We start from the raw sequence: 67,387 nt of genomic DNA, 5'->3' as shown, positions 1-67,387 counted from the left end.
CCCCTCAAAACCCAGAGTGGGCTCCGGGGGGCCAATCCAGCACTCAGAAGCCTCGGCCGTGGATCGCTACCTCCTGTGTTTCCGGAGTCACAGAAAGCCGGCCGCCTGCACCGCTTCGTGCCCCCGGAACCTCCGCGCGCCGTGATACTCGCTCCCCCGGGATCTGCAGAGTCGGCGTCGGCTCGTTTTGAGCTTCTGTTGGTTGCGCGTCCCGAGTAACTGGATCCCTCTCACCTTTTAATCATCGGTGGATCGCGTTCTGTGGGGTTTTTAATTTTTGTTTTTTAAAGCCCCAGTAAAATGTGTTAATTCATCGCTCAGGCACTGAGTGGGTTAAACAACCAATTTTACTAAACTAAAAACAGATGGCATTTTTTTTTTTTTTTTTACTTGGCGGTGCCCACGGCCAGGTTTTTTTTTTTTTTCCTAGCTTGTGAAATTTACTGAAAAATCTGTAGAATCCGGGTTACAAGAATTTTTTTTTTTTTTATTTTATTTTTTTTAAGGGACGTCGTTGCAGTGTATATGCAGCACCAATAGGGTTAACGCAGTCCGATGAAATGAATAAGTGCCGGAGTGAGGAATAATTCCAGCTGACTTGGCGCCGCAGACATTGTGTCAAACTCTGGAATGGAGCCAAACGGAGGACGAGGAGGAGAAAGGACTTTTTTTTTTCCTCCCCTGCACTTTCATTTCAATCAGCACTCATCAACGCAGTATTCGAGGATATATTCGGCATTCTCAGGAGAACTTTTAACTGTTTCAGGAATGTCGGGCTCCGCTCTGCCACTCGAAGGGTTAAGCCCACGTCTAAGGGTACAAGGAATTGAATTTCACTGATTCTCGCGAATGTACTAACTTATTTCTACCGAATAAACGGCGAGACGGATCTTTCAGGAAAAAGCAGAAATTTGAGAAGTTGTCCTGTCTCGTTCATTTATCATAAGGGGGTCCCTGGGGGGAGGAGCCAGCTGCCCCTGTATGCTAATTCATCATTCTGTTTTACAGCTTGACATATTGAGGGGTTCGCGGCTTTTTAGTGAAAGTTCTGTCCGTGTCGCGGTTTCCTTTCTCGCCTGTTGCAGTAAAACCAACGCGTTCCTGAGGATAGGCCACTCACAGCACACCGCTGGCTGAGGGTGATGAGAGTCCATTGGAGACTGTATCATCACATCAGGTAGACAGACGTGTGGCAGCCTGTGGCAAAACCAGACTGCAATATACCGCAGTTATTACCCGCCGCTCTCTGAATGGGGTCACTAACGACGTTCGGGAAGGACAGGAATACACGTTTTTAATTAGAATCTGTGATTAAAGGGTAAACTCTCTTAAAAGAGGACTTATTTGTAAAAATAAGATTTGAGCGACAAATTATAGAGAAGCTACGAGTCTTATCAGTTTATCAGTAATGCGCATCCCCCCCCCCCCGCAGCATCAGCGACGTTACATTTTACACAGCGCCGGAAGAGCCCAGAGCTTTAATACTTGGTCTGCTGAAGAAGAGACCTCTGAGGTCCCGAAAGTTAATGTAATTTAACATCTTCTCAACGCTGATGGAGACATCAGGAATTCGTGTTGGGATTTAAAGGGTCCATTAATCTGGAGCAGCAGCCGTGCCCCCCGGGGTGTCTGAGTCCCCGATCGCGGCTGCAGAGCGGGGCTACCGGCACCGCTGGCCAACCCTTCCGGCAGCTGCACATCAAACAAAACGATACCTTAGGTCAGCAGAGCCCACCGGGGACATAAATCCAGGGATGGCTGAGACTAATAGGAGCTATACTACAAGCTAAAGTGCAATATCACCCCCAAAAGCTTGCTGTTAACTCATGAATTCTTCCTGCCCTAAAGTCCGGAGCTCGTTTGCCATTTTTACCAAATATTTGTTAAACTTCCTTTCCCACATTTGATGAACCGAAACAATGGTTCGGCCCCATCCGGCCCCCTGTCTCTCAAACCTTAATCAGTCGTTGGTCTCGTCTTAGATTCAGGAGCCGTATGTCTATCCCATGCATGCTTAATACCCTCACTGTATTACCCTCTACCATTTCTGCTGGGAGGCTGTTCCACTCCTCTACCACCCTGTCAGTAATATCACTCATAATTGCCTAAAATATATACTCAGCAAACAGAACCGACAAATATTGCAGAAAATTCCCCAGAAATAATGTTTTGATTCCCCTAAACTGCAGTGAAGCTCCCTCCTTGAACACGCCCTCCTGTCACTCGACCCCGCCCTCTTTACCGATCCCCGCCTCCTGTCGCTCTGTCCCTGGCTTCTGTTACTCCGCCCTCTTGTCGCTCCGCCCTCGCTACTCCTTCTCTCCCGTTACACTTTTAACTCGAGGCGTTTCCTTACTGTGCGCGCTGACGTCACTGACACGCATCGTCGCCGTGTTCTCTAGCAGCGCTTTACGGCTACAGGTGTCCCATGCGCGCTGGAGGTCAGTGGTAGTGGTTGTGGGTTCCTTTCACTGAGGTCGTTTTGCACCGAATCGGGGGTATTTAACGGCAGTTTTGTAAATAAAGGGGGTGGGCTTTTCTCTCACAGAACGTGCAGGGATTGGGGGATTTTCAGTAACTATTTGCCAGATATGTGGTATTAATGATTAAAGTTAATTTCCTTTTCTTTGGGCTGGGTGTGAGGGGGTTAGAGGGGTAACAGGGGCAGATTATTCTGGCGTTTTATACAAATTTATCATATAGGGGCATTCAAGAAATAAAAGTATATTTGATGTGGAGAGCGGCCGCGATGCTCTACGGAGGTCTTCTCTGAAAAGGGAGGGTTTGCAGGGTTTTTTTTAGAAATTATTTTACTTTTTTCTCCTAGCTTTTCATTATTATTATTAAATGTCACCGTATTGTAACCCCGCGCTCTCCTGTCCGGCAGGTCCGCTGAGAATGGCGACCCCTTTCCTATGGAGAGTCGTTGGATTCACCCAGAGGTACCGGGGCAGACTCCTGGCCGTGGCGTCCGCCGGACTCTTCTCCGCCAGCATTTCCTACCACGTGTTCCCCGAGCAGACGTTCCGGAAGCTTTATCAGGGATGGTCCAAAGGGGAGCCGGTGCAGCTCAGCGCCGGACTGCGGAGTCTCTTCCGGGAGGTTCTACAGGAAGCCCAAATAACATCCGCCTCGGGGTACCGGCCCTTCGCGGCCTTTGGGTTTCAACCCGTCGGTGCCGGCCTCCCCTGGCTCCCCGGGGGCTGTTTGATTGGCATTCCGGCCAACTATAACACCTCGGCGGCGGGTAACAGAGTTGGGATCGCAGATCGCGTCCTGATGGTTAACGGAAAGCAGGTGGATTGGAGAAGCGAGGAAGGAGAACGTTTAAAAGACGCCCTGATTTTATCTCCCGCCGCCCAGAAGTTCTCTTTGGCCCGGGAAGCGCTTTATTCCCAGAGCAACGGCCCCGTTATAAAAGCCGTCGTGGCCCCTTTCTGCTTCTCCGGCGTCTGTCTTTCCAGCGTTGCCATAAAGCAGCTCTTGGGTCTGTACACCGGGCCGATCGTGGTACGGGGACTGTATAACGCCTGCGTTATTTTGCTCGGGATCACCGGCTATTTCTTGTGTGACGACGCGGTCACCCGGTGGCTGGATTTCAGGACTGACCGGAAGGCAGCCGGTATTAATGAATCGTATGCCCGCGGCGGGCTGGAGTTCTATGACAAAGTGCTAGCCCGTAATAGGATTCTGCGGGGTCTTATGGGGGAGGAGGGGGAAAGAATTTACGCCCCGAGTGGCAATTTATTTCCAAAACATTATCTGAGGCTGAAATACACTCCTTACACCTCCCGACGAAATCACATACAGCAGGCTCTGGACACGCAGAAGGTGTAAGCGGCCGGTACCGGCAGCCTTAGCCGTGCGACCGGAAATAAAGTATAACGTTTTCATAACGGGGATTGTTTGTGTTATTGTTTAACCCCTTACGCCCCGCAGGACGTACTGGTACATCCTTAACCCCTTGTCCTTAAACCCATTAAAAACAATGCATTGTGAGCCTGTACATGTATGGTCTTTGTCATGAAGGGGTTAAAAGCCGTGTTAAGATTAGGGTGTCCCGGTACATCCCGACGGACGTTTCCCTGATACACGGGAGAGACGGCGAGTGCAGGTACACCGTCATACGACACCTGCTGGAAGCTCGGCCCAGACTGGAGAGACTCAGCGGGGGCCTTTCTAGAACCTTCTGGCTGATCGCATGTATTGCCCCTTAACGCGATAGTATTAAACAAATATGTAAATCATGCGTATGGCCTTCTAGAACATAAAACATGTATGTGGGGTGTCTTCCTGAACATTCCTCATTCCTATTTACAATGGGAATGCTTAATTCTCATGTGACACAGAAGCAAGCGCTGATAGGTTGTTGCCATAGAAACATAACATTCTTAAATGTTTCCATGTGATTAAAACTTTAATAGAGTAAACAGATAATTGCTAATGTTAATTTGCAGTTAATGTTTTCGTCTCAGTGGAACAGCAGCTTTAAAGAGTCAGCAGAAGAAGAAAATGAACAATAATGTAACGGAATAGAATCTCCGGGAGACACAAATGATACGTTTATCAGACGGTAACGTTTGCTTCAGTAACGCGTTTATTACTTTTCGTTTCGGCAGGAGGGGGCTTTAGAACGGCCCGGGCGTGAATATCTTACAGGTCACTATTATTTTTACCCCGTCTCGGTGATTTCTGCCCGGGCCGTCTACGCTCGGTAACAGTACATGTGGACGGGCTTTATCATCATCACGGAGCGTTTGCAGTTATGGTCGCACAGCGTCTCCCAATGGATGCCGTTTTTCTTGTTGAGCTGCGCGTCGTAGCAGAAGTCGTACCACCACCCCCCGCCGTGCTCGTCGGCGCAGTTGGCGTTGTACCTGCGGTCGTTGTCGTTGTCGTGCGTGGAGAACCTCATGTTGTCGTGCATGTTTTTTAGGGCGCCGGACGTCATGGAGTCCCCGGCGTCTCCGCTGTACGTCCCTAACCGCAGCCGGTACTTCTCGTCCTCGCCGGTCACGTAGAAGCTGTCGTACTCCGCGTGGCGCGCCTCGTTCTCCGGGCTCACCAGGTCGATCCTCACTTTGTTCCACTTCTGAGCCGTTAGGAGATGAATGTAGTGGTTGCCCAGCCAGTGGTCGGATTCGATGTTCCCGTAGCCGTACTTGTAGGTGGTCCAGGACTCGCTCCACGTGATCTCCGTGTTGAAGCTGTTCCTCTGGATGACCGTCCACCCGGCGCAGTCGTACATGAAACACTGGACCACCAGCTTGGGCGAGCCTTCTGGTCGGATGACGTAGAGGCCGTTCTGCCGGTGACCCAGCCTGTAGAGTTCATCGCAGTCTCTGGTATAAAAGACTGAAAAAAATAATAATAAAAATTAAAAATGCAGCAGGACCGTTTCACTAACATACAGGCGTTTTACAAATTTTATCCATTTGGGACATTTTTATTTCTTACTATTTTTATTTCCCCGATTTTACCAGTTTTGCTACTTGTTTGTTGATGAGGCAAATACTTGGGGTAAACTCTGTTACTATGGACGTGATTCCCGATCTCGAAACGTGTTTTATAGTTGGAGCCGTGACGGAGAAGATTCCCCGGCGCCGCTCGTACCTTTTCTGCTGAACACGTCTTTGAGGTTGAGGACTTTGGTCACGTTGGGAACCATGTCGATGTTGGCGATGCCTAAAGCTTTAACGTCTTGAGCCGCCGAGCGCAGGGCGTTCACGAGAAGCAGAAAGCACGTGATCCGCAGCATCGTTCTCTAGATTGTAAGCTCCTGTGCGCAGGGTCCTCCTCACCTGTTATCTCTGAAAGTCAAATTGTTATATTACATGCTACTTGTTATGTCCGGTCTACCCATTGTACAGCACTACGGAATTTGATGGCGCTATATAACATAATAATAATAACTTGGGAAACATGAACATCGTTCTAAAGCGGCCGGTGATCCCGGAACACGGACTTGGAAACAAAGTAATAGGCAGGAGAGACGAGGACGGCGATTCATGCCCCGGTGCGAGGTCGCGTAATCATCCCATTCCTTACAGATCGAATATGTCTTTAATTTTTACGCAGAAGAGTAATATATATATATTTTCCTTATATATGGGTTAAAGGCATTTAATCCGGTATCTACATACTCCTCCGCGATGGGAGTCGGCTGCCGAGAGTCCTTTAAATTGCGACTTTGTCCTGAGGTTTTAAGAACTGAATTTAAAAAAGTTACTATTTGTGTAGTTTTTTTACCCAAAATTGTAACTTATTATTTTAAAAAGCTCGCAGTCTACAAAGTACCAGACCGGCTGAGAATGAAGAGAGAAACGTCGAGATCTCACTCACCCGAGGGAACGCTCCGGACGAAAGACTCAGAAACTTCCCCCGATTTCCCTTTTTATACGGAATATTAAAACTTTCAGCATCATCGACCGGCGTAAAGTTATTTGTCCAGGAAGCTCGTTCCAGCATCTGGTTCATACGAAGCGCTTTCGTTTTTAGCGCTTCTCACCCGTAATATTTATTATTTATTCGTAAAGATACGGAGTGTTTACTCGGCGTCGTAATCTTCGGGGAAACAGTAAATCCAGACGTGACTCAGAATAAATAAAGAACTTTAATGGGGAGAAAATCCCTTTTAACTCTTCTCTTTCTCCGGGTTGTGGAGTTATAATCCAGGCCAGAGTCATTTTAGATGATCTATGACAAGAGTTGCTGGTGCGAAGTGATGCAGTCGCCATAGCAACTGATAAATGGATCCGGAACCTGCAATAAATTAGAGGCAGAATCGCATGGTTTGATGCGCTGAAGAGCACGTGTGATACGATGCGGCGTCTTTAATACTAGAGCAGATCGCAGTGTAGGTTTAGTAAACGTGGCCCTTTTTCTCCTCTCTTCCATATATATATTTATTTATTTTTTGTGGTATTTGACAAAAATAAACCAACAATACGAATAAAAAGAATAAAAAACATCTGGGATGGGGGAGATGGACGGATCGGGGACACGAGGCTTATTCCTGTAATCATCATCTGGCGCTAATCCTCGGATTATTAATCGTTTTATTAGAACAAAAAGCAAATTACGGAGCCGGTAGCCCCGGCGTTAGCGTTCGGTCGCTCTGGGGGGGGTCGGTGCGAGGATTTCTCCGGCTGGAGAGATTAAAGGAGGCGATTGGCCGCAGCTTAACGAACCCCCCAGATAATCACGTTATAAAAGGAACGGGGAGTCACGGGCCGAGGACGGATGTTCTGGATTTTTCCTATAGGCCGGCAACGGAGTTGCTGGATTTGCGTCCGACGTTCAGCGACGGCCGGCAGGCTTTTCTGTTCTTGCCGGTTGGGGTGATTTATGGGTTTGGACCGGATATAGCCACGTGGCTCCTACCGACCTCGCAGATTATGGGTAGAGGCTTTAACTTTGGGTGACTCCACGGAACATGAATGTACGAGCCTGAGATTCAGGGGGGCAATTATTCAGGGCTCCCAGGCCAGAAGCAATTGCAATATACCATATCGGCTGTGGCCACCCCATTCCTTCTCTTCCAGCTATGACTATAAGAGCATTTCTCAATTGTTTTAAAGACGTGATGATGTCATAGTGATGTCAGGGGTTGTATTAGAGTTATATTATGTTGTCACTGCAAGTGGTGTCTTTATATCTGCAGTGCTGAGTAGATCAGGGTGCGTTAGAATAACATCTAATGGGGGCTGTACGGCAAACCTCCTGCCTAATTCCATCCCCTAAAATCTATCTGTAACGGCATGTGGTATCGGTTGCCAACAGCCCCTTCGCTGTCCAGGAAGGGGTATTTTTCAGATAAATGAATCAAGGAGACGCCCTGTATAATGTATAGTAAATCAGCAAGCCGGCCCCTGTATGATGTATAGTTAAAAAAGCGAGATTCTTTGTATAATGTTAGATATTTTAATGTATAACTAAATCAGTGAGCCGGCCCTGTATAATGTATAATTTAATCAATGAGATGCCCTGTATAATGTATAGATAAATCAGTGAGATGCCCTGTATAATGTATAGTTAAACCAGCGAACCGGCCCCTGTATAATGTATAAATAAATCAGCAAACCAGCCCCTGTATAATGTATAGATAAATCAGGTAACCGGCCCTGTATAATGTATTGTTAAATATTTGAGATGATCTGTATAGTTAAGGATGTGAAATGTTCATTTCCTCCGCAAACTCCCGACTTAGTGACTCCAGTGGCTCTGTATTAACAAGAAGCTGCTGTTTTACTGACCTCTAGTGGATGAGGCAGGGAGTGCAGCGCGATTTACGCACCGAGTTAAAGGAGCAGAAACTTCACCGTTTAATGCTGGATATTTATTGAAAATCACAGACATGAAAGCAAACGACGCGACGTGATAATACGACATGTTTTATTTCGATTATTTTGTTTATTTTATGATTCACGGCTCAGGTCACCGGATCTCGGCCCCGCCGGCTGCTCACTCGCTGCCTGTGTGAATGGGGTAATGGTCCCCGGGTAGAGGCGCCGGCAGCGTGGAGCAGTTTTTCCTGCCGGGTTGGATCATGATGCTGGAGGCGATGCACGGATTGTCTCGGCCGCACAGGCCCCTCCAGTAAATGTCGCTGTGACTGTTGAGAAAGTTGGAGCCGCAGTTATCGAACCACCAGCCCCCGCCGTGCTCCTCGGCGCAGTTCTTAGGGAAGCGGTCGTTGTCTCGGTCGGCGGTGCTAAATTTCATGTTGTCGTGGGTGCCCGTCTCGTTCGTGACGGTCATGGCGTCGCCCGCGTCACCGCTGTAGTCTCCTAATCTCAGGGCGTAGCCGTTAGCCTCGCTGTCCACCCGGAAGCTGTGGTAATCGGCTCGGTGCTCGTTGCCCGAAGCGTCGACCAGGAGGAAGCGGACGGCGAAGCTGTTCTGCCTGGTGAGGAGATAGATGAGCTCGTTGCCCAGCCAGTGATCGCCCGTCAGATTGCCGAATCCGCTCCGGTACGAGCTCCAGGCGGAGGGTCCGGAGAAGACCCCGTTTCCACGCGTGTTTCTTTGCAGGAGGGTCCAGCCTCCACCGTCTGGACGGAGGTCACAATAGACCGCCATAGGCGGGGAGTCCTTGGGCTGGATGGCGTATAAGCCGCTCGCTCTTCGCCCGTTGAGGAAGGCAGACCTGCAGTCCTTGGCCAAGAGTTCTGAGAATCAAAAGGAAATAAAACTTAAGAAAAAACCCTTTATTGACTGATTTCAGATAATATCTCTTTGGGGGGGCGACCTCAACCAGCGTGTGTCCCACAAATACGTAATCTACGTCGGGATATGATGCGATCGGTGTGTTTATTAGCCATGTGGCTAGCACAATATATGGGGGAAGTATGATGGCGGCTGTGGCCACCGCCGTAACCCTCACCGGGAGAGACCCCGCCGCGCGGGACGTTCTGCAGCTGCTCCAGCCGGTTCCCTTCCAGCAGGTGTTTGTTAGCGAGACGGTCGTAAAGCTCCTGGCGGCTGATGAGCGTCAGCTTTTTGGTCTCGGAGGCCAGCAGGTTCATGGCGGCCAATGAGCACAATACAGGAAGCCAGCGGAGAACCATTCTGGAAAAAAGAGCCAATAATATAATAATATAATAATATAATAATAATAATATAATAATATAATAATGATACATTGTGATGATTCCGCAGCCGCCACGGACGTTATTACCACTCCTCGAAATTATTATTTAACTCTTAGAGTGCCACAAGAGCTGACCCCAGAATACCTTACGTAGCGCATTCTGGAACTGAAACAGTTAAGAACAATCGATGAGCGAGGGCGATAACGACTAAACCATATAACAGAAGCCAATCCTCTGTGCGTCGGTGGCGCAGTTTTCCACCCGTATCCCCTAAACGTAATGTTATTGACTGCGTATCGCAGCGTCTGAAGGGTTAATGCATTCAATCTCATCACTGTTAGCTTCCAGCCCGTATCCCGCTACAGAAATCTCCGTCCTCCTCTCTCCGCCGATTTCATTCATAACGCACGGATTTATAATGAATGAACGGATAGAACGTTAATAAATATATAAATATATAAATAAAATATACAGGGGGCAGAGAAGCCCAAAGAGATCTCCGGGGCGTCTCCGGGGCGTCTCGCTCAAACTCACCTCGCGTCTCGATCCCAAACTCAGGGTGTCTCTGCGTTCTCGATGCGCGGCTCCTGGGCTCTCGACCGGCGGCTCCTGGGCTCTCGATGCGCGGCTCCTGGGCTCTCGACCGGCGGCTCCTGGGCTCTGATCGGGACGGGATCGAATGTTTTATACGGGCAGTAAATTCGGGAGGAAAGGGGATTTTATGACATAATAAAAAGGTTTACAGGAATCCGTGTCCTGTTGGCTGAAGAATAGCCCCTGCCGGGGGCAAACACGCCCCGTGCCAAGTCCGGCAGCTGGCGGGCGACGGCGGGACGATGCCTCGTCATAAAGTTATGGGCAGCGGGACGCTTGTAATCGGGAGACCAACCGCCGGGTGTTTATCTCGTGTGTAATCGGGCGGCAGCTTCTTTAAGGGTTAAAATTTGCATCGGCCGCTGATGGGAGATAAAGAGCCCGGGTGACGGGGGGGGTGTAGGTTATTCACTAAACTGTGAGTTGTAGGTGAGATTGCACTGTGGATTATTAGGTAACAGCATACCTGCAACCAATCAAGGTTTGCTTCAAGTCTCGGGGTGAAGGGGCAGATTCTCAGGGTTATTACCCCAGTCTTGGGGTGAAGGGGCAGCTTCTCAGGGTTATTACCCCAGTCTCAGGTGAAGGGGCAGATTCTCAGGGTTATTACCCCAGTCTCAGGTGAAGGGGCAGATTCTCAGGGTTATTACCCCAGTCTCAGGTGAAGGGGCAGATTCTCAGGGTTATTACCCCAGTCTCAGGTGAAGGGGCAGATTCTCAGGGTTATTACCCCAGTCTCGGGTGAAGGGGCAGATTCTCAGGGTTATTACCCCAGTCTCGGGATGAAGGGGCAGATTCTCATTACCGGCTCACCAGAACGGGGGTCAGACCCGAGACATCATCTGCACCTGATATTAACCCCAGGCGGTCATGCTGTTACCCTGACAGGTTATTGGCGACATCACCCCCAGACTTCACAATACACCTGATGCCAAACATTACAGGGGCACTTATTCTGTACGGCAGAGGGGGGGGCATGTCTGGCTAGGGTATCTGGATCGGGCATTTAAACCTTTAAACCGGCTGATCAGTATATAGCACTGGGAGGCCACAGAGATGGAGCATGGAAAGGATCCATCCCTGGGAGAAATGCTGCGTGTGCACCCAGACGCCCCCCTGTGGCCAATAAGTGGACCAGCAAGCGGCAAAAGACATCAAAAGACATGAAATGCACACTAAATAAACATGTTTTATTATTTTATTCCTCCCCGAATAAAGGTCTCTGTGCATGGAAACAAGCGTCTATGGCAACAACCTATCAGTATTCAGCACCCGTTTCCATCGGCGACGTCTGCTGCAGAGCTTTTCAAGTTTTAGCTCATTTATGTAATTATTGTGAAAAACCTCCATTATCATTTCAGTCGGATTCTGCCACGAGGGGCAACTTTCCTCCGGGGGGAAACCGGGGACCCCGAGACAGAGAGGCAGCGGGTATCCGCCTGAACCCCAAAAGCTGCCCGCGGGGAGAAACGTCCATCCAGATGTTGCCCTCTGCCCCTCCCCCCAGGGGGTGCTCTCCTGTATAGAGGAGATTTGCCCCCCGGGGGAGGTTGACTCTCATCATTAAACGTAGCACCCGGGGGGGCTGTCCGGCTTTACCCAGAAACGCTCCCTCATAGGTCGTTGCCATAGCCGCAGAAATCGGTTCTTTATAATTCCTGTTTTCGTTTCTCGGGATTAAAAGTTCTTCGGAAAAAATAAAATAACATAATTTATTAATTAATGTGAAAAAGCGTCTTTTAGCGTTTTTTACGTGAATGGCCTTTAGGTTCCAGAGATTGGGGGGGCGCGGGGGGGGCATCCGGAACACAACCCAGACGGTTCTCCCAGGGATGTATCCTTTCTATGCTGTCCCCACCCAGCGGGGCTGTCCGTTCTCTGACCCCTCTGTATGCAGCAGCTGCCGTTAACATAACGGACCGGGTCAGGCCGAGAGCCCAGGGCCCCTGATGTCCATTGGCAGAACGCCCTCGGTCCGTTCTCAACCCAGCAACCAATGATCGCAGCCCCCCGGGTTCCAAGACAGCTGATGATGTCATTTATAAAGATTTATCCTACTTGGTGAGCCAGGGATATCCTCTGTATAAAGGAAGATAAAGAAGAGACCTCCGAGGCTCCGTAACTTTGTGAAAATAAAGACTTTTCACCTTCTCTTGGCTATTTCTGTATTATTGCCCCCAAACTGATTTAGTGCATAAGGACTCAGTTAAAATTAGAAGGATAAGGGGTAATGTGAGAAATAGTAGTAGATACGTGGGATAACCTTCCAGTGGAAGTAAATGGATTCAAGAAAGCGGGGATCGCGCGTAAAGCTTTCTTAAAGAATGATTAGGTTTATTTAGGGGCCAATCATTATTTTCTGCAATCGCCCCTTTTTATTGATTGATATGGCGCCATCATATTCAGTAGCGCTGTACACTTTCTGACCCGTATCTATCGCTGATCGATATGCTGGTGTAATAACGCCGCGAGACAGACATGACATAATGAAAATACTACGCCCTATGACCACAGCTCCCAGCACCCTCAGCCAGATTGTCACCAGTCTAATGCAAACGCGCCGGCTTTGTCTATTGGCCGGGCATGCTGGGAGTTGCAGTTCACGGCACCTGATAATGGCCCTGCAGGAGTACGGTTGCCAAGGAGACGTGCTCCTGTAGCCCCCCGCAGTGCTGCGCTCTCGGGGTGACGTCACCGAGCCAGGCAGATCTCGCGGGGCCAAGCGCTCTCGCGAGGCTCCCGAGCGGTGACTGCACCAGGCTCGGTTGCTAGGCAGCGGGCTGAGGAGGGAGGAGCGGAATGACCCGGCCCCGGGGGGCGGGAATAACAAACCACGCCCCCTCTCTGCACCGAGGCCGGAGCCGACGCATCCCCGGGCCCGGGGCCCCCGAAACCCGGCAGCAACGCAGTGACAGCTCCCCGCGGGGCCCGTCAGCAACAACACAGCAAAAGGATCTGCGGGGCCCCTCATACACCCCACCTCGGACCCAGCAGTGTCCCTGCGGGGCCCCTCATACACCCCACCTCGGACCCAGCAGTGTCCCTGCGGGGCCCCAGAACCCGGCTCTTACCCGGCCGTGACAGGATTTGCGGGGCCCCTGGATACCCCGGGCCCGAACACGGCTCTGCGGGGCCCCTCCTCGGGCCACCCGGCCGCTGTACACCCATTTACGCTCAGCTTGTGTCCGGGTGCAGTATGCAGCTGCCATTATTGCCCCAGCGGCTGCCCCCTCCTCTGATCACCCCGGGCATCTGAAGCCCCCGCAGGACCGTCAGGTGCCCTCACTCCCTGCAAACCGTGGCTCTTCTATGAAGGTAAAAGGTGTGTGGCCCCCGTGTGACCTGTTCCATCCCGCTGTGACCCCTGACCCTGCTGGGCTATAACAGAGAAGCGCCCCCCCCCCGGCCGAGGGTTGGTGGGCTGCCCCCCCGGGACCCCCTTTATGTAAACCCTTTATTACAGCCCCTGATTCGAATACCCCTGCCTGTGCCCCGTAACAATAGCTCCGGACCAGGTGATTCTGGGATTTATTTAACCCCATATCGCCAGGCTGCCCCCCGAGCTGCCTCCCTTTCCATGGAAGTGGGGCAATTAAATAAGGGGCCGCGCTGAGTGCTGCGTTATGATTAACGTGTGCCGGCGGACAGCACACGGATCAGACACGGCATTCTCTGCGTGCTTCTGCTCTTCCCCAGGTGTTCCCAAACAGCTGTGCCGTTACCTGTGGCACCTGTGCAAATGCAGGATGATTGCTGCATGCGCTGCCCGGGCTCGTTTGGCACGGCATGCGAGGGGCTCTGCACCGCTATGTATCGCTGAGCGGGGCATTCCTTTTGAGGCCGGACTCCGGGGATCTGTCAGATGATGGAATGGATTCCGCGTATGACATCACTCTATAAAATGTCAATAATTCAGGCAAGTGTTTGCGGGTGAAAATGGTGCCGGTTACCAACGGCGACCTGCATCACACATGATCTATATATATAGTGCCCCCTGGCAACGCGTCGGCGCAGGCATTTGCCGTTAATACTCGGCATCGCTACGTTGCGTGGTTCGCTGGAACGCGGAGATCGCTTTGGAATTCAGTTTTTTGGATTTAATTAGAAATGTTCATTACGTCGCCGAAAGCCCCTCCGTGTCCGCGGGACCCCCGGCGTGGGGCTCTGGGTAGCCGTGTCAGGTGGTTTATTGGGGGGTCTTCAGATCACAGGATTGAGGTGGCGCGAGTCGGGTCGGAACCGGTTTCCGTGGGAATGTTTTGGTTCCGCTTGGATTCCGGGCTCTTCGCTGGAACGTTCCTCGCCGGTGCCCGTTGCTCTCCGTTTTGCGCGTTTGGGGTCCCGTTCCGCCCCCCGCCGTGGGGTTCCCGGCTGAGTCGGGTTAAAGACCCAAGCGTAGCTCTTAATGTTCCGTTGTTTCCGTCGTCTGCGCGAGTTGGGTTCAGATAAGGACGTTTTTGATAATTTTGACAGCTATAATTGTCACTTTTATAGAATTTGAATTGCTTTAAAAATGTAATTATTTGGCCCAATCCGTAGAGACCCAGACCTCGCCGGCAGATCGGCCCCATTCGGCCCCCGTCTAGTCGCCCGTTTCTCCTGCTGTAAAGACTCAAACCTTAATCAGTCGTTGGTCTCGTCTTAGATTCAGGAGCCGTATGTCTATCCCATGCATGTTTAATACGCTCACAGTGTTACCCTCTACCACCTCTGCTGGGAGGCTGTTCCATTTATCTACTACCCTCTCAGTAAAGTAAAAGTTTGTTCCCTCTCTCTCTCTTCTGCTCCTTATCACGGAGAACCTGATGGGAGCGGAGAGTTTAGGTGGGTTGAACACGCAGACGGCACGGAAAGCGTTTAGTTTCTCTCGTTGTCGTGTTTCTCCCCGACCTTTGACCCCGTGCGTGTCGTTTGGATGAATGACAGCGAAATAATAATTAGCTGCCGGCCTCCGTTTGTAGCGCCGGTAGAAATACTAATTGCTTCGCCGCGCGTTTCGCCCTCCGTGGCTTCTTACTAATTAATTCTCCGGTTCTGTTTGATAGTTTATGCAATAAATAGTTAATGTGCAGTTATAGGAACATCGATCGGGGTGAAATAAGTGAAATAATAGGCGGGTGGAACGCGGTTGGTTACTCTGCGTGTTTCCCGCTGGCGGGTGGAATGCGGTTGGTTACTCCGCACTTATTGTATTATATAATATTATATCGTATCGTATGATAAGGATGCTGTCCGCGGGTCCCGGCTCGTCTCTCTTTAACGTTCCTCCGGCTGGGAAGCGCTTGCTGCGGCTCTCATTCACTCGCAATAATCCCGAACGGGCTCTGCGCATGCGAGCGGGATCCGGTCTCTGGGGCCGCGGCGTTCCCTCGCTGACGTCACCCGGCGGGCCCTGACGCCGCTCCGAGACCCCGCTGCGTAGTCTGAGAGCGGTTCCTGCTCCCCGGGGCCGGGATGCAGCCGCTCACGCGTTTCGCTGTCGCGCTTCTAGGTGCAAACAGATAAAACGCGCGCCGGGGAGGCTTGAAATGCTCGTTTGTAAATGTAATTAATCGCCTTTCCTGATCTCCGTCCTCTTCCCCCCCAACCTGACAAAGGCTGCTTATACCGGGGCAGATAACTGCCTCCGACGGGGTTACAGCGGGATGGGTATTAATACTAATCATGCTGATCCCGAGGCTCCTAAGGCGGGGGAGGGGGTTCTAGTACCTGTCGGATGTGATATCTGGGATTAAGACGTCTCCGTAACACCGTTTAGAGAGCGTTCGCTTATATTGTGTTATTAGATTGTTGCCGTTCGGTTAAATTTGCCGCAGTGAGCGGAAACGGATTTCTAACGGTCTTCCGGCCCATGGAGTGCCGAGTGGGACGGGCGGACGGGAGGATTGATGGACCGCGTTGTCTTGCAGGCCTTTCCTCCGTCGGTTTCTTTGTAACGATGACCCGCGCGGCTCGGATCGTTTCCAAGTACACGGCGATTTGGCTCGGAAGCGAGGGGTTAAATCGCGGCTTCTTGTGCCGAACGAATGGTTTCCTCCGAGTGCAGCGAGGAATCCTCGAGTAATTAGGAGCCGCCCCCCGGGCATTCGATTGGTCGGCTCATTAGCGCCTCTCGCTTAATCATTATCACCTCTCGTGCAGCTGATCCGACGGTTTAGCGCCTGCTGGGTAGACGAGGCCGCCGGACGCGAACGTTCATCAGCCGGCGGCCTTAAAGCGACGGTTTCATCCCCAGTCTGTTCTTGGTTTAATGTCCCCAAGACTCCCACTATAGAAGAAAGCGAATTAAAGTCCTCTGTGCGGATCGGTGGCCCTCTGTAACTACTCCAATATGAAATAAAGCACTTCCCAGACACAGAAGATGCAGCCCTGCTGCAGCAGCTGCACTCCTCCTCCACGGTTCGTCTATTCTTGCCACTGATTGGTTGAAGCAGCTAATCGGTGGCAGAAAAATATATATGGGACCGGTTCACACAAATTTACGTGGGGGTCTGAAATACTCGCCCACCGAGTCCCCCAAACCAGTGCTGGAGGTGAGTAAATCCTGATATATCGGGGCATTTAGCTGGGGCGTGGGGGAAGGGCAAATACATACGGGGGGGGATTCTGAAGAATACACGGCCGGTGAATGTAAAGCGACGGTTCATGCGATGGGCCGAGGACCCCGTGTGACGGGACCCCCTGAAGCGCGTTATCTGGGTGAGGATTCTCAGAATGTTTAAAACTGAAACGTTAACCTGATCCGTGATCAGCGCCGACCCTCATTCAGTGATATAATCCGTTATATACCAATAATTCGTAATAATAATTATTATTGTATTTCATATTATATTATTCTCCTGATATATATATATCTATATACCGTATAATATATCTCTATACCATATATATATCTATATACCGTATAATATATCTCTATACCATATGTATATCTATAGATAGATACATGTATATATAGATGGGGGGATGTATGTGGGACGGGGTGGGGTAAAGGTGTCTTTCGTGGCTCGTCGTATAAAGGAACGCGTGACGTGATCGGCCCAGCAAGCCGCGTGTAACGTGTGAATGGAGTATGTAGAGCCGCCGCGACACGTGATGAGGATGTGAAAAATGAGAAGTTCCCCGGGGGATCGAGACGTTCTGCAGAGGGATCCCCGAGAGGCTCCAGCGATTTGGTGTCGCGGCCCCTGTGGGATCAGAGCTTGGTAACTGCCGTGAAGGTGATCGGCCCCCTTTTAACGCATGTTACATTTTGCAGTACCCCGGTTTTTCCGCTGTAGCTGAAAGGGTTAAGGAATGGCATTTTTAGTTTGTTCCCCCATAAAATCTGATGTTTTTTTGCAGACATGCAACGGGGCAGACTTTGCGCTGCAGCAGGCTGCGCCGCGCATGCTCGTATCGCTTCATTGAGCCACTTCTACTTAAAACAGAGGTTGCAGCCCTGCTGCTGCAGCTGGTCCTCCTCCTCCAGAGTCCGACATCTCTTGCCACCTTTTGTGAGCCGTATAAATGCCTCCGCTTCCTAGCGGCCGCTCATGCCCAGACAACCAGGATCGCTGCAGTTAAACAGTTTGAGTCCGAGAATGTTGTGTCCTTTTTGCCAAAGACGCTCCCGGGAGGTGAAGTTTGTGGTTTCAGGGTTGAGGATGACGCCGGCGGTCGAGGTGCCAACGCGTTCCTCCTTTGAAGTGTTGCAGGGAGTGTGATTAGAGCCGAGTATCGACATGAATAAGAGACCGCTGAGCACCGAGTCCCTTCCTAAGGAAGTCGTTCGGCTCCGTTTCTTGACCTCCGACCCCGCGGGAAACAATCAAATCCCCGCGATAAACCTTTAATGGCAGCGAAGTCACAGAGTGTGAACTCGGCAGGCGGGGAGATAATACGCCGAGGATTAGCAGGGGTTAAGAGCGGCTCCTGTATTGATGAGTAACCATGGAGACCGTTACAGAGGGGTCCATTTATTACGTGTTTTGGGAAATGCTTTGTTTTACTCATCTTACCTCTCAGGTGATTATGTATGGAAAGGAAATCAACTTTGGGGTCCCTGAGCTGTTTTCCTGGAAAACAAGGAGATTTCTGGCTGTAACATAATTGCAAAACCATCAATTATCAGGAGTGATGGGAGTGATAAAGGGCCATTGGAACACAGGAGTGATGGGAGTGATAAAGGGCCATTGGAACACAGGAGTGATGGGAGTGATAAAGGGCCATTGGTGCACAGGAGTGATGGGAGTGATAAAGGGCCATTGGCGCACAGGGAATGGGAGAGAAGAGCGAGATGGGGAGAGACATTTAAATAAATAAAGGGATTTAACAAAGTATAGGAGGGAAGTTTACCTGAAAGCAGAACTTACAAGAGACCCGAATGTAACACTAGAGCGTCAGAGGCTGAGATGAAACGGAAGGAAGTTTCTTTACTGGGGGTGGTGGATAAGTGGAACAGCCTCCCGGCAGAAGTGTCTCATTACGAGAGAAGCCTGGTTATTTTGTTTCTTTTCTCCCGCAGACTTTGTTCGGACAGTAATGACCGCACGTTTTCGGTTGCCTGCTGGCAGAACCTACAATGTACGAGCGACAGAGCAGGAACGAGACCGACAGAGCGCAGAGGTGGTCTGCAATCTCCTCCTCCTGGACAACACTGTGCAAGCCGTCCGTGTAAATGTGAGTGAGGACTTCTCGTATAGCGCGGGCCCAGGGGTGCATGTACATAGATGGGGGGGATAGGGTGGGCTCAGGGGCACATGTACATAGATAGAGGGGGCCCAGGGGCACATGTACATAGATGGGGGGGTAGCGTGTGCCCATCGTGACATGTACATAGATGGGGGGGGTAGGGTGGGCCCAGCAGGACATATGTACATAGATGGGGGTTATTACCCACGTGCTGCCCTCCCATACATCAGACTTTAGAAACCCTCCGTTTCTGACCCGGTTTAACCCTCGTCCAGCCGCTGCTCTCTTATTAGGGAAATCGTTCTACTTGTTAAAAGCTTTGGATGATTTTTTTGCACGTTTACACCGCTAATCACCGAGGTTCCTTGAAACGTAACGCGGTCTCCTGCACCGCGCCGCCCTATCCCTCGCTTGTTTAAATTCTCTTACTGTATTAGCCTCTACCACTTCTTTTGGGAGGCTGTTCCACTTATCTACCACCCAAGCACTTACTACTTCTGCTCAGTTCCTGAAATCATAAAGTATAACCCGAAGGATGCCGGAACGGACCCGGAACTCACGCTTTTCTTATAAATATAAGTAACAAAAAGGAGCCGTTGTATTTATTTGTTTCTCGTCGTTTCATGGCGTCGGGTGCTCTTTGCCCGCAGTCGGGTATTTAGTAAGAAGTTGGCATTCAGTTGAGTATAAAAATAGAATAAGTGCAAAAAGTCCACCCAAAATGAGTTAATAAGTAAGAGACAGCTGCCTTTGCGATGGAGCGGATTGGTCAGCGTCTGATTCGGATGCCGCCGAAGTGTTTTCAAGCCACTCGTGTTCTGAATCACTTCCCCCATTAGCCTTTACCACGTCTGTTGGGAGGCTGTTCCACTTATCTACCACCCTCTCTATAAAATAAAACGCCCTTACGTTAAATGTAACAATAAGGATAAGGGAATGTATCCGGAGCTCCGTGTGCTGCCATGTGTCTTTGATTGATCCGTTACCCAGCGCAGGTGGTTGCAGACCTGGGTGCTGTGTAAATGCACCATGTTTAACACGTATGAACCCATTTTATTTGCATACTGATAGTGAGTCTGTTCCTAAGCAGGACCCGGAAGCCACGTGCCGGATCGCAGCTGCCTGCGGCCGTCGTGTTGTTGGCAGCAGCCCCGGATGCCGCAGCCCAGGGTCAGCTTTCTAGAGATACCATTAAAGGGCCTGAGTTGTTGTGCAGATCGTCTCTGCGCCGTTTAGCGAATCGTTCCCTTGAATGCTTTGAGTGCCGCTTTGTTTTTTTTATTTCTCGTATCCTCATTTTTCCCTTTTTTCCCCTCGTTTTCAGAAACATGACCACGGGCGAGTCCTGCTAGACGCGGTGTTTAAGTTCCTCGATCTGACCGAGAGAGACTATTTCGGATTGCAGCTGGCTGACGATTCCTGCGAGAACCCCGTAAGGAGGGCCGAGCCGGTCCGATCCCCCTTTATACTTAGACCCTCTCTGTCATGGCCGGTCCCTAGGACCCGTGTTCTAGAACATTGGAAGCTGCGCATGTTACATGTGGAGCGGCGAAGCGCGCTCTCCATCCCATGTGTTTAATACTGCGTTGCGGGGGTCCTCACTGAGACCGCTGGATATCTGATCGCTTGTTTAAAGCTCATAAATATTTCCACATATTTTTGTTGTTATTATTACTATTTTATTATATTTTTATTAAATATATTTTTGTTTTTATTATTATTACTATTATTTTATCGTTTTCTTAATATATTGTTTTTGTTATTACTATTTTATTATATTTTTATTAATGATATATTATTCTTGGATTAATATTATTATTATTATTAATTTATCAATATTATTTGTATTATTATTTTGTTTATTTATATGGCGCAGACAATTCCCGCAGCGCATCTTACAGTCCCTACATTCAAAGTGCCTGACAGAGCTAGAACTGACCCGATACATTAGGGAAAGCTCGGCTGGTGAGCTTACAATTATTCGTAATCTTAAGAACCCTTTGTTGTTTTGTTTTCAGCGATGGTTGGACCCAAATAAACCCATCAGAAAGCAGCTAAAAAGTAAGTGATTTTCCGGAGCTTCCCGATCACCCGGCGCAGATTCGCTCTTTTTTTTTATTATTATTTTTTTACATCTCTTTTTTAATCGCAGGAGGATCTCTGCATCACCTGAGCTTCAGAGTCAAGTTCTTTGTTTGCGACCCGAGCAAACTGCAAGAGGAGTACACGAGGTGAGACTCCCAGCGGAGGTGGTAGAGGGTAATACAGTGAGCGTATTAAACATGCATGGGATAGACATCCGGCTCCTGAATCTAAGACGAGACCGACGACTACTTTAGGTTGCAGTCTTTACAGCAGGAGAAATGGGCGACTAGACAGGGGCCGCTGGGGGCCGATCTGCCGGCAGGTTCTGGGTTTCTTTGTTTGTTGCCCCAGGCAGGTGCGTTTTGATTTGTCTCCCTCTCTCAATATTGACATTTCCTCTTCCAACAATAAGTATATTTTTTATCCCCGAAACCTTTTCACTGAAAGTAAATAATAAATAAATGTTGGCCGTGATACAGAGTGATTATTATTCCCGGATCCCCGGCTGCGAGACCCCCGAGACCTGCTTCGCTAACGACCGCCTCTCTCCCTCTCCGCAGATACCAGTATTTCCTGCAGATAAAACAAGACGTTCTCAGCGGGAGGTAAGCCGAGCCGCGCGGCGCATGGGTTCGTTAAATGCGCCTTTCCTGCTGCTTTCGCCCCAAATAAAATTCAGTTATTGCGGTTTTTGGGGGTGTCGGGCCGTTGATGGCGTTTTCTTTCCCGCCGGCGCGACTGGCGGAGCTTCGCTGTCTGGGTTCTGATCTCCTTCCTCTTGTGTTCCAGGCTGCCCTGTCCCTATAACACCGCGGCCCTCTTGGCGTCGTACGCAGTTCAGTGTAAGTACCGCCATTTCCCCCGAATTTCCGCCCCAAGAAATCCCCCCCCCGTCTATTGGAACGCGTTCCCCCGTAAGAGCGAGTCATTATATCACATCCGTTCGTTCATATAGCGCCAGCAGGTTCCAGGGCGCTGTTACAATATGTTTAAAACTGACAGTATATGGAATGGACAATAACGGTAACGCGCATTAACCCTTTCACTGCCACGTGAATGCACCGGTAACGTCCTGGCTTTATTGCAGCGGCACCAACATGAATGAGGTCATCAGCGGCATCTACTGTGTAGAAGAAAATCTAAGTTTTTTCATACCAACACTCACAATTATTTTTTGTGTGTTTCCACCCCCCCCCAAAAAAAAGGCTGCGTAGTTTGTGTGGATTTATGAAACACGGAAAATGGGAATCTACAAACGAAAAAAAATGGCAAGAAAAACGGGGGGCTAAAAAGGAACCTCTTGTTCAGGACGCTCTGTAGTTACTCGCTTGGCATTAACCCTCCGTCTCTCTCTCTCCCTCCGGAAGCTGAACTGGGTGACTACAGTAATTCGGAGCACTTGCCCGGCTACCTGAGCGACTTCACGTTCATCCCAAACCAACCCCTGGATTTCGAGAAAGAAATAGCAAAACTGCATCAGCAGCACAGGTAACCCTACTCTCCGGGGTGCTACTTGGTTTCTGTGCTGGTGGGACGTAAGAGGTTAATCCCTTCACTCCTAGATGACTTAATTCATTCGCTCGGATCTTTTGTGTGAATGAATAATTGCTGCCATTAGGCACTTGCTGTGGAGTTGAAGGTTTAATCACCGATAACGTTTCTTCCCGGCTGCATCTTATACCCCCCAGCAGGGGCAGGTTTCGGGGGCCAGATACTTTTGGCACCACGTGTCTCGTGTGGGGATTCAGTTGGGCAAAGAACTAGAGAGATCGTTCCAGGAGATATCAGTTTGGCTACAAATAGACCAGCGAGCGGTAACGTGACCCCCCACCTGGTGAGGTGATAGGAGGCGGCGCGGAGTCCTTTTAACTGAACACAATGTTTCCCGACCTGTACATTTGGGGTCAGGAGACCTCGGGGGTCTGTCTGTCACTTGATGTTACCCGTAAGCTCGGTGATGGCTGACCACCGGAACTCCGACTTTTGCGTGACTTTCTGACGCCTCGCCGACTGTCTATCCTGTGGCTTTAAGCCGGTTATCGCGTTCTAGGTCAGAATAAGTGGTTTGAAATGAGTTCTAGACGCCTCCTTTCCTTTTCCACAGAGGCCTGACTCCAGCGGAGGCGGAATTCACGTACCTGAACACGGCGCGCACACTGGAGCTGTACGGAGTGGAGCTGCACTACGCGCGGGTAAGCCGGGGGTCTCCGTCCGGCGGGGGGAAGGGTTACCCCGGCACCTATAGACATTATAGAATCACGGACGCGTTCCAGGTCCTTTCAGCGTGCGTGATATGAATGTAAAAGTGTTTCGGTCCCCCCCCCCACCCCCGGAGAATGCGACGAATCCTCTAATGATTTCCGTGGCTGCTGGTTACTGACGATATACTTTTCACTCCGCGAGTGCCGTTTGTCGCCCTGTGACTGAGCGGAGATGATGTGAAGGCGATGATTGATGTGTAATTATAACACGTAGCCCCCCTCCGGCTCTTGCCCCCCCGCCCCCCGAATGTCTTCAGGGACCGTCCAGCTGTCGCTTGTGTTGCTTCCACTTCAAAGTGCGAGCTCCGAGTGCTTCCTTCCTGCCCCTGCCGGTAGCTGTCATGTCTTTTGAACAGCGGTAGTGAATCGCGTTGAAGGAGTTACGGTGCATCGCGGGTCGCGAGTCGCTGGTGGTTCGCAGCGCTCGCCCGGACTAAACCTTCTCTTAGCTTCTGGGTGAAAGAAGTGAGCGATCGCCGGCGTCTCCGCTGCCCCCCGACGGTGGAATCGGAATGTTTTAATTTAAGCCGTTGGCGGGGAGCCCGGCCCGTGTATGCAGTCCGTGTATGTGGCCCGTGTATGCGGCCCGTGTATGCGGCCCGTGTATGCGGCCCGTGTATGCGGCCCGTGTATGCGGCCCGTGTATGCGTGTCATTTCTGGTATGTTAACGTGACACTTTCTCCTTCTTTCCTGCTCTATATTTAGGGTCACAGTCCAGACACAGATTGCACGACCTGCCCCCCCCTAGCTGTACATCAGGGGTCTGCATGTATAGTTTTTAACCCTTATTTTTCCTGCATTGTGTTTAGTAGTTGATGGGGGCGATCACTGACCTGCTCTGTCCTCTATTTCATACACTTTTTCCTCCCCAGGAAAGCCGATTCTTTATTAAATAAGTTCTCTCTCTTTTTGTTGCAGGATCAAAGTAACAATGAGATTCTGATCGGCGTCATGTCGGGGGGAATATTAATTTATAGAAACAGGGTACGCGTCAACACCTTTCCATGGTAAGGGCTTTTTATCTGGCGTTACGACGTTCTTTAAAATCCTTTAAAACGCGAAAAAAAAATGTATTCCTAATATCGAGGAAAACCTTTTCTACAGGGTTCCCAGGTGAATGAGCCGAGGGGCTGGAAGGACATGCATAGGGGGTTTATAAATCCCAGCCCAGACAGGGGGCAGTTGGGGGCAGCGAAAGCCCCCGCCAGGGGTCCGCGGATTGTCGTATTCAGACTCCTGGGTCTCCGTCCCGCCGGAGATTCTGGATTTTTTTGGGTAGCGAACAAACGGCATCAGCCGATACGAGTGGCCGCCGGGCCGATGGCCCCCGTACCGGTAACCTGCTTCCCCAGCAGCCCCGAGCTTTGGGGTTAATTCCGTGCGTTTTGGGAATTTGGGTTTCCGTATTTCGTTTTATATAAATTGTAAACGTTGTTTTTTCTTCTTTTCTTTTCTTTTTAAGGTTGAAGATCGTAAAAATTTCTTTTAAGTGCAAACAGTTTTTCATCCAACTCCGGAAAGACGTGGTGAGTCCCGCGGCTGCACTGTCCAATTCTGGCCCCTGGGGCCATGACGCTGTTGGTCAGGTGAAATACCCCAGTGATTTACGGCAGGTTCCCAGTGTGTGGGGGGGGGTAGCGGCCGGTGCGGCTCTACGTTCCGGACTCTGACGGGGTTCAGAACCGGCGGCGGGCGCTCACCGGCTGATTGGTGTCTGAGCACCGGGCTGATTGCCTAAGCAGCAAATAGCAAATTCTGTGGAAAGTGGCACCTCTGCTGTTAGGCAGATCAGAGGAGTGTTCCGATCCCGAGTGAGTTTTCTGTTCCCTTTCAGAACGAGCACCGAGAGACCGTGATGGGGTTCAACATGGTGAACTATCGCGCGTGCAAGAACGTGTGGAAGGCGTGCGTGGAGCATCACACCTTCTTCCGCATGGACGTCCCGCTCCCCCCGCAGAAGAACTTCTTTACGCAGTATTTCACCCTGGGCTCCAAATTCCGGTACTGGTAAGAACGATCCCGACGCGAGCGCCTTAAAAAATATTCTCGGGAACAAAGAGTCCGCGAGGAGGAGCCGCTGTAATGGCCTCTACCACCTCGGCTGGGCTCAAGCTCCAGTTTTTGTTTTTGTGGGCCTCCAGCGTGCGGCGTCATACATGAGAAAAGCCTTATCCTAAAATGTAACGACCCGTTGCTGCGTCCCTCCAGAGAAGAGAGAGACTTAAATATATAAAGGGATTTAATAAAGGACGGGAGGGAATTTATTTCAAAAGAGGAGAAAAGTTACAACAAGAGACCGGAATCTAACGCTAGAGAGTCAGAGACTGAGATGGAATGGAAGGGAGTTTTACTTTACTGAGAGGGTGGTAGATAAGTGGAACAGCATCCCAGCAGAAGTGGTAGAGGGTAATACAGTGAGGGTTTAAACATACATGGGATAGACATACGGCTCCTGAATCTAAGACGAGACCAACGACTGATTAAGGTTTGAGTCTTTATGGCAGAATAGATGGGCCGGATGGGGCCGACCTGCCGGCGGGTTCTGGGTTATATAATACGCAGTAAACGCGGTTGGTTCGGCCCCCGCGGCTGCTTCATCTGGTAACGGGGGACCAGGTGCATGTTGGGAATTATGTTCTACGCACAAGAGACGAGTAACGGGAAGAGTTAATAAAATACATTTTAAAGCTCATGCCGTAATGGCGGGTCCTGTGATGTGATTCGCGGGGTCGGTGAAGTCGGTTACTGCGATATATTTATATAATTTATACGATTTATGCGATTTATACGATTTATTCTAATAATGTGTATTTATACGATTATTTCTCCCCAGCGGGAGGACGGAAGCCCAGTCGGTGCAGTACGGGAAGGAGAAGGCCAATAAAGACCGGGTATTTGCCAGGTAAGTGCCCCGGCACCCGTCTCTGTGCCCGCCAGCTTCCCTGTAACAGTTCCCTTGCTTCCTGTTGCCATGCCTCCCAACTGTCCCGCTTTGCGCAAGACAGTCCCAATCTTGCCTCTCTATGCTGGAATTGGTGCCGTTTTTTTCCGTTCCGGTGACAGACTCTTCTTCCCCCGGGATTATTTAAGGGACCGCGTGGCTGATATCTTTGTCCCTGCAAGTCTGTTGCACAAATTACAAAATAGAACTCCTGGCAATTGTTTTAAGCAACGAAATGCACCGTATGCCCCCAAGCTTCAGGGTTTAGGGGGTAGTCAGTATGTGGCACCACGCCGGCTGCTGTGTCCGGGGCAATCCGGCAGCTTCTGTATCTCGGTCAGAGTAGATCAGCCGCCATCTTGCTGGACCCCGAGAGAGGCGAGAGAGGGAGACGTGGCTGCCGCGTGCTTTACAACTCACAGATTCTCGTACTAAACGGTCCGATCCTTTCATCCAGATCTCCAAGTAAACCGTTGGCGCGGAAGCTGGCCAGCGAAATGGACTGGGAGGTGGTGAGCCGGACCTCGCTGTCTAACGAAAGACTGGAGACCAAAAGCCTGCCCTCCCGCTCGCCCCCCGGGACCCCCAATCAGTAAGTAACGTCCCCCTATCCGTGGCTTTCACTCATAGGAGCCGGCTCGTGGTGATGAGTGATTGTAGCGAGCGTCTCGCTTTTTTTTTTTTTTTTTTTTTTTTTTTTACCCCAGCCGGAACTCCACCTTCCCCCCGGAGCGCTCTCGCCTGCGCCCATCGTCCGTCGGGCATTTGGTTGACCACCTGATTCACGCGTCTCCCAGAGAAGTCTTCGCTAACCACAGATCTCCGTCCTCCACGCAAGCGAACAGCATCGTCCTGGACTCTCCTCTGTAAGCCCCGTCTTATGCCCTCCCCGTTACCCCTGTCTTAAGCCCTCCCTGTTAATCTGTAGAAAGTGTCGCCCGACCCGACCGCCATCTCTGTGGATGATGTGGGGATAAAGCCCCCCGCGACAGAAAGCATACAGGGGGTCAAACATGCTAACTCTGAACTCTGCTGCAGGTCCCAAGATAACGTGGATGCCGCCCCCCCTGCGCTGCCGCCAAAGCAATCGAAAAAGAGCGGCTCCAACCAGATTTACCAATCTGAGCCAGAGCTCGACAACCACGTCAACGAAGCCTTCGACCCGTCCTGGACCCCCGAAAAATCTGCCGTAAGTCTCTCGCGTACACTCTCCCCCTCGCTCGCTCTCGCACACACTCTCTCTATGCACTCACACGCTCTCAGCCGGTCACTCTCTCTCTCGATAGCGTGGATTTAGTTAAGGTCCTCTCTCTCCGCTGATCTTGGTTAAAGGTCAGCTGTCGACCATATTGCCGTAAATCACCCCCAAATCTCCCGTGTTTTATTTTATTTTTTTCACTCTTGCAGCCAAACGGCCTCGCGTCTCACGATAATCTGGTGCTGATCCGAATGAGACCGGACGAAAATGGACGCTTCGGCTTCAATGTCAAGGTAAGAGACCATTCGGTTACAGACGTGTAGTGTGTTTAACCCCTTACTTTAAATTACTATAATTATTATTATATTTTTTAATAAAACATTTAATTTGTTCCTTTCTTTTAAAAAAAGGGCTCACGTTGCTCAGCTTGCGCTGCATTTGAGGAGAAATCTTTATATTTACAGGACTTGGGTCTGATTTAATAAATGATGTTCCGTGTTTTTGCCCCCCACAGGGTGGTTTTGATCAGAAAATGCCAGTTATCGTGTCCAGGGTGGCTCCAGGAACCTCTGTAAGTATTGGCTGTTTTTTAACACTAAAAGAAAATGTTTATTGGTTAATTTAGTCAGAGAGTCCATGTGAGTGATAAAGACCGAGTCATTCTATTGTTCCCCACAGGCAGTATGATAAGGAGTCGGGGTGTTTAGTAGATCGGGGCTCCGATAACAGAGCGAGAATCATACAAACGGCTAAAAACATTATATTATTGGGCTAAAACTACAATTGGGGTAAAAAAAGAAAACGGCAGAATATTTCTGAAAACGTATTTTTAATTTTATACGAGGAATAAAACGTTTTTAGTAGGAGATCCGGTTTAAAGGGACAGTCCCACCAAAAGGAGCCAAAGTTTGGGCTCGGACAGTATTCACCGATAAGAAGTCCGGCGCCGTGACCGTAACTCGGGTAACAAACCGTCTGTTTCAGGCCGACTTATGTGTTCCGCGTCTGAACGAAGGGGATCAGGTTGTGCTGATCAACGGGCGCGATGTGTCGGAGCACACGCATGATCAGGTGGTCATGTTTATCAAGGCAAGCTGCGAGCGGCACTCAGGGGAGCTCGTCCTTCTGGTCCGGCCGAACGGTAAGAAAGGTCCTGAGGAAGCCACCGGCTGTCATTAATACTCGCGTTTGGTTCTCCAGGGGTCTTTGGGTTCCATGAAGGTTCCGTCAGAACACGGAGTGCTTGGTGTGCTTTGTATGAGGTGTTGGTCGCGCATCGATGGGATAAGAGGCCGGATAGTATGACGGGGGGAGGGGGGTGAGGACATGTCACAGGAGCCGTGTACTAAGCATGTTTATCCGAGAGATCCGTGACCGCTTCGTTATGGGGCGCGTTATCTTAACGAGTCCTTAACGTTTGCCAGCTGTGTACGACCTGGTGGAGGAGAGAATAGAGAACGAGCCTGACTTCCAGTACATACCGGAGAAGACCCCCATGGACGGCGGCCCCTCCAACGGCGACGCGCTGCGGGAATCCATGATCCAGCTGGCGCAGGGGCTGCACGACGGGACGGTCCTCGCACAGTTTGATGTAAGAGATTTCCTTCGGTCTGCTTATGGGGGCCGGGGGGTGCAGCGTGATACATACCTCATTACATTATTTCTTTTTCCTCCCCTGTAGCAACTTTACCGGAGAAAACCCGGAATGACCATGTCTTGTGCCAAATTACCTCAAAATATTTCCAAAAACAGATACAGAGATATTTCGCCTTGTAAGTCCGACCTTTCTTCGCGTTACCCCCCCCACACACACACACACACACACACACACACCCCCCCCCCCATTACATACAGCTAAATGCGGCCCCTCTCGCTTCGGGTGTCAATTACAATCCTAGAACCCAATAGAGTTGAATGATTTGTGTGAAAATAAAAAAAAAATAAAGCACATTCTGGAAGGTGTTAGAATTTTTCCAAAATAAATCTAAAAAGACAAGTTTTTTGTTAATTCATCATTTTTATACACCCTGGAATGGGGCGGAATAAATAGGGCTAATCCGGAGATCCCCGGCCTGACTTTACCTGGGTTTGCGGACGGCCAGCGTTGATATTGGGGGGGGGTCTTGGTTTTATTATTTTTAATAGTATAACTCGACCGATGACTCTTCTTCCAGATGATGCCACGCGGGTCATTTTGAAAAGCGGCGACGATTACATCAACGCCAACTATATCAACGTGAGTCCTGCGCGGGGCGACAGACAATGTCTGCTTCCCGCTGCCCAGCGAATCCCGTTACCATCCCATCGATACTTTTCTGCAGCTTCTCGCCGTCGGATCGGAAAGCGATGCCCCGAGAACGTCCGCTCTGGCGGAGGGCGACCCGGCGCTGCGTTTAGTTGACACGGCCCGGTTGCCCGAAGCGTTTCTGTGTCGCGAAGCTCACAATCTTGTATCGACTTCTGTTTGCAGATGGAAATCCCTTCTTCCAGTATAATTAACCGATACATCGCGTGCCAGGGGCCGCTGCCTCACACGTGCCCGGACTTCTGGCAGATGACCTGGGAGCAGGGCTCGTCCATGGTGGTGATGCTGACCACGCAAGTGGAGCGGGGGAGGGTACGTTTGTCCCGCTTCTCGTTTCGGGAAGTTCTAGATGACGATAAATTCCGTTAAATATCCTAAAGCTTCTTGTTTGTGTGAAGGTGAAGTGCCACCAGTACTGGCCGGAGCCGACCGTCGTGTCCGAATTCGGGAATTTCCAGATCTCGTGCCACGCGGAGGACGGGAACCCGGCGTACGTGTTCCGGGAGATGACGCTCACCAACCTGGAGGTCTGACCCCGCTCTCAGTAACCGTTGCTGGATCTGTGTATTGTTGTGTGTAGCTCCTCGTTACCGGATCTGTGTATTGTTGTGTGTAGCGCCCTCCTATGCCGTAGCGCCGATGATACCCGCTGTCTGTGTAACGCGGCTGATACGTTGGATCCGTCTGCTCCTGTTTCAGAAAAGCGAAAGCCGCCCGCTGACGCAGGTTCAATACACGGCGTGGCCGGACCACGGGGTCCCCGACGACTCCAGCGACTTCCTGGCCTTCGTGTGCCTCGTGCGGCATAAGAGGTCTCATCACACCGAGCCGGTGGTCGTCCACTGCAGGTAAATCCGGGGGAGATCCGGGATAACCGCGTGCCAACGGGTTACCGCTGATCTCAGCCAATCACAAGCTCCGCGTTAATGCGTTATTATGATGCGTTCGCTGACGTAGCGTCTCTTGCGTTGCAGTGCTGGGATTGGCCGGACGGGCGTTCTGATAACCATGGAGACGGCGATGTGCCTGATGGAATGTAACCAGGCCGTGTACCCGCTGGATATCGTCCGGACAATGCGAGACCAGAGGGCGATGATGATCCAGACTCCGGTAATATCATTTAATTCATGTAACCTCCTAGATATTACCCCCCGTATTCCGTTTACTGCCCCTGTGAGTAACCCCAACCGCTAAAATAGCTGAGATAGAAGCTGCAGCTGCCCTACTTCTCCGTGCTCCCATGAGTCTTGCTGCTGATTGGCTGCTTAAAGTCAGGGGCAGGAAAGTGTTCCCATACAAATCAATAGGAGCGCTTTCCACGCATGCACGGGGGGGTAAGTATATCTCGTGTGTAGAAAGTAGGGGCAAAATGTATAGGAGGGGGGGATTTTGCAGAAACTTCCAGAGACCCCTCAGCCCCCGTTTGCCCGAAAGCCTCTCCTCTCCAACGCCGTTGTGTTTTCTCTTTGCCAGAGTCAGTACCGGTTCGTCTGCGAGGCCATCTTGAAAGTCTACGAAGAGGGGATCGTTAAGCCCCTGAAGAACGACACTTCGTAAACGGCGGCCTGCGGGGTGCTTTGGGTACAAATGAAGAAATCCCTTCCCGCGGCGGGGAGCGGAGCGGACGGCGCTCGGAGGGCCACCTCCTCCGGCTGGCGGGTTTCGCTGGCCCAGGGAAGGCGTCTGATGGATTTTGAAAACTTCAGCACTGTTGCACTTTATGTTGAAACAAACAAAAGAAAAAAATAGAAACATATATTTCTCACGCATCGGAGGACTTTTTGGGAAAAAAAAGGAATTCAGCTCCTGCTTTGCTCTGAATGATGAGATTTATTTATGTAACTTTGCTTTTTTGTGCCACAATCCACCCCCCTCCCTGCACTGTTTAACAGTTTGTATGCCAGAGGGGGGGTGTGATATACATTTCACCGCCAGGTGTCCCTGGCAATGCACAGGTTAATCGTGTTGTCCGCACCTTCATCTGATTGTTCGGCCGCAAGCGCTTCCCGGGTCTGTTGGCGCCTTTAGCGGCTATGATTGACCCAAACTTTTTGGGGTCCGTCGGGTTCCAGACTAGACCCTCGTAGAAGAGCGTTGGACCTTCTGAGGAAGCCGCGCTCTCGTAGTGAGTCTCGTTACTGATATATAACCCCGCTGCCGAGCGAGGCTGAGCTGCCGGTATACCGCTGATCGCAGCGTCGCCATCTAGTGGGGGGGGCGCATCGCAGATCCCGACGTTTAAAGGGAAATTCTCGTCGTATGTCGGTGACATAAATCGCAGTCCGTGCCGTCACGGCTTGAAATTACATAGAATGCTTTCTAGGTACGTTGGCATGGTTACGGAACGGTAGCGCTCGCGATGGATACTCGTACGCGTTCAATCCGTGCGCTCGGCTTCTGGAGTATTTTGAGTCGGGTCGATCGGAAGAAACGCTCTCATGGTTAGTTCGTTACCGCGGTAACCTGGCTTCCTGAGGCCGAGCCGTCGAGATGTTATCGTTGCTCGTAGTGCCGACCGTAGTGCGCCATCTGGTGGAGGGGAGGACGCATCGCAGATCCCGGCGTTTAAAGGGACGTTATGATTTATACCCCCGGGTCTGTGCCGCCACGGACTGGGTCACTTTCACGTTCTGTGGTTAACCCTTTCTACTTAGTAAAGGGGGCAAAGTGAGTTTGATGGAGCTGAAGGTGCGATCAGCTGCATTGTTTTGATAGAATGAACAAAAAAAAATGCGATCAACATATGAATTTTTTTTTAGTCCTTAAAAATGCGAAATCGGTTGTTCCTCTTGAAGTCGGGAGCAATTATTTAAAACCATAAAAACGATATATATTTTTTAATGAAAGTTTTCCTAATTCCGCTTGTTGAAAGTAACGTGTCTTCTGGAGCTCGTGGTCCTGGCTGTTTCTATCTGTTTGCTCTGTTTAGCATGTATTCCGGCTCCCAGTCCGTTGCCCTCCGGGGGTCTCCCGCGCGGCCCCCGGGGCCCGGTGACGTTCTGGAGCAGCCATTCTGATCACTGTGTATAATATTCATAGTCTCCTGGATCCCGTTCCTTAACCCGTAATACCTGTGCCAGAACTTAGTAACCACTCAGTCATTGAGCCTTGCTTTTTAACCCTTTCTGCCCCAGAGGGTTCCACATTGCGTGGGGGGGGGTGAAAAAATCCAGTCCTGTTTTTCAAAGGAAACGAACACTGTCGCGTTGGGCGAGAAATCCCGAACACACTGCCTTCCCAGTCTTAATTTCTAGCGCGATCCACTAAATCGGGCATTTACGGCTTACAGAAAAAAAAAAAAGGATAAATGTGAATTGTTTTTTTGTTTTTTTAAATGAAAAATAAAAATATTATCTGTTTTACATGCGCAGCCTTCACAGTAGACCAAGTTGGTTCTGATTAAAAATGCTGATAATTATCGTGTATAACAAGTATTTGGGTCATTTCGATGTTTTTGTATCGAGGAGAGCGGGCACTCGATTATTTACGGCTCCGTATAGCGCCATCATATTCCGCAGCGATGTACAATGGATAATCAATGTCTTTCGGATATTCCCGTTGCTGAACACTCCCATTAGTCTCAGCCGGCATCAGGATGTTCAGCGATGGATCTCATACCCAGTTATACATCATACATAATGCGGGGAGCAGCGTGACCGGAGGGAAGCGGGGAGAGGGCAGATTATACATTAAACACAGAATATGTTTAAGGGTCTGGGGGTACGTCAGGCATTTTTAGACCCCAAATTAGTGTTTAAGACGAGAGATTCTGATCATGAAGGGGTCTTAGACGGGGCGGAGGATACAATGTATCTACTGCTCAACAAGTAACTGATCCCCAACAGCGCAGAACCGGATAGGAACAGGGGTCTCGGGAGATCTCGGGGGGGGGGGTCTCTGGAGATCTCGGGGAGTCTTGGGAAATCTCAGGTCAGTCATCGAGTTAGCAAGCGGGAGCCCAATTATCCCGACACCTTCCAGAAGACGATTAAAATGTTAGAACAAGAGGCCGTAACTAAAACTAGAGGCTCTGGGGCTTAGGTGGAACGGAACGAAATTACTGAGAGGGTGGTACATCAGTGGAACAGCCTCCCAGCAGAAGTGGTAGAGGGTAATACAGTGAGGGTATTAAACATGCATGGGATAGGCATACGGCTCCTGAATCTAAGACGAGACCAACGACTGATTAAGGGTTGAGTGATTTCCAAACATTGTCTCGCGGAGTGGAATCCGGTGTCACCGACCGCAGGGTCCAAAGTCCAGCGATTTCAAAAAACCTGTTGCAGAGAGTAATGAGCCGGAGTTTGTGCTGTTGCCCTTTTAAATGCTAGTGTGGGCCCCACTCTTAAAGGCACAGGCTCCCGCAGCATTAACAGTGTGGGGTCTGCCTGAGATTAGGCACAGTTATTATTACCGTTTATTTATGAAGCGCTAACATATTCCGCAGCGCTGTACGATATATAAGGTGGTTAATAAATACATAACGAATATATATTCACACGGATACAACAGCACCCGGCCCGTGAGCTTACAATCTAACCTTACGGCATTTTATGCAAAGTTCCTGGCAGGAACGGTGGGCTCTTGAGAGCCCTTTGGCTTATGATGGGGTCTCTGCTACCCCTTCCCTCTCCCACTCCTATCACACCGATCTGCTGAAAAGGCTGCAGTCCCCAACATAGAATAGTTGGCAACTGTACAAAGACATATCCCAACATTTCAAGTGGCCAAAAGGGGGGGGGGTAGTTAGAGGCTTGGTTGGGGCGGGGTATTTGTGTAAATGGGTGGGGCATTTAGAGGAAGAATAATGGGGTTAATTTACCCCGTATAATTTATAAAGCCGTTTCCTGCTGTTTCTATACACATTATCGGGGCTTTTAGGGCTGTAGAACCCTGCGATCCCCTCATACCCAGCAAACATTCCGGCCTCCTAGAAAAGAGGGGCATCAGGGAGGTGAGAGGGGCATCAGGGGATCACTTAAGGTGAGTATCTGGGTCATGTGATATAGAAATGCTAGCTGGGGATAATGGGAGTTGTAGTTTTCAATTTATATAATAAAATCCCCTCAGCCCTGAATAACCCCCTGTGTTGAAGAGCTAACAATCTATGACATGGCCGTTTGTGGTGAGTGTCAGCTCTTTGGTTCGGGTCCACAGGGTGCTCTGTGAGCCCGACCCGCTCCCCTTCTTATCGAGTTACCGCTTTAAATCCTCGACTCTGACGTCATTTCCTAGGCGGGGAGAGGGAGGAGCCAGAGAGAGAGGAGAACGGGAGAGACCGGAGTGAGGTGAGTGCGAATAACTCCCATCCTACGGGCTGGCTGAGAGTATGAGAGTGACTCCCCGGCCTCTGTGCCGTGTGGGAGTGTGTCAGTGAGTGCCTACGTCCCGGTGGGGGTGGGGGTGGGGGTGAGTGTGTGTGTGTCAGTGAGTGTCCCCCCTCCCGCCTGGGGGTGAGTGTGTGAGTGAGTGGCCCCCCTGGCTGGAGGTGAGTGTGTGAGTGAGTGGCCCCCCTGGCTCGGGGTGAGTGTGTCAGTGAGTGGCCCCCCTCTCGTCTGGGGGTGAGTGTGTCAGTGAGTGCCTCCCTCCCGTCTGGGGGTGAGTGTGTCAGTGAGTGCCTCCCTCCCGCCTGGGGGTGAGTGTGTCAATGAGTGTCCCCCCTCCCGGCTGGGGGTGAGTGTGTCAGTGAGTGGCCCCCCGCCCGGCTGGGGGTGAGTGTGTCAGTGAGTGGCCCCCCGCCCGGCTGGGGGTGAGTGTGTCAGTGAGTGGCCCCCCGCCCGGCTGGGGGTGAGTGTGTTTGAGTGAGTGAGTGTCCCCCCTCCCGGCTGGAGGTGAGTGAGTGGCCCCCCTGGCTGGGGGTGAGTGTGTCAGTGAGTGGCCCCCGGGGGCTGAGGCTTCCTCTCTTAAAAAATGTTTTTTGATCTCCGTCTCAATTAATTGAAATTGTTAATTTATTTGAAGTTGTAAGTAAGGGGCAGGAGGCGGATATTGGGGGCCGAGGGGCCGCTGGATGTCACCCTGATGGTCCCGCTGGGGGGTATCGGGGCAGATCGTGAGCCGGAGGCTGTTTGCGGTCTCTGAACGTTACTCCTTCCCCTCTGACCTGCGGCCTCCCCGTTACTCGCGTCTTAGCGCGCCGGCCGGTTCTCGGTTGATAGCCGGGGGGCTCTGACGCTTTAGTGACCGTTTTTCTTGTGAATATTTTTGGGTGGGTTTAGTGAATTTCGTTGGTAAATTCTTCGTTTCGGTTTCTTCTGCTGAATAGAATCAGAAATCAAAACGAAAACCTTTTTGCGCCGTCCGGTGACATCACAGTCCAAAAATGTGTCAAAAAAGTTTAATTAAAAAGGACAAACAAATGGGTTTGGGGATGACCCCCCTGCCCCGACTGTCACCCCCCATTTTTGGGGGCTTGGTATTTCTCCAGTTTCTGTTTTTCTTTGGATTTTCCGGATCACCGCCTCGGCCGCTGAACGGATCCGGTTTCCAGCCGGTACCAGTGAAAAACGTGCGTCCCGTGGCTGGGGGGGGTGCAACTCCCATGATGTTCAGCCGACCGGCACAGAGTAATAAAACTACTGCGCTCAGGGATCGTTCCAGACGTAACCCCCCCCCCGCCTGGGGCAGCTTGTGAGGCTGAGAATCTGCACCGTAGGTGGGGGCTTTTTGCCTTCTGGCCCCTGAAGTGCCCCAGAAGCCGGGTACGGGGTCCGTGTGCCCGGCGCAGACGGGTAACGCAATGAATAAAGAGCAATTAGAAACTAATCGTGTCATAAGAAATGAAATACGGCCCCCCGGCCCCCACGGCTGGTTACCCGGCTCCTCTGCGGGACCCCCATGCGCTACAGAAATAAAAATAATAATAGGAATTATACACTTTTTACCCCAAAGCCGCGCCTCGCAGTTCCGGTGCCTCTTGTCTCTGTGGGAGTGAAAGGGTTAAATAAGCCCCCCCTCCTGTAGAATGCGTCGGACCCCTTTATCTTTATGTCTTTCTTTTATCTTCCGGATTCTTTCTTTAAATGGAAGACCCCCGGGCGTTATCTGCGACCTGCTTTCTGTCCCTCGCACGGTTCGGGCATTAATCGCTCGCTTGGCTGAGGTGTCGACGCGATATTAATCAGCCGGAAATGGGGCGTTTACAAAAAACGCTACTAATGCTTCGACTCGGAGGCACGGACGCGATTACTTTACTTTTCCCCCCCAAAAAATATGATTTTTGTATAAAATATTTTAAAAAACGTAAGTTATTTAGTCGGGCAGGAATTTATTAATTTATTAAAATTCTTCTTATTCATTTAAATTTCCGCATCAATGTTTATTTTGGGCCCAGAATGTGATCTTTATCCGCGTCCGAAAAATGTCAATTCCGGTATTTGTGGCGTTTAACTAAACGAGGAAATTTTCCCCAAATCTGCTCCGCCTGCCATTTAGTTGCCGTAAAAGAAGTTGTGAAATTCTTCGTGTTCAGACACAAATCTCATTTTTTTTTTTTTTTTTTTTTTTTTTAATTAAGTTGCTCGATTTGGTGAAACCGGTTTGTGCCGTTCTGTTCCGGTCTCCGCTGACGCTTTTACCCGTTCCTCGCGGGGTGAGAGGCATTCTGGGAATTCTGGGATAACCGCGTTGGATCCGTTATTAGCGAATGTGGGTTAATTACATTGTAACGACATTCTTCGGCGTTGCCGGCTGTTGGCCGGTTGGTTGTTAATGGACGTTTTTCTCGTAATTTATTTGAATTTATTACTTTTTAAATGATTACTGATGGTTTGCGGGTGACTGCAGCCCGGTGAGTCTCACTCGTTGTCACCGTTCTCTTCTCTTTGCAGCCCGAAGATGCTGAGTTTTTTCCGGCGCACGTTGGGGCGCCGGTCGATGCGCCGGTATGCGGAGAAGGAGCGCCTGCGTGAAGCCCAGAGGGCGCCGACACACATCCCGGCCGCCGGGGACGCCAAGTCTGTCATCACCTGCCGAGTGTCTCTGCTGGATGGGAGTGATGTCAGCGTGGATCTGCCGGTGAGTGTTACCCGTATTACCGGCAGCGCCTTATTCACTAAAGCTTTAGGAGAAGCTGCAGCGGAATACCTCCTCCACGGCCCAATATCTCTCGCTGCTGATTGGCTGTGGATTCCCCCGTCTCCCCGTAATGTAACTTTGTGTTCTGTAGCTGCTGACTCTGCTCCCAGCGGTGACGGGGTTAATGCCCGTACCTTAGTGGATAAAGCCCGGTTCATTAACCCCGTGTGTGTGCGGCGCGCGGTAATCTGTCTTTAGATACCGACCCGTTATATACACGGAATATAACACCCCAACGCATATAAAACGTCCCGCAAATATTCGGTGCCGTGTTTGGGCCGCTGATTGCCGTCTTTCCTCGCTTTACGGCAGAGCACCTGCCCGCGCATCACCCGGCAGACAGATTACAGAAGCACCTGCGGAGCTCCCACCGTGGGATGAGAGCTGAGTGTGGGGGAGGTGCAGGGCAATTAAAACAAAAGCCCCCCCACACACACACACACCTGATAACACATTGCTGTGATTGCTTTGTGTCGGACCCCCGCAATAAACCGGCCGCTTTGATGGAAGATTGGGGGGGGGCAGCGGGGGTTTGAGGGGCCGCGAGGGGCGTCTGTGCCTCAAATTCCTGTTTTGATTGGCAATTTTAGTTCAGAAGTTGTTTAGTTCCTTTTAGCCAATTAGACTCGTAGTTCTTCTCGGAGATCGCATTCCCGGTTTTTAGCGCGTCGAGGGCCCCCCCGCGTCCGGGTACGTCGAGAGCCAGACCCCGATTTTTTTTGTTTCTGGAGTGGAAACTGATATGAGAAGTGAGTGAAAGCGACGAGCCGAGGAATGCGAGGAATTCGCAGCTTTATAGAGTCGCAGGTGAGAAAAGGTAAATATCGAGCCGCGGCCCTCGATACCTCCTGGGATATAAATCCGGCCCCCGATACCTCCCGGGATATAAATCCGGCCCCCGATACCTCCCGGAATCACTGTAGTACCCTCTACCACTTCTGCTGGGAGGCTTTTCCACTTACCTACCCCTTCTCACAGCTAGCACTGGCTAAAGCTCTGTATAAACGCGTCTCTCCAAATACTGTAATTCTGTCTTTGTTACTAATTCGCTGTAATGCATACGATTTATTCTGGGGTCTTCTATTCCGATCTCCTTCTTCTCTCCCAATTTAAATCGATTTTTATCCCGAGGACTTGGTGACGGTTTTTGTATTAAAAACACAAAAAAGCAAAAAGAAATGACCGTTTTTGATACTTTGTAGCATTTTAGTTGCGATAGGCTCGGTTTGGACGGCTCTGATTATGAGGAATATTCACCGGTTCGGGGGGCGTATGGCATACGGAGATTAAACGTGTAACAGACCGCTGAGACCTCCCTCCTCTCCGGCCCTCAGGACAGAGTAAATATTTATGTTGGTGATTTGCGTTGGACGGGGAGGAATTCCTCCGGCGCAGCCTCTGCCTCCCGCAGAACAATCTGTTTCTGGGCTCATTAGTGCAACAAAAGGGCTTTTCAGAGGAGCCAAAAAGAGCAGAAACGAGTCCGTCTCCAGTTACGGGGGGGGGGGGGCGATCTATAAAAAAATATATAAAAGATCTCCGATCCGGCTGCTGAATTCCAACATCAGCGATTTCCGTCTGTTTCTCGTGATTTGTGCCCCCCCCCAAATACTACTTATAAAGGACCTAAAATATGGCGCCATATATATAATCTTCATCTAGATTGTAAGCTTCTGAGCCGAGCCCTCTTTACCCAACGTACCGGTTCCTCCATCGGTTCTGGTTCTGTTGGACCCCTTGAATGCAGGGACTGTTAGAAGTGCTGCGAGTCTAGAACAGAATGTGAGGTTGTTTTTGCCCCACGTGGGCTCTTCTCAGGTGAGTCTCTCCCGATTCCCCCCCCCCGTATCTCTGTGACCCCAATTAACTTGCTCAGGAGGCAGCACCCCAACCCCCCCCCCGGAGATAAGGGGCCGTGGGGGGCCGTGATTTCAGGGATGTTCTGATTGGAAGGTGCCAGCGGTAACGTTACTTGGTACTTTTTAAACGTCCACAGTTTCTGCCGGGAACGTGTAATCGTCATGTGATACAAAAGCATGCGCTGATAGGCTGTTGCCGTAGAAATGAAAACAATAATTTAATATGAGATCAGAATTTCGTTAACCTGTCCTGATTTCTTGCAGAAAAAAGCCAAAGGCCAGGAGCTGTTTGATCAGATTATGTACCATCTGGACCTGATCGAGAAGGATTACTTCGGCCTGCAGTTCATGGATTCGGCCCAAGTGCCTGTAAGTAGTGGATTTCCCACCGGCGTCTGAGCCGCATCCCAGCAGAGAATATTATTTCCCGGTGGCCCGTGGGTTCCCGGGTTCTGCCTCTCCCCGGCGGCCCGTGGGTTCCCGGGTTCTGCCTCTCCCCGGCAGCAGAGGGCACTTGGCGGAGGTGGGGGGGGGTGAAGCTGAGCCGTGTTTTCCTTCATCTCGGAGTCTGTTTTCTTTCATCTCCTCCGCATTCCTCGCCTGGAGGCCGAGCCGCCCCGAGACAGACACCGAGAGGCACGGATCCCACCCCGGGACCTCCGTGACCTCCTTAACCCTGCGTGTACCAGAGACATGCACCGCACGCTGCAGTACCGAGCGCTGCCCTCAGAAATCCCCCGAGTACCCAGAGAAGAGGAAGGCGGCCATCATTCATTATATATATTATAACCGCAGCGAATCCTGCCGGTCCGAGGCGCCGGTCTGGTGCTCGGTTCTGCGGCTCTGTCAGATCGCTGTCTGCTTTAGACGGAGCCTCGCGGGGGGTTTAAAGGGACGGGTAACGAGGCGAGGTTTCCGGTGTAATCGGAGGATTTGATCATAAATTTTATGCTGAATTTGTATTTTTTGTCCTAAATAATTTGTATTTCTGTATTTTTTAGCACTGGCTGGATAACACCAAGAGCATCAAAAAACAAGTGAAAAGTAAGTGTGTCGGGGGCTGCGCTGGCCCTGGGGGGGGGATAAAATGTTTCCTCGGCCCCCAGTCGCTGATGCTTTGTATGTTTCGTTCCGAAGACGCGTCTAGAAATCTATCTCTGTGTTTCTTCCCGCTCTCTCCCCGCTCGCTGCAGTCGGACCCCCGTACTGTCTGCACCTCCGCGTCAAATTCTACTCCTCGGAGCCAAACAACCTTCGGGAAGAGCTGACCCGGTGAGCATGCGCGGCATCCCTCTCTGGGGGCTTCTGCTTCCCATTTACTCGGAGGAAAGCCCAAACCCTCCAGTTACTGCTGGGGAAAGGGTAGTGTATATCGGGAACATCCTCCCAGCAGAAGCAGCAAAGAACGTTGTTGGGATGTGCAGGAACGGAAGGGCATTAAATCCGCTTTACGTGTAGAACATGCGCGATCCTCCACGTCTGACGCGCCTCTTCTGTTCCAGGTACCTGTTTGTTCAGCAGCTGAAGCAGGACCTCCTGAGCGGGAAGTAAGTGGCGCTGCGATGGAGGCGCACCCCCCCCCAACGGCGCAGCGCACCCCCCTGCAGCGCATCGCTTCCCATAATTCTCTGGGCTCTCGCAGGCTCGTCATACATTGTTTGGTTGGCTGTGCATGATGGGGCTTGGCTCAGTATGTTCTTTCTCTATAGTAACACCTTTATACAGGGGGGGTTCAGGGGTTAATCGCACGCGGCACGCTGGGGTGTTCGGGGTTAATCGCGCACGGAGTCGGCGGGTCACTCGGCGCTGAATGAAATCTTTCCGTTTCCGTTTAAGGCTGGAGTGCCCGTTCGACACGGCGGTGCAGCTGGCGGCTTATATCCTGCAAGGTGAGACGAGACGGCGGCCATTAACGGGCATTATTAGCTAAACGGCCATCGTAGAAAAAAAAAATGTGACGTTTAAAAAGTTTTTTGGACCTCAAAACTCTCTTCCAAGTTGAAAAAACCTTAAATATCCTGCATGCGCCCCCCAGGACCCCCTCCCGGGACATGCTCCCCACACGCCGGCCGCTCCGATAAGGAGATTGTATTGAAACGAGGTGGGAGTTAAGCCGGTTTAGCTGCGTCTCGATAGACAGGAGGAGGAACTTCTCCCTGGATTAACTCCTTCTGTTCGTAAACATTACGCCCCCCCCCCCCCCGGCGTCGTTTAACCCTTTCCTGCGTTTGTTTCAGGGGAGCTGGGCGACTTCGACCCGTCGGAGCACGAGCCGGGGCTGGTGTCGGAGTTCCGCTTTGTGCCGACGCAGACGGAGGATCTGGAGCTGGCCGCGTTCCAGAAGTGGAAGGAATTCAGGTGTCTGAACTTCTATGGGGTATCGCGAGGGGCATTGGTGGCAGGTGGAGGAAGGGGACGGGAGAGTTTAATAAAATAAAGGACGGGAGGGAATTTATTTCAAAGGAGGAGAAAAGTTACAGCAAGAGATCAGAATCTAACACTAGAGAGTCAGAGGCTGAGATGGAAAGGAAGGGAGTTTCTTTACTGAGATGGTGGTGGGTAAGTGGAACAGCCTCCCAGCAGAGATGGCTGAGTAGAAGGGAGGCGATCCGCCGGCGGGTTCTATCCTTGCCTTTTCTCTCCAGGGGACAGACTCCCGGCGAAGCGGAAACCAATTATCTGAACAAAGCCAAGTGGCTGGAGATGTACGGCGTGGACATGCACGTGGTGAAGGTGAGAGACGCCGTCATTAACCCCTTAGCTGCCGGCATTCGCCCTTAAACCGGAGCTTTCACGGTGAATTCTTACGGCATTTTAAGTAACGTAAAAAAAAACCCGGACTGCGGGCCCGTTAGAATCCGTTAGGACTGACAATTACAGTAACTGATGTTAAGATCTAATAGGAGAGGAGGGCCTCGCTCCCAGGAGCTTACACTCTCTCTGCTTCCGACAGGCTCGCGATGGGAACGATTACCAGCTCGGTCTGACCCCGACCGGCGTCCTGGTTTTTGAAGGCGACACCAAAATCGGACTGTTTTTCTGGTGAGGATCCGTATGAATCATTCTGAGCTCTGACTGCGGGGGCCAAAGTGTTAGCTCTTGGGTCCACAGACTACCTTGAGCTTCATTCAGGCTTTTCTGGAAGCGATTTGTGTTTTGTGTGCAGCCACCAGCTCCGTGCCATTTATAGCAGCCACTAGGGGGCAGCCCAGCGGGTGGTCTGTACACGCTGCCCCCCCCCAGCATACGCTTAAAGGATTTCCTGAACGTTATTTGGAAGCGGCCCCCGTGGACGGGCTCTGCCAAACTGCAAAGTATTTTATTTACCGTTTTACTTTTCAGGCCCAAAATAACCAGACTGGATTTTAAGAAGAGCAAATTAACGCTGGTGGTCGTGGAGGACGACGAGCAGGTGAGCCGGGGGGGCATGGTGCGGACGCTGCCTCTGCTGTGCCTGCGCGGCCCCTGATCCGTGCGTACGCTGCCTCTACTGTGCCTGCGCGGCCCCTGATCCGTCTCTCTCTGTAGGGGAAGGAGCAGGAACACACCTTCGTCTTTAAGATGGATCACCCCAAGGCCTGCAAACACCTGTGGAAATGCGCCGTCGAGCACCATGCCTTCTTCCGCCTGCGGGGTCCGGTCCAGAAGGGCGCCAGTCGCTCTGGATTCATACGGCTCGGGTCTCGCTTCAGATACAGGTAATCGATCTGATCGGGGGGCCGCGGGACGGACCGCCGTACGGAGGATCTCTTTCACGCTTCTCGGGCTGGCGGGGATTTGATTTTGTTGAAATTATGATATAGAATTAGATGAATTTAGTTTTTTTAATCCATTAAACTTTATCGTCCCGTAATGTTCAGCCGGGGGCCGCTCCGCAGCAGTTTGACCCCTTTTGTGGTTCACGCAGAGTTAATCATTAAATGTATTTATTTCTCACTTTCCATTTTTTTTTTTTTTCTTGGTTTAGCGGAAAAACTGAATATCAGACGACAAAGTCCAGTAAACCGCGGCGATCGTCGTCCTTCGAGCGCCGGCCCAGCAAACGCTACTCCAGGAGGACCCTGCAGATGAGAGGTACCCCAAAATACTGATGGAAGCGGCTCGCCGGTTATATATCTATATGATTTCTCGCCCGGTTATATATATCTATATGATTTCTCGCCTGGTTATATATATCTATATGATTTCTCGCCCGGTTATATATATATCTATATGTTTTCTCGTCCGGTTATATATATCTATATGTTTTCTCGCCCAGTTATATATATCTATGATGTCTTGCCCGGTTATATATATCTATATGATTTCTCGCCTGGTTATATATATCTATATGATTTCTCGCCCGGTTATATATATATCTATATGTTTTCTCGTCCGGTTATATATATCTATATGATTTCTCGCCCGGTTATATATATCTATGATGTCTTGCCCGGTTATATATATATCTATATGATTTCTCGCCTGGTTATATATATCTATATGTTTTCTCGTCCGGTTATATATATCTATATGATTTCTCGTCCGGTTATATATATCTATATGTTTTCTCGTCCGGTTATATATATCTATATGATTTCTCGCCTGGTTATATATATCTATATGATTTCTCGCCGGTTATATATATATCTATATGATTTCTCGCCCGGTTATATATATCTATATTATTTCTCGCCCGGTTATATATATATATATATAATTTCTCGCCCGGGTCCGGATTATCTCCCGCTCGCCCGCTTTTACTGCATGAAGTCACTTTTTTTGCCAGTTTAGAATTCTCCCTCTTTTTCCCTGACAGGGATGCCGACGAAGTTGGAAGCAATGCAGTAAGTTCACAAAACTCGTCCCCCGGGGGGGCTTTCTTTGCTTTTCTTTTAATGTCACTGAAAGCCTCTTTAGCTTCTGCCAGTGAGTAGAATGGCGGGTTGTTGGGCGTTTGGGGGTTAAACGAGGTGACGCCGGATGCCGTCAGTGTACCCGGCGCTGCCAAACTATTTCAATGTTCCTCTTTTTCCATCTTTTTTTCCTTTATGCAGCGTCCAGAACCATCCGGCCGCCCAGACCAACGGCTCTCAGCAGGTAGGATACGGCGGCGCTGAGGGTTATTAAGGGGCGCTGAGGGGTATCAAGGGGCACTGAGGGGTATTAAGGGGCGCTGAGGGGTATTAGTTTTCCCTTCGGCTTTATAACTGTTTCTAATGTGTCTTGGAATATTCCGATGTGTTAAAAGCCTCCGATAAGCTGCAGGGAATATAAGGGTTTGTAAAGATGTCGGCGGTTCTCCGGGTTGCCGGCGGTTCTCCGGGTTGCCGGCGGTTCTCCGGGTTGCCGGTGGTTCTCCGGGTTGCCGTGAGCCTCGCTTCCACCCGATAACCGACCGCTGCGGCCCCTGGAAATAATTCCCTAAAGAGACAGAATTATTGCGGCCGGCGTTCCGAGGGGTAAAGCGTTTCCGCTGCAAAGTCCGACTGCGATTACGACCGAGAGCCGAGCCGTCGGCGTCACCGGCTTCTGTTATCTCCGCAGGTTTGGCCGGCGCGGCCGTCGGTTCCCGTGGTTAATAGTTTACCGTCTGGACCCGTCCTCGTGGAAATCGAAAACCTGCCCAAGAGCCCCGGAGCCGGCCAAGGAGACAAGAAATGGTTTGTCCGGCAATCTCTTATAACGGCTTCACGACTGATTTATATATATTTATTATTTATAATATTTATAGATTTATATTATATATATTTATTATTTATAGATTTATATTATATATATATATATTATTTATATTTTATATTATATTTATTATATTATTTAGGTTTATATTATATATATTATATTTATTATATTATTTATATTATATATATTATATTATTTATAGATTTATATTATACTTATTATATTATTTATAGATTTATATTATATATATTATTTATAGATTTATATTATATTTATTATATTATTTAGGTTTATATTATATTATTTATAGATTTATATTTTTATATATTATATTTATTATATTATTTATATTATATATATTATTTATTATATTATTTATAGATTTATATTATATATATATATTATTTATAGGTTTATATTATATTTATTATATTATTTATATATATGCGAGAGGGACGAGTCTCGGGAGAATCGGATTATCCGCCTCCTCCATGTAAATAATGACAGAATTTCAGTCACTGAGGCTAAAAATGGTAAATTTTAGTTGAAGAATCCCCGAGATGTTGCTGTTTAGACGATAAACGTCGGCAGATCTCAGCAATCAGAGAAAAAAAATTGCTAGTCCTGCGCGAGCCGCTCCTGCGGGCGACACGTTTCTAAGTGAACGGGATTTCTGTAGATCGTGGTTTTTTGGGGGGGATTTCTGTAGATCGTGTTTTTTTGGGGGGGATTTCTGTATTTGGGGGGATTTCTTCTGTTTGCGCTTTGCTGCTTTACTGTGAAATCAAAGCTCTGCAATCAGACCCTCTTCCCTGCGAGGTGATTTTGCTGATTTGGGTGATTTTGCTGATTTGGGTGATTTTGCTTATTGGTGCTTTTGGGTGATGGGAACGGCAGATGCTTTATTCTCTGATCCTCTTTCTCCGGCTCTGCGCATGTTGGCCCCGGATCCGGATCGCCCCCGCGAATCCTCGCGACCCCCGCACGCCGTCTGGGTCTTTCGTTGCTTCACTTCTCGTGGTTCTGGGGTCCCTGATTTGCTCCGGAATCTTCTCTCTGATCAGCCGCGGCTTCTGGATTTCTTGGGTCTTCGGATCGGCCGCCGCCGGTGATTTCCGCTCCTCGCTGCTTCTCGAATGACGTAAATTCTCCCGGAAAACGGGAAAAACTGCCCTCGATACCCAACGCCGACTTTATTTAATGCCGCAGGAGGGGATTTAATGTAACTTTTGGGTCCAAATTCCCTTCTTGCACCAAAATTAATAAAGTGCGCGGCAGACGGTAGAGCGCGGCGGTCTTTCCACCGGATTTCCACCTAAAACTGATTCTGCTTTTCATTTTTTAATCAAAAAGCTCCTCTTAACCCTTTTTTGGGGTCAGAGAAGTGATTTTTGGGCCGTGTTGATTTATCGTCCTTCCCGCCTTGGCTTTTGGAGGCTCGGAATGTTCCGGAAGACTCTCCAGACCGACCGTTCTCTTTTCTTTTCATGTCCTCCGTACCGACTCCCTGCAGGAACAGCGGCTGGAAATCGGCATCTTCTTCCTCGGACCCCGGGAGACCCCTGGGGATGCGGAAACTGCCCCCCGGGGTCACCATGACCGACCTGTGATCCAGACGCGTAATGGATTGACTGCCGGCAGAACTTTATCTCTCGGATATCGGAGATGCTGCTCGGGGCCGAGGGGGGCCGCCGCCTCCGCCAATAGAGGCCACATTTGGGTTAAAAGGGAACGCAGACGTTTCCTGCCATTTAAAGCCAGTACGGGGTTAATGGTTCCCCCTCCCCCTTCATTCCAGAAACTTCATTTAAACCCCAAATTCTGACTTCCGCGCCGAATAAAAGCAGAGATTTTTGGTATTTTTAGAAGTGGAACGATTCCGGGAGGAAGTATTTTTATGACATCATAGAGTGTATTAAAGTTTTCTAGATTTTCTAGAATCTGTCGCTGGGTTCCTGTCCGTCTTCTGGATCATTTCTCATATTTTCTTTGTTTCCTGACCCAAATCGGCCGGAGAGCCGGGGCGAGCGGAGACGCTAATTTGGAGGCAAAATAATCGCCCGGGGGGGGCTGGGGTATTTCTGTCGGTTCTGCCGCTTCCTGGATTTTTCAGTCTGTAGGACGGCCGCGTCACGCTGTATCTATTGCTTGTTTATTAAAATGTTTAAATGTACAGGAGACTCGTGTGACCTCCTCCTAAAAAGTTTAAATCCTTCTTAATAAAAGCCTGTGGCGAGCCGTTTGCCGGAGGATCCGGTGCGTTCGGTAAGTGACTTCCTGTTAATATCGGAGTTTATTCCCTTCTTTGGGATCTGGATGGGGCGACTTCCAGCTATGGTGGAAGCCAGAACCTCACTTGTGGTTTTAACCCCTTTCTGCGCTCATTTGGGGCATTTCCAATCTTCATTCCGGTTCCTGCCCTTTCCGGGGGGGTTTTATCACCGTGTCACGTGTTCCTGTGTATTTCACGTGTAACACGGCACCGTCTGGATCACGTGACTTCAGGTCAAACCGTAAAATAATAAAACACAAGAGGCAGGAGCTCGGGCCTGCGGCAGATACACAATTATTAAATGCCCCGCAGTTAATATTTAATTATGTAGTGGACGCAGAGCGCTGCCTCTAAGGGCTGTAAACGCTAAGCGCAGCGTCTCCCTCGCGGCTCTGCCCCCGCGGCTCACGCTTTTATTCGCTCCGCAGCTTCGTGGGATTATTTGACAGCAAAGACCTGCTGGAGAGCGGCCTCGACGACGTCCTCGCCCCGACGCTCCCGGCTTCCGTCTTGGACACCGCCGGCCTGGGATTATCCAACCCCGGCCTGGAGGAGACTGCAGAGGCTTCGCCGGAACAAATGGACCCCGCGTCAGGTGCTAATAAAACCAAATCACCCCCTTATACACGTATTCCCAGCCAAATGCCTGTCCCGTGTGTTTAAATCCCCTCGCCGGATTACTCTCTAACTCTTCTGCTGGAAAGCTCTTCCATGCATCCACAATGCTCAGTCGTTCCGGTTTCTACGCCTGTCCGTGAAGCTCCGATGCGGCCGTCTCGCTCCTAAAAGTCAGAGCTGGATCAGGGTGATGAGAGTGGCTCAAATGAAATTACGCGGCGGCTCTTACTTACCTTTTTTCCTTTTTAGCGTTTGATGACATCACTGCGAAACTGAAGAATCTGGAAGCCGATTGCGCCGCTGCCTGCCCGGTGTGGACCAATAAGAACGTCAACGTGAACAAGCAGGTACTTCCAGTTAACTCTTTCACGCGCCGGCCGCTCCGGTCACGATGAGATTTTTTTGGCAGGAATTTTCTGTTTTAAATGTTTTGTTTTTTTTTGGTGAAAACGTTTCATGTTTTGTTTTTTTTCTTCTCCCCGGAGGACTCGGCGAAGCTGCCGGAGAAATGTCTGAATAACGCGATGGACGCTTCTCGGGTCTCTGCGGATATAAAGAGCAACATCCTGAAAGCGCAGCTGGAAGCCGGGAAGCAGGTAACGCCGCGATTAACCGCTTCAGCGCCACAGATCTGGGCCACGGGAGGGTTAACGGCCCTGTAAATGCGGCTTTTGCACCTGGTTGCGTGATGTGAACCCCCCCCCCCGTTGCGTGATGTAACTTCTGGTGACGCGAGATGTTTTTCTTACAGATGCTGAGGGAGGATTTGGTGACGGGGGAGAGAAGTCTCGCTGCGGAGGATCCTGCGCTCAGGTATCGGAGTCTCGCCGCCCCCCCCCTTCCCTCTCCTTAAAGATAAAGAAATACCGATTTTATTTATTTATTTTCTTCTCGCCATCTAGGAATCTGACGGCAAAAATCAATAACGGTTCCTTAACGCAATTAACCCCGGAGTGTCCGGACCTGACCTCGTCTCCGGTCGCCGCGCGGAGCTGCTTCCTCGTGTAGGTTTCCTGTCGCGATTATAAGAAATATTTCCTTATCCCAGAGAGAGAAATCCCAATATATCTGCCCCATGCCACGGGGGCCAGTACACCCCTCACAGCTCAGCAAGCCGCCCCCCTGTATAATGTATAGTTTAATCAGTGACTGGCCCCTGTATAATGTATAGATAAATCAGTGACCAGCCCCCTGTATAATGTATAGATAAATCAGTGACCGGCCCCCTGTATAATGTATAGATAAATCAGCGACCGGCCCCTGTATAATGTATAGATAAATCAGCGACCGGCCCCCTGTATAATGTATAGATAAATCAGTGACCAGCCCCTGTATAATGTATAGATAAATCAGTGACCGGCCCCTGTATAATGTATAGATAAATCACATCTGACATTTCTGTGAAATTCTCTCGTTTCAGGAACGTTCTCGCTGAGGAGGTTGTTGTTTCCCGGACTGATCACCCGGTGATTCCGTCCGTTTCCCGTGAAGAGGCTCTCGGTGTTAAGGTGGCTTTTCTTGCTTTTTGTTGGCATTTAATTGGTTTTCGGGTCGGTTTGGCGTTTAGCAGAATGATCGGAGCGTTTGGGGGAAGTTCACAGCAGATATTGGGGGGGCCCCCGGCGGATATCGCAGGCGCTCCTCTTAAAACATCCCCCATTCCTGATTACACAGCAGTTAGATTTTATCAGTCGAGGAACGCGCCGTTTATCCGCGGTGACCGTCTCCGGCAAACGCATCTCCCCAACAACCAATCAGAATGTCCTATTCCGTACAGTGAAAATATTTAGATTTGCTGCCATCCAGAGTCCCGTACGGATTGTTGCCGTGGCGATGTGTTTCCTCCTAACGATTCCTTAGACATTTTTATTATAATTTTTGCAGAGTGCGGTCGACGACCTGGACGGCCTCCTGGCTTCTCTCACCGAAAACCTCATCGACCTCACGGACAAACCTCCAGATGACGAGGAATGCTGCCGGGTCTCCAAACCGCCGCCTGAGATATCCTTCCCCCCCGCGCAGCCGCCTTCCTACTCAACCGTCACACCGAGGTGGATTATACCGGTAAGTGTCCCTCGTACCACCTCTGCTGGGTGGTGTGAGCAGAGCACAGGGTGGATGATTCGTGTTCTTTGCCTCTACAGACGACCAAGCCGTCGGTCGGCCATCTGGCTGGAGACGCTGTGAAGATTTCGAGCGCCGTTGGCGAGACCCTCCCTTCTCTGGAAACCCCGGTGGGCAACGGAAGGTGAGCGGGGGGCATTAATACTCAGAACAGAAAGCAACTCGGGGGCCACAGCTGAGGAGAGCCACGCGATCCACGTTAAAAATAAACATTTAGTTCATAGAAACAGAACCTGCTGGCAGATTGGCCCCCGGTGGCCCCCGTCTAGTCGCCCGTTTCTCTTGCTGTAACAACTCAAACCTTAATCAGTCGTTGGTCTCGTCTTAGATTCAGGAGCCGTATGTCTATCCCATGCATGTTTAATACCCTCACTGTATTACCCTCTACCACCTCTGCTGGGAGGCTGTTCTTCTTATCCTTTTACACAGTCTCTCTTCTCTTTTAAAGCACCGTGATCTGTGAAGAACCCCCGAGGCTGAAATGTCTGCTCACGACGGAGCTCTGAGCCTCACCGGGAACCTAAGGGAGCCTCCAAGACCCCCGCTGTCCTCACGTGAGACTCCGGGGAGAGTCTGATCGCTATTCTCGGGACCCTCGGACCTCTGGTTTTAGGAGACTTTGTTTTTTTTTTATACACTGGAGTTTTTTTCTGCTAACCTTCCAAAATGTGATTGTTGAGCGGGACCACACTGAAAAACATTCCATTTTAATTTTTTACCCCAAAAAGGCTTTTTCTGATGATTCCTTAGGTACGGATTTGCCTTAACCGGCATCTCCCAACAGCATCAATCCCCCCCCTCCCTTAACTGGACGGGACATTTCTGAAGCCGGTTTGGGTTTTTATTCCCTCCTCCCCGGTATGAAGGTGAATTGAGACCCAAAATCCTCTCCGCGAATGTTTTTTTTTTTTTTTTAATTAGTTTTTGTGGCTCGTTTGGCCGGACGCAGCAAACCCGTTGCCGACCTGACTGAATGAGTTTGGGGTTTGTTACCGGCGGTTGGTGTCACAGGCGCCCCCGGCTCGGTTCTGGGTCTAGAGTGTCTTCATTTGGGCTGTTTGGGAGTTTTTCAGCGAGCGGGGGGGCTGGGGCGTCACAGCGGAATATTTTTCCTGAAGCCCCTGGCCCAGAACCGGCCGTTTGGGTCTCAAAGCTTCAGAGGAGTCGGTCAGAGAGAAGTTTTAGGCGCGTGAATGAAGTCTGAGGATTACTGAGACGGGGAGACCGGAGGTTGGGTTTGAGTTCAGGAGGTTTTACGTTATTTTGGGGCTTAAATCACTGAATTTATCTGAAATGAGGATGTTGTGACTTTTATTGGGTTGCTAAGCATGTTGGCTTTTTGGGGTGTGCCCCCTCCCCCCCAATACGCTGCTGACTGTTCTGTGAAGACGTCCAAGAACTGAGGCGGGGAAGATAAGGGGGTCCGGGGGTTGGATTTTAACAAAAAAACAAACAAAAAACATTTTGGTTCAAAACCCGAGTGGGGGACGCAGCCCACGGGGCATCCATTGTATGTAATACTGTGTGTAATATAATCGCGGGTTTATTTTTTCTTCCCCTTTTAAGCCGGTTTCGATATTTTTAACCTCGGTATCGGTACGGTTTCAGCAAACTGCACAATTTCTCATTAAATATGAATATATTTTAGTAACGTTTTTTAACACTAATTCCAGTATTTTTAGTATTTTCGTACGAAAAACTTTCCTGTAGAAGAAAAATGTAATTTATTTTTACTGAGCGCACTGGTTTTCACTGCCGTTTTATGCGGGTTCCGGCCCGAATGTAGCGTTTTCTTAGAGACCCCAAAAGTGACTGTTTCTGGATTCTGTGATTCTTGTAGATTTCATAAATAACGCATTTTGTGAGTCTCTGTGTTTTATTACCGCTGGAAATATTAGAATTATTCTACTTTTATTAAGTTACTGAAAAATTTCATCCCTGAAAAAAGAAAAATTTATTTTTTGCTCGCTGGCACGTAAAAAGAAAAAATAATAATAACCTGCATTCATTTATTATCTTCACATCCATCTGACTGAGGGGGAAACTGGGGCCATTAAAGCCACCCCCCCCCTTGTGTTCAAAGGGCCCGGCTCCTGTGGGGGCCACTGGGCTTCCTACTGGGATTATTGTTCATTTCAGAAAAGCGATGTCTGCAAATAGCGATTTATTCCGTAATCTGTAAAAGACGACGCATCGAATACACGTTATTCATAATAAATACATGTTTTGGGAAAAGGGACATAAGTTCTTTGTTTTCTCTAAAGCTGCTCTAGAAAAAAATAAAAATAATGAAACTGAAATATTTTTGTTTCTTCGCTCTAATAAAATGCGGGACGCGTTTCGGCTTCTTTCTGCGTCGTTTCAAATGTATTACCATCTACCACTTCTGCTGGGAGGCTGTTCCAATTATCCACTGTAATGTATATAACAAGTTGAACAGCTGGGAATAGGCAGAGGAACCGGCCTGCAGCTGCCTCTTCTTAAGCCAAAAGGATGATTCCGTTATTCAAATCGCTCTGAATGTTTTATAAAGATTAAGAAAGTGATCCGCAGCCACGGAATCTCCCGTCCAGAACCTTTTTCTTCTTGATCTTGTAGGGAATTCGCCGGTTGGAGTCCCGGGGCCGTTATTAGATACGATCTATAGATATATAGTATATAAAATAATATATAAGTATAAAAAATATTTTGTTTAATGTAACTAATGGCCGCTGTGCGCATCTGAAGAGATTCCATTAAAAATCAGCCGTTTCCAGCTACAATAGTCATTTACAGCATTAACCCCGTCTGTGCTGGATTTCTCATCCATTTCATGTTATTTTAATGGACAAAATGTGCTTTTCTTTCAGAAACCGGGAAGTTTCTAGGTGACCCCAAACTTTTGAACGTTGTGTATATGATATTTATCTGCTGCCGATCCCCCGCAGCCGTCCTGAATCTGTCGCAGGATCCCTCGGGCCGTTCTCTTTGGCAGAAGCTGATTGGACGAGGGGTACTAAGTCATAAAGTGATGCAGGTGTTTTTTGCCCCACGGGCCGGCGGATTGAGGTAAAATGGTCCGTGGCTTTTAGCCCAAATAGCTCCAAAACATTTTTCCAGCTCACAGTGCATGCGCGGCAGCGATTATAAACTCCTATTCTCTGTAGCACCGAAAAGTTGAGAATCCAGTAAAACCGAAAGGTAAAACAACCGCGGGATTTTTCCTCTCGCCGAAGGCCGTCTCACCGCGCTAACCGAGTTTAAGGCGCCAGACAGAGATCCCGCAACCCGACGCCAGGGGTTTTCCACCAAAGATTAAGCAGATATTCTGATCGTCTTCGCCCGGCGCCCTCACGAGGGGCAAATCCTCTCCCTTCTCCTCCGTCTCCCCCGTAAACGCCTCGTTCTCGCAGTTTGAGAGTAAGCGCTGCTCGTCTGAGTGCTCGCTCCCCGAGAACGGGCAGGCGCAGAAAACGGGGCTCGCTGGGAACTTCTTCATGGTTTCCAGTTCTATTACGTCTCCTGCGGGAATATTCGCCACTTTATTGGTGCTCTTTGTGTGAAAAAAGTAAGATTTATCTGAAAATGGTCTTATGTCCGCTGTGTGTCTCGACGCCCCATCACAAAGTCCTGGCTGAGATTGAGGGCCCACTCCCACTGCTGAGTGATACATTTTGGCGTGGAGACTGTTCTCCTTCCCTGGCGATACTTTCTTCCACGTCCGAGAGTTGAAATGGTATTTCCAGAGGTTGCCGGCCGGACTGCGATAGGGTAACCCTCCCCCGATTATCCACATGCAGCCCTCGTGGGTGACGGATGAATGTCCCACCAGTTTAGGAGGCCCAGAACTAAGGAAAAAATGACATCCAACGATAGTTACAGGTGAGGGTATGCAAGTTAGCGTGAACTCTCATGTCCTCGTCTATAACTCACAACCTCCCACAAGATTTAAAGAAAAAGATATGAAAACGGGGGCCCCATTACCCCCATTTAAGTGGGGACCAAAGATCACCCACCTATTCCCCCACCCCATGTGTGGTAGTTAAATAACTGGTATAATAAAGGGTATATGTCATGTTATCACCCCTACTTTCCTCCATCTCATGATAACTGGGAGATGTTCACAGGGAGGTTAAAGTGTAAGTAATGCTCCTTAGGGGCATCTTTGCCCCTCCCCCACCCATCACCATTAAGGGGATTAAAAATATAATTTAAATAAAATGCTACATTTAAATATATATATATACATTTAAAAGAAACTCTACTTTTTCGTACTCGTATACACTTCTTCTCCTGCATATCGGAAATAATTTTGGTTAATTTACGGAGCAGCTCCAGAAATCTGTAACCGAAAAAGAAGGGGAGCGAGGGGCTCGAACTCCTCGATGCCGCGGCCTAACCTGGGGTCTGGATCTTCCGGTCCCTAGCAGGACGATCGCGCTGGACTTGCCTGGTTTTGATGCTGGACCAGTTGTGTCTCCGGAAATCAAACCTCCAGAAGTCGTTCTGTTCGGTCATCTGCTTCAGTCCCCCAAACAGGTACATGGCAGAATTGTGAGTAACACAGGAGTGGCCGTGCCGGGGCCCGGGGCCAAGACCACGGGTGGTGGGACTCAGCTCGGCCCATTTCTCTGCATCTGAAGAGAGATGAAGGCATACGATGCTCAGAACATAACTAACTCCATTGAGTGAAACGCGCCGGATTCCGAGTAAAATGGACTGGAGCGCTCCTGCGCGATTCCATTCAAAGACCTTTCACTCGACCAGCAGATACCCAGGTGAGATTTACCGAAATAAAACCCCCAGAATTCATCCACCACTCCGCTGATATCAAAGTATCCGCCGTAGACGTACATGGACGACTGGTACACGACGGCGCTGTGGCCCTTCCGGTTCCGTGGCTTTTTCTCCTGCAAAACACAAACCCTGTGAGGGGAGCCCAAACCTAACATTTAAATAATCAGAGTCCCCACGGATTATTTCAGACAGCAGGAGGGGGCAACAAAAATGGCTACCTTATAACAAGGGATTTAAAATCTTAACCAGCTCTTTTAAACCCACCTTTTGGCAATAAAGGAGTTAAATATACGAATCCCTTGGCAGTGGCGGACCTGGGCCGGGGCAGACTTGGTTGCCCTGCGGGGGGGGGTTGGCACTGACACTTGCCCATATCTGCCCTGAGAAATTCCTTACCTTACGAGCAACACATCAAAGGGTTAATCTTTGCGACGCTCTAAAGCCACCGCTTGATAAATAAATTCCAGCAGAGCAAACAGAGAAGTCACAAAATAAATGTTTGTATTCACCTTCCCCTCCGGAGATCGTCCGGAAAACCACTTTCTGGGACCTGCAAAGAGGAGAAAAGAGCGGATCCCATCAGGACGTCTGTGATCAATCCCAGGACTCCGAGCCGCCGGGGGGGGGCGACGCTTTGTATTAAACATTAATTAAGATTTTATGTTCGTTTCTATACATTACGCAGATTTATTTGCTTCTCAGAAGAGGAAACGTGGAATCGAGATTCCAGACCCGGGGTATCCGCTGGCAGCTTTTAACAAGGGGGCCGCATATGGACAGCTCCCCTCCACACCCTGCCCCCTCCTTCCCACGCGTTTCGCTTTTACGCATTAATCCTAATCTAGATCCCCAAATAAAAACAAGATGACTGCTTCTTACCGATGGCGTACTTCCAGAGCGGGGTGGTCTCACAGTTCGATCCTGAGTCCATAAGACCCCCAAACACATAGAGGACGCCCTGATGGATTAGAAAACACTCAATTTCTGAGTATATTTTATACATCCAGAAAAAAAACTGTATAAAAATGTATCCGAATGTTTGGGTAAGAATCCCATCTCTAAGGCGCTACAATCCACGGCTCAGATATTTGTTGGTCACCGCGGCAACCCGGGTCCTGAGCTGTCAGGCGCTGAACGATGTCCATGAAATGTAACAATAATAATAAAACGCACTAACAGCCTGCCCCCGAGCTACCGGGCGAGAAAACTGCCTCCAAAAGTGTTTTTTTTTTTAGGGGTTTGTAACTGAATTTCATGATTCCCCCCCCCGTGATGATGTAATAACGACTCACTCACATCATGCGCCACCATGGAGTGACCCTCTAATTTATCTGGCGCTCCCGGGGAACCCGGTAATTCTTCCCAGCGTCCGAGAGCTGAAACAAAGAAAAAAGGAGGAAAAAGTTAAATCCTTAAAAGCGGGCGAAGAACCACGGTTTGCTTCTATTCATTTAATACGGGAGAAAAACGCCAAATTACAACCAATTTTTGGTCCGTGGCTGTGAAATAAAGGGGTCTCGGCGTCACCTAAACTGGTGCGACCTGGGGGGGTAATATACAGCCGCGTTTGGGGTAATTTCCAGCATTATTATTACTAAATAATAAAGTATTTGTGAAAAGGAGAGCCTCACCTACGCTGTATCTCCACAGGTCCCCCAGCATGCCGTTGTGCCGCCCGCCGTGGATGTACACGTAGCCGTCATACGAGGCGCAGGCGTGTTTGAAGCGGTCACACGGTGCGTCGTCGCCGGGCGCCAGCGGCTCCAATACATACTCCCCGCTCTCCTGCCCCATCTCCGGGGGTTTGTGCTTCAGTCCCACCGTGGCGCCATATTCAGTCCTGAGAAGTCAAACAAACGTCTAGATTTACCCAGAAGACCGGCCAATCCCGGCACAGACTGAGATCTCACCGATTAACCCTTTAACTGCAGCGTTTAAAACACAGAATAAAGAGGCCCAGAACCGGTTCCCATATCACCACGGCGACTGTCGGCTCAACATTACAGAGATCTCAAGAAAGATCTGATCCATTGTCAGCCCCGTAAAAGGAATTTAACATCACGAGGCTGATGATGTCATCAGTATGAAGGAAATATGAGACGTTTATTGTCACTTCCAAAAGCAGATAAGCAGGTAATACGAGAGATAAGCAGAGTTTACATTTGGCGATAATACAAGGTCACGGGTGTCCGGGGCGCGCTGCAGCTTCTGCCTCACGGCGTCTTCATAAAACACCTGAACGCGGCGCTTCTCTATAACAACGAGCCAAATATCTAGCCGGGGGCTGCGTGGGGGGGTGACCCCCGATACCCTCATCTTCAGGCGCCCCCTAAAAGTTTCTGCTCCCGGCCTTGCGAGGAAATCAGATTTCTTGCTTTTCTGAGGAATGCGAATCACGGGACCAGCGGGAAGCTGCAGCGGCTCGCGGGGAATTTTTATGACCCGAATCATAAACAAGATGCACGAAATGTCAAAGACAGACAAACGGACGCACCTCGCCCCAGAACCGCCACCGATCCGCACCCCCGGAACCAACCTCCGGCACGGCTTACAGTACAAGCTGCCCGTCCGCAGCACATCCATCCTGAGAGCCGCCGGGGGATGATGGGATTTGGATTCCTGAATACGGAACACAGCAGGGAATTGGACCAGCGGGGCATTAATATCTGGAAGCTGCGCGTTAATGATACAGGAGATAAGGGTAATAATGTATGAGAACTGGATGACATCATCAGAATGATGTCATCACTGCAGCGCGTCCAAAATATACTTCCCAGGATACTCTATACTATTAGACAGGGCAGCGTCCGGCGCGGAGACCACTGGGAGCAGTCTGCATGCCGGGCACGGCGCCCGCCGAGGGGCAAAATGAAGGTTCATTAATATTTTTTAAAGAATCATCTAGAAACGGGGAAAGATACCCAAAGCGGCCGAATAATTCATGTATCGGGGGGGGACAACGACTCCCGGAACGGAAGGTTTTGTCCGTTTCTTGTCCAGAGGATTAAAGGGACATTTAAAGGGCCGCACGCCGGGGGCCCGAGGGCCGCTTCCTGTTCTGTCAGCAGCCGCCGGTTTCCGCAGCAAGAAGATCTGCCAAGTGTTTTGTTTAATGGAAGATAACGGCTGAGGCTGCCGGTGTCAGAATTCCGGTGGCTGCGCCATTACAGTGGATCCGTTTTAACGGCCAAGAGTCGGGTCAACGCGCTGAGTGACATCGAGGGGTCCGTGCGGCGAGTGCCGGGGGTATCACCGAGAACGCTGCCAACCAACACCGGGATGGGGCAGAGAGTTACAGGAAGTGGGTGAGACGTCCAGAGGGCCGCCACGCACCACCTCGATCCCATTGGTGGGGTGAGTTCTGGACACGGCCGGGGATCTCGTTATCAGCGAGCAGGAAGGGAATAAGTTCTGTCGCCGCGTCCAGAAATCTCCTTAACAACCAAAACTGAGAACTCGAGGAAACAAGAAAAATACCCGAAAAAACAACCGAAACCGCAGCAACGGAGGGTGTAATCGCCGCAGCAACGGAGGGTGTAATCGCCACAGCAACAGAGGGTGTAATCGCCACAGCAACGGAGGGTGTAATCGCCGCAGCTACAGGGCTGGACTACGTGCGGAAATATAGAAAAACATGAAATATTTATGATTTACGTATAAAATATTTTACAAAACTGGAAAAAACATCAAAACAGCAGAGGGGGTATAAGAAAGATTGCCCTCTGAGGTAATATTTAGTCACTTACCCCATTGGTGTCACTGGGGTGGAGGAATGCACTAAGGTGCGACATATCTCGTGTCAGTGCCGGCAGCAGGATCTGGCGAGAAAGCTCCCTCTCTGATCGCACCTTAGTACATGCGATACAGTGACCCGAACGTGACACAGCAATATAGCACTAAAATTTCCTGTTAGCCCCAAATATCGCCAACAAGCTGTGACACTGCGATATAACACCCCACCCACGCAACACTATATCGCCCTCACGCGGCATATCGCCACAATATCGCGATTCACTCACAGTTCGCGGAGTGGCCGAGCAGCGGATTCCTCCAGCAGACGGATACCGACAACCCCTACCAGACGCGCATACATCAGTCAGCCCACTCAGCGGGCCGGCCCACAGGCGCTATGTACGCAGTCTCTGGTGTATTTACGGTAACACGGACAGAGAGACACCTAACGGTTACTGAGAGAGAGCGCCCCTGCTTCAGCAGCCAATCACAAGTAATCTTGCTCCGGGCAACCAATGGGATTTCACCGGGATGAGCATCGGGTCAAAGATGTTTTTACAGGTTGCAAGCCTTCGACGGCCATGTTTGTTAAGGGCAAATTCCTCTCAGGGCGTCCAAATACCCCAGATTAATACCAACAATATTTATTAATAAAAATGAATTAATTCATTTCACAGTCTAACGCTTTTATAATAAAGATAATTGTTTATAATATAATCATTTTTAATTAATATATGACTTTCCAGAGTAATGTCAGCCATAAATAGAAAATATTAACCTGATTATTTACATATATTTTATTTATATATACAGTATAGTAAACATTTTATTTGGATAAAATCTTAAGTTCTAAAATGATAAAAATCTTCACTTAGATTTGTTCTCGATTCGCTTTCATGCGGCTGATTCAAAGCTTCCGACGTCTGCGGAACCATCTCTGCCCGGCGTACGGCTTCACCAGTGACTGCTAAAATGGTTTAATAGAAAAAGAAAACAGTTAAAGGAGACAGGAGAGACAACAGCGCAAGAAAGGAGAAAGTAATGAAAGGGAGAGAATAAAGAAAGGGAGAGGAGAGAATAAAGAAAGGGAGAGGAGACAAAGTAGGGATGGGTGAAGAAGGAAAAGTGAGAGGAGAGCAGGACAAAAAAAGAGAAGGTGGGGAGGAGAGGAAACGAGAGAAAAGAAAACATAAAAAAGCGCGAAGCGAGAGAAGATAGAATGAGAATAGAGGAAAAAAAAGCAACCATGGAAAGAAAGAAATGAAATTCCTGCATTCTGTAATCATTTTTGCTGTTTTTTTCATGCATTTATTTACTGATTTAATTCTGAGTTTGATTTGATTCAAAAATTTCCCTGAATTGATCCAAATTTCTATTCTGTCCACAATGTGAGATTCTCTGGGCCCTGATCTACTCGTTTACTGGCCGCCGGCTGAATACTCTGTGGACGACACTTTGTTCCAGACGGCGCTCTAAGCCCTCGGATGGGGGTCTCCAGGAGGGGGTCGGGTTCCAGGTCCTCTTCGCGATATTCTCAGATTACGAATTGAAAATTTCATTTTATGTGAAACAAATATTTTCCGCTATTAAACTTTTCCCTTCTTGAGTGAGATTTTGGGGCTCAGCTGACCGCAATGCAGTGAGTGTACACTAGGGGTCGCTGTAGCCCCAGAAATGTCATTATATTATTAGGACTTTTCAAGAAAAAAACCTTTTTAACGTAACGTTAATGACGAGGAATCTATACTTTGTATATAAACATCCCCAACGCAGCAGCTACAGCCCTCAGAAGCTTCTGCCGTTATATTTACTCAGATAGCCGTCCCCTCTCCCTGACGTGATACATTGTAACACATCCATTATTATATGTATTATAATATGTATTATTATATGCATATGTATTATTATATGTAATATATGTAGTATATGTATTATATGTATTATATATAGTATTACATGTATTATTATGTGTAGTATTATATTTATTATATGTAATATATGTAGTAGTATATTTATTATTATATGTATTATATTATATGTATTATATGTAGTATTATATGTTTTATATATTGCAATATATCTATTATATTATATGTAGTATTATATGTATTATTATGTTTTATATGTAGCATTATATGTATTATATATAGTATTACATGTATTATTATGTGTAGTATTATATTTATTATATGTAATATATGTAGTATTATATTTATTATTATATTATATTATATGTATTATATGTAGTATTATATGTTTTATATATAGCAATATATCTATTATATTATATGTAGTATTATGTATTATTATGTTTTATATGTAGCATTATATGTATTATATGTATTATTAAATGCATTATTATAGGTAGTATTATAGGTAGTATTATATGTAGTATTATATGTATTATTAAATGCATTATTATATGTATTATATGTAGTATTATATGTATTATATATAGCAATATATCTATTATATGTAGTATTATATTATATGTAGCATTATATGTATTACATGTAGCATTATATGTATTATATGTATTATTATTATATGTATTATAAGCCAACAAGTTTCTCCTCTGTAGATACGGATTCCGGTCCAATTCTGGTTTGGGGGAAAATTCTCGACTCAATGGGTGGAAAACTTTTTTTGTTCCCCGGCCGTCCCCGTGAAAAATGAAATGAAGGATTAAAGGTCGCGCAGCTTTCTCTTTGTTTAAAAACTTCCCTTGGAAGAAAAATCCCCAAGAAGAACAATAACACAAAAAGGACCCAGTAAGAGAGCCAGCCGCGCATGTGAAAGGAGCTTTCTGGCTTTAATACAGACATCGCTCCCAGGAAAGCCAGGTCCTAATTCCCGACGTGACTTGGTGGGAGTCCTGAGTTATAATCTTAATTAAACAGTTAACGTTGCAGGGATGAAACCAAAGGGTTAAATCCATATTTTATTACCCAAAAGGTTACAGAGAACAGAAAACATACGTTCTTCCAGATTTACATTTTTATAGAGAAAATAAGATTTTCTATTACTGCCAAATATTATTATTTATATAATCATTTATTTAAATATTAGCATTATTATTATTAATAATAATAATAATAATAATATATGTTTTGAACCAACCTTTCTGGTGCTAGAAGCTGGAGTAACGGGCTAAGCCGGGTCTCTGATTTTAAGAGGAACCTTTTATTATTTCTCTTATTTTTTAAAGGGGGTTTCATATAACCAGGATAATAATTTGAAGGGCTTTTCGTTTTTCTTTTTTAACAGAATATAATTTTTTTATAGATTTTTTTAAATAAATATTACAGTTTAAAAACAAATTATTGAATATAATAATAACTTTCACACGTTTTCATTATTTTTTCTCCTCTCTCTTTTATCTTTCTACCCTTTAATCTTTTCCTCTTTTTTTATGATTATTCTAAATATTTGGATTTAAATGGATGACCTCTGTTTCCTGAGACTCGTTCACTCGAAATGTTATTTATATTATGAATTGATAAACTGCTGAATATTAAAAATGATATATTTTAGATATATATATAAAGGAGCTTTAAAATCCTCCCATAAAAGGTAAAATAAAGATGTCCGTACGCAGCAAACGTCTTAAAAACAAACAATTTGTAGAGTGATTTATTAAATGTGTTTTGTGATTCTCTCGGCTCGTCTCGTGACACTTTTTGTGTCCCTTGAGTGGAATCTCATTTGAAGTTCGCTCACAAAGCGTGCGCTCTTTTTTTCGGCATGAGTGCCCTCGCGCCGACGGGCTGAAAATCCCAACCCGGGAAGCGTCCGTCGGCGGCTTATCCAAAGTCTCACGATGTGGAATGAAGAGGTAACTCCGCTCTGCGTCCGCCGGGTGACTGGTGGGGGGCCGCGTCCTTTCATCAGCGAAACCCGCCACGTTTTCATTTGCAAAGCAAGCGCTCGGAAAAGCCTTTCTCCTCCCGCTATTGTCAATATTGTTCATTCTTGCGACGTGTGTGTCCTCCGCTAAGCTCCGCGGAACGTGACGGCGGCGGCGGGATCATCGCCCGGCAGCATCTGGAGATCGCTGTAGCACTTAACGCCGAACAAAACCCCTGAAAGCGATTTGCAGACGGCGCACGCGGGCGGCCACTTCAGGTCTCTAACAAAAAATGAACATTCAGATAACGTCCGACCCGCCGCCGGCTCCTGTGGGCATCACGGCTGCCGGTCAACCGTAGCAGTCAAACGCGACCATGGTCCAGCGTGCAGCGGGCGTCATGTTTTATATACAATAAAATACGTTTTTGGTCATTTTTGTGCAGTTTTTTGTGCTTTGATAAGATCGGCGTCAATAAATGAACCCCCGGGAGCCCAGAATAAAACCCACAGGGGGTTAATTCAACAGGTCGATGTAACTCAAGCCATGAAACGTTTTAGTCCTATGACGGTACCGGGAACGGCTCGGAGAATCAGCACTCAATGTTTCTCGGGTCGTTCTTGGCTCCATCATCTCCTTATTTAAAGTCCTGTGTGGAGAGATCCGAGTCCTTCTCAGATCATTAATATTCCACGATTTAGTTTAGCCCCCAATATTTGTCACTAACAATCCTCCAAAGCTTACTTTACTGAAAGGGTAGTACATAAATGGAACAGCCTCCCAGCAGAGGTGGTAGAGGGTAATACAGTGAGGGTATTAAACATGCATGGGATAGACATACGGCTCCTGAATCTAAGACGAGACCAACGACTGATTAAGGTTTGAGTCGTTACAGCAGGAGAAACGGCGACTAGACGGGGGGGGGCTGGCAGAGTCTAGGTTTCTGTGTCAGAAAATACCCGATTTCGTCCATCGCATTTTGGGGGATCTTGCTTGGGAGTTTTGGCCCAAACATGGCATTTAATAAATCAGGGAGTTATTTAGGGATTTGTATTATTCGCAGTGATGTCACCAGCCGCCGCGGCGTGCGTATACGGCGAGCGCGTTCCCACTGACACCCCGACTTCTCTCCCGCTATAAAACCTGTCCCTGCGGATTTCCAGGAGCCGGCAGGGAGATATTTCTGGGAAATGCCCTGACTCACGGTTTGCGGATCGCGTTGTTAAGCGGCTCCTCGATCCCTGGATTTCCTGGGGGGTATGCAGCTCTTTTCCACAATCCCAACGTTTAACAAGTAAAAACACGATGGCGTCACAACAGGGAACATAAAAAAAAACAGCAATTTTCCCAGAACAGAGAATGCGATTTGGGTCAATTAAACACATTTTTTAAACAAGACAAAAATGAGCGCTTTAACCCCTTAAAGGGACTCATTTGTGATAAATAAACCTTATAATAAAACGGGGGTATAAAAGCAGCTGAATCATTTATATGGCATTTAATATGAACCTAGAACACAGCGCTACTGAGTATGCTGGCGCTATATAAATATATGTAATGAATAGCTTACAATCTAAAGAAAATAGATTAATAAATAAGATGAGGTTACAGGGCAGGGGGACGGGGGGCCGCGATTTCCCTGCCAGGTTAACCCCTAGAAGGATGGTCAGCCTGGCACGACCCCGCTAATAATGAGCGGCCTGTGCGCAGCGTTAGTGGCGCCATCTAGTGGCGCAGCATTGCATTTTTCTCATGTAACTTTATGTATTTGTTGCGCTGATAAGACGGGGGGGGGATGACGGATTCGAGTTTCGGGGAGGGCGTTAATTGGTTCCTGGTGACCCGGTGAGATAAGGCGGGCGAGATCCTGGAACAAACTCACGGGACCTGCTAAATTCTCCGTTTTCGGTTCATTAATACGTAGATGGTGAATGGATATTTATTAATTTGGGAATAAATGAATTTAAAAGACTGAATAAGAAAATGTAACTCAGTTTACAGATTACAATAAGCAACATATTTATGTATTGGAAATGCAGCTTATGTGTAACTTCCTGCTTGATTATTCCTCCCCATTAGGTTATCTCGCTCCTGTTGTTGAGTTGCTGATTGCTGCTGATTGGTTCAGACGCCCTCTGTTTTTTTTTACACCCCAGGTACCCCTGACGTTGATCTCAGAGTCGAAGTATTTGTCACCCCACGGTGACCGGCATCATTTCCCGTGGAGGACGCGTAGACCCCGCTGCAGCCCCCGATGACGTGCGCCGGGTACAGCTTAAGCCCCAGCACTTCCAGGACAGGTAACGTCCCCTGCATGCGGTCGCGTGGCGGAATCTGTCAAATCATGTTTCTCTCCCGAATGCAATCAAAGGATTAAAGCGCTAATTGCAGAACATTCCCCTCGGAGGGATCTCCTGTGCTGCAGCTTCTGCCAGCGAAGTATGAGGTCACCAGCAATGGCTTACCTGGTAACTATAATCACCCGGGTAACATCCCGGCACAAATAAACCGCTCAGAGGGGGAGATTCCGTATTTTCTTTTCAATTTAAAAGCCTTATTGCCCCTTTCTGGGTCGCTCCCAGTAAATGCCCTGCTTCGTAACCCCATCTCCAAACACGGGCAGCAAATTACCCCTCCACCCCGGGGAAACACTCAGTGTCTCTGATTTCTGCCAACATATGCGGCATTTTACCCCTTGTGATGTCACAGGATTTTAAGGATACGTCACATGCGGTATGATGTCACACGCAGTATGATGTCACCTCTGCGCTCACCGATGCTTTGGCAGACGTTTTCCCGCAAGGAGGTGAAAAAGCCCCCTCTTAGCGGTAACCGCGGCGTGTGCTAAACACAGAAGGCTCTTTCTCGGTAAAGTTTTTTGGCCAATGTAGCTTCTCTACCTGCCGAGCAACTTGATGCTGAACCTGTGCAGCAGGTCACAGGTGGCCAAACATTCTGGCGTACCCCGCCGCAGCTTCTACCCCCGCCTGCCGCCACGCTTGATGCCCCATCACGAGATCCCCCAAAACCTCCCAGTACATACAGGGATTCAAATCCCATGACGGAGAAAGAGTTAAACCTCTGCCGTCACCTTCTCCCCTTGTGGGGTATTTAGTGGATAAAGAATAATGGTGCCGGGGGTGTGAAGCGGAACGAGGTCCCCTCCGTATCCCAGAAGCCTCTTTATGTACAGCGCCGGCTATGAAAACAGCCTTTGTAGGAGGTGAATGTAAAATCTCAATGGATCCAAACGGACCGCGAGAAAAAAGGGCAGGTGCGACGAGTCTCCGTAAAGCCACAAGTTGCCATTAAATAAGGGAAAAAAAACTATTTTTTTTTCGCTTGGTTGCTATCGGCATCCCCTTTTTTCACCTCATTAGGAGCAATTATTCCCACTGCGATTGTTGCAAAACACAAGGAAGGTCATGGCGCATTTATAACAAAAGCTCCCTCCCGGGCATGTTTCTGCGCACACAATGGTTCTGCACCGGGGCAGGTAATCCTGCCTCCCCTCGCCCCGATGAGCGTGCGCTTGATAGATAGCATGCTAGCGTGCCGGCCAGGTGCTGCGCGAGCGCAGGTCCCGACAAGCCTTATTTCTGTTATTAGAGGGAAGCTCCGCAGCTTCGGTGCCGCTTCTGGGGACGTGTCCAAATGTTTTACAAAATAATATGCCCTGGGCAGGGGCAGGTTGCCTGCACGGTGTCTCTGCTTCTCGAGAAAAGCCGGGCTCTTCCCCGTACGGCCACTAGGGGGCAGAACACATTTGCTCTAGCAGCAGGTAAAGCGCTTCTTTAGCCCAGCGCCACGGAATATGACCACTAGAGGGCAGAATACAAAGTGCTCCAGGAGAGCTACTTTAGCACGGGTTCCATAATGTGCGGCCACTAGAGGGCAGCATACATGTAGCTCTAGTTATATTGAGATGTTCCGTAGTTTTGCCCTAGCTTGGGCATGGCGCCCGGGATGGCACCCCAGCCACGTACAGGACTCTGCGGCCATTTCTTAAAGGAACGGGACTGTTAAAAACCTGCATCCGATTCCTCTTACCAGAGGCTTGCGAACATTGCAGGGCAGAACCTGGCAAATAAAGGTTATTAAAGGGTCTGTTTGGCTCCTACAGAAGAAGAAGAAGAAGAGAATGCTGGGGGGCTATTGTTAGAAATTGGGGTAACTGAGTCTTAGTTACATATTCACAATGCATCGACAAAGCGCCCCCTCCAGGGCCGACTACTACACTGCGCAGAGATATCTCAAACTATTAAGAATTTAGCCTCCAAATAGCTGCCCCTCTCAGATTTGGGCTCGTGAGCGCCGTGCGTGGCCATGGCTGATAATTGGAGCCGCCTCCGCGCAGATACTTTATACGCATTTCCACTCATTTTAGTGTTTGCGTCAATCAAGGGATTTCTCACAACAGCAAGCGAAAGCCCAAAATACCATAGAAAAGAAAAATACCCCATTTCCATAAATACTCCATTTATCGCTCTATTTAAAGGCCGTTTGGGGCTAGGAGTTCACTTATTGATCGGTTCCCTTTATAAATGGAATGGGTAGGGAGCGGGGGAGGGGAGGCACTCGAGTTTAAAGCCCCTGACCAAGAGGGTATTTGATCGCAGCAAGGATTATCCGAGATCCTTCACTTTTGATTGCATGGGATTACCGAAAATGCTTAATCACCCCGTTTATTACTGTGGGGGCGAGAGGGGAGGTTTTGGGAGGTGGATCCATTTAATAACAGTTTCTGTTTTATATTTATATATCGTTT

The 67,387-nt window shown here is 49.1% G+C and overlaps 6 protein-coding genes across 10 annotated transcripts; 3 read left to right on the top strand and 3 right to left on the bottom strand.

The window, feature by feature from the left end:
• Positions 1-1,703: 1,703 nt before the first annotated feature.
• Positions 1,704-3,900, top strand: TMEM177 (transmembrane protein 177). Of its 2 annotated transcripts, none has more exons than XM_053470951.1 (2): positions 1,704-1,720; positions 2,888-3,900. In XM_053470951.1, exon 2 carries the CDS (start codon positions 2,899-2,901, stop codon positions 3,835-3,837), a length of 939 nt encoding a protein of 312 aa, XP_053326926.1. In that variant the 5' UTR covers positions 1,704-1,720; positions 2,888-2,898; the 3' UTR covers positions 3,838-3,900. The 2 variants fall into 2 exon arrangements, with proteins under 2 accessions (XP_053326926.1, XP_053326925.1); XM_053470950.1 differs by lacking the exon at positions 1,704-1,720 and adding an exon at positions 2,389-2,441.
• A 497-nt stretch (positions 3,901-4,397) lies between these two features.
• LOC128501622 (fibrinogen-like protein 1-like protein) lies at positions 4,398-5,758 on the bottom strand. Its single transcript, XM_053471173.1, has 2 exons — positions 5,614-5,758; positions 4,398-5,355 (listed from the first exon to the last, which is right to left on the bottom strand). The coding sequence occupies exons 1-2, from the start codon at positions 5,756-5,758 to the stop codon at positions 4,706-4,708; spliced, it is 795 nt and encodes a 264-aa protein (XP_053327148.1). The 3' UTR covers positions 4,398-4,705.
• A 2,619-nt stretch (positions 5,759-8,377) lies between these two features.
• LOC128501619 (fibrinogen-like protein 1-like protein) lies at positions 8,378-11,817 on the bottom strand. Its single transcript, XM_053471169.1, has 5 exons — positions 11,787-11,817; positions 10,128-10,253; positions 9,743-9,758; positions 9,386-9,570; positions 8,378-9,170 (listed from the first exon to the last, which is right to left on the bottom strand). The coding sequence occupies exons 1-5, from the start codon at positions 11,815-11,817 to the stop codon at positions 8,464-8,466; spliced, it is 1,065 nt and encodes a 354-aa protein (XP_053327144.1). The 3' UTR covers positions 8,378-8,463.
• Positions 11,818-13,192: 1,375 nt separating this feature from the next.
• PTPN4 (protein tyrosine phosphatase non-receptor type 4) lies at positions 13,193-31,416 on the top strand. 3 transcript variants are annotated; one of them, XM_053471577.1, is made up of 27 exons: positions 13,193-13,502; positions 18,694-18,848; positions 20,185-20,292; positions 20,879-20,921; positions 21,013-21,091; positions 21,506-21,550; positions 21,735-21,787; positions 22,313-22,433; positions 23,050-23,137; positions 24,126-24,214; positions 24,670-24,733; positions 25,042-25,214; positions 26,041-26,109; positions 26,606-26,740; positions 26,856-27,014; positions 27,187-27,337; positions 27,556-27,639; positions 27,861-27,917; positions 28,331-28,487; positions 28,771-28,937; positions 29,028-29,118; positions 29,521-29,582; positions 29,817-29,963; positions 30,050-30,178; positions 30,351-30,499; positions 30,626-30,761; positions 31,125-31,416. In XM_053471577.1, the coding sequence occupies exons 2-27, from the start codon at positions 18,711-18,713 to the stop codon at positions 31,206-31,208; spliced, it is 2,778 nt and encodes a 925-aa protein (XP_053327552.1). In that variant the 5' UTR covers positions 13,193-13,502; positions 18,694-18,710; the 3' UTR covers positions 31,209-31,416. The 3 variants fall into 3 exon arrangements, with proteins under 3 accessions (XP_053327552.1, XP_053327551.1, XP_053327549.1); XM_053471576.1 differs by having other exon boundaries at positions 13,193-13,509; positions 25,042-25,208; XM_053471574.1 differs by having other exon boundaries at positions 13,193-13,509.
• A 3,474-nt stretch (positions 31,417-34,890) lies between these two features.
• Positions 34,891-51,025, top strand: EPB41L5 (erythrocyte membrane protein band 4.1 like 5). The gene is made up of 25 exons (XM_053471168.1): positions 34,891-34,939; positions 37,481-37,667; positions 39,851-39,955; positions 40,588-40,630; positions 40,780-40,858; positions 41,089-41,133; positions 41,423-41,475; positions 41,824-41,944; positions 42,232-42,319; positions 42,540-42,628; positions 42,929-42,998; positions 43,115-43,284; positions 43,554-43,669; positions 44,385-44,412; positions 44,623-44,665; positions 45,113-45,228; positions 47,951-48,117; positions 48,390-48,488; positions 48,624-48,736; positions 48,892-48,953; positions 49,043-49,144; positions 49,561-49,648; positions 50,025-50,204; positions 50,285-50,388; positions 50,713-51,025. Exons 2-25 carry the CDS (start codon positions 37,488-37,490, stop codon positions 50,768-50,770), a joined length of 2,319 nt encoding a protein of 772 aa, XP_053327143.1. The 5' UTR covers positions 34,891-34,939; positions 37,481-37,487; the 3' UTR covers positions 50,771-51,025.
• A 2,357-nt stretch (positions 51,026-53,382) lies between these two features.
• On the bottom strand, positions 53,383-59,377 carry LOC128501797 (rab9 effector protein with kelch motifs-like). Of its 2 annotated transcripts, none has more exons than XM_053471414.1 (8): positions 59,060-59,377; positions 56,672-56,880; positions 56,337-56,416; positions 55,920-55,998; positions 55,550-55,590; positions 55,033-55,153; positions 54,694-54,880; positions 53,383-54,091 (listed from the first exon to the last, which is right to left on the bottom strand). In XM_053471414.1, exons 1-8 carry the CDS (start codon positions 59,131-59,133, stop codon positions 53,494-53,496), a joined length of 1,389 nt encoding a protein of 462 aa, XP_053327389.1. In that variant the 5' UTR covers positions 59,134-59,377; the 3' UTR covers positions 53,383-53,493. The 2 variants fall into 2 exon arrangements, with proteins under 2 accessions (XP_053327389.1, XP_053327390.1); XM_053471415.1 differs by having other exon boundaries at positions 58,787-59,091.
• Positions 59,378-67,387: the final 8,010 nt, after the last annotated feature.

The sequence above is a fragment of the Spea bombifrons genome, chromosome 7 (assembly GCF_027358695.1).
Source record: "Spea bombifrons isolate aSpeBom1 chromosome 7, aSpeBom1.2.pri, whole genome shotgun sequence".
Taxonomy (NCBI): domain Eukaryota; kingdom Metazoa; phylum Chordata; class Amphibia; order Anura; family Pelobatidae; genus Spea; species Spea bombifrons.
The sequence above is the reverse complement of the archived record's forward strand: the minus strand, read 5'-3'. Positions and strand labels throughout refer to the sequence as shown.

What these genes read in the sequence shown, in the direction of transcription:
- LOC128501619 (XM_053471169.1), bottom strand. Translation starts at nt 11,817, where the DNA reads ATGGCAACGACCTATGAGGGAGCGTTTCTGG. An exon ending in CTATGAGGGAGCGTTTCTGG is followed by an intron (nt 10,254 to 11,786) that starts GTAAAGCCGGAC and finishes CGTCCCGATCAG; the next exon opens with AGCCCAGGAGCCGCCGGTCG. An exon ending in GCGCGGCGGGGTCTCTCCCG is followed by an intron (nt 9,171 to 9,385) that starts GTGAGGGTTACG and finishes TTTGATTCTCAG; the next exon opens with AACTCTTGGCCAAGGACTGC.
- LOC128501622 (XM_053471173.1), bottom strand. Translation starts at nt 5,758, where the DNA reads ATGCTGCGGATCACGTGCTTTCTGCTTCTCGTGAACGCCCTGCGCTCG. An exon ending in AGACGTGTTCAGCAGAAAAG is followed by an intron (nt 5,356 to 5,613) that starts GTACGAGCGGCG and finishes TATTTTTTTCAG; the next exon opens with TCTTTTATACCAGAGACTGC.
- EPB41L5 (XM_053471168.1), top strand. Translation starts at nt 37,488, where the DNA reads ATGCTGAGTTTTTTCCGGCGCACGTTGGGGCGCCGGTCGATGCGCCGG. An exon ending in GGGTCTCGCTTCAGATACAG is followed by an intron (nt 43,285 to 43,553) that starts GTAATCGATCTG and finishes TTCTTGGTTTAG; the next exon opens with CGGAAAAACTGAATATCAGA. An exon ending in ACGAAGTTGGAAGCAATGCA is followed by an intron (nt 44,413 to 44,622) that starts GTAAGTTCACAA and finishes TCCTTTATGCAG; the next exon opens with CGTCCAGAACCATCCGGCCG.
- LOC128501797 (XM_053471414.1), bottom strand. Translation starts at nt 59,133, where the DNA reads ATGTATGCGCGTCTGGTAGGGGTTGTCGGTATCCGTCTGCTGGAGGAA. An exon ending in GCTCGGCCACTCCGCGAACT is followed by an intron (nt 56,881 to 59,059) that starts GTGAGTGAATCG and finishes TTGACTTCTCAG; the next exon opens with GACTGAATATGGCGCCACGG. An exon ending in GCTCTGGAAGTACGCCATCG is followed by an intron (nt 55,591 to 55,919) that starts GTAAGAAGCAGT and finishes TCCTCTTTGCAG; the next exon opens with GTCCCAGAAAGTGGTTTTCC.
- PTPN4 (XM_053471574.1), top strand. An exon ending in CCCCCCGGGACCCCCAATCA is followed by an intron (nt 26,741 to 26,855) that starts GTAAGTAACGTC and finishes TTTTTACCCCAG; the next exon opens with CCGGAACTCCACCTTCCCCC. An exon ending in CCTTCTGGTCCGGCCGAACG is followed by an intron (nt 28,488 to 28,770) that starts GTAAGAAAGGTC and finishes AACGTTTGCCAG; the next exon opens with CTGTGTACGACCTGGTGGAG.